The sequence below is a fragment of the Colossoma macropomum genome, unplaced genomic scaffold (assembly GCF_904425465.1).
Source record: "Colossoma macropomum unplaced genomic scaffold, Colossoma_macropomum, whole genome shotgun sequence".
Lineage (NCBI taxonomy): Eukaryota > Metazoa > Chordata > Actinopteri > Characiformes > Serrasalmidae > Colossoma > Colossoma macropomum.
Genome location: NW_023494802.1, coordinates 33,401,451 through 33,473,539, shown reverse-complemented (window position 1 = coordinate 33,473,539; position 72,089 = coordinate 33,401,451). Strand labels below are relative to the sequence as shown.

The 72,089-nt window shown below is 38.8% G+C and overlaps 2 protein-coding genes across 2 annotated transcripts; one reads left to right on the top strand and one right to left on the bottom strand.

The window, feature by feature from the left end:
• The first annotated feature begins 22,274 nt into the window (after positions 1–22,274).
• olfml3a (olfactomedin-like 3a) lies at positions 22,275–32,616 on the top strand. Its single transcript, XM_036592325.1, has 3 exons — positions 22,275–22,572; positions 28,432–28,714; positions 31,673–32,616. Exons 1-3 carry the CDS (start codon positions 22,456–22,458, stop codon positions 32,461–32,463), a joined length of 1,191 nt encoding a protein of 396 aa, XP_036448218.1. The 5' UTR covers positions 22,275–22,455; the 3' UTR covers positions 32,464–32,616.
• A 6,457-nt stretch (positions 32,617–39,073) lies between these two features.
• Positions 39,074–67,553, bottom strand: syt6a (synaptotagmin VIa). The gene is made up of 6 exons (XM_036592145.1): positions 67,362–67,553; positions 61,629–62,187; positions 50,566–50,686; positions 48,155–48,326; positions 41,010–41,160; positions 39,074–40,554 (listed from the first exon to the last, which is right to left on the bottom strand). Exons 1-6 carry the CDS (start codon positions 67,538–67,540, stop codon positions 40,483–40,485), a joined length of 1,254 nt encoding a protein of 417 aa, XP_036448038.1. The 5' UTR covers positions 67,541–67,553; the 3' UTR covers positions 39,074–40,482.
• Positions 67,554–72,089: the final 4,536 nt, after the last annotated feature.

Here is a 72,089-nt window from a genome sequence, read left to right as displayed (position 1 = left end):
TGTTAATATGTCTGTTACAAGCTTCAACCAAAACATGGAATCATCTTTTACAAACTTCACATTTGATCTAGAACAGCCAAAAAGGTTCATGTGAGTTGCTGTTGCTTAGTGCTGACATACTACTAGAATCGGGGGCACTAACAGAAAGCATTAAAGGCCTGAACTGAAGGCCTAGCTCTAATGTTGTGTTTACATATTGGTGCTGCAAAACACCTCGTTCTGCGCCTCATTGCTTTTTGTGACGGATGACAGCATGAAGCCACACAGATGTTTGTATTGTGACAGTGTGACCAGTGAAAACAGACGATTATCAGTATTGATTGTTCATTTAGGTGTAAAAAGGCAGGATGACATTCTGTACTGTTTTATTTTTTGTTGTAAAATACTGGGGTAATGTAATGTTGGTTTGTCTGATCTTCAACATGAGCTGTTTGGCATCCATAGCTCAAAAAAAAGCATCCAATTTATTTAATCAGCAAAAGTTTGGAAAACTGAAATTTTGACAGAACGCTCTGCTCACTGCTGCATTCTGCGGAACGTCACTGCTGGCGGTGGCAGAATTTACTGTCGCGGTTCCATTGAAGAGAATGAAATATCCGGTTTGTCGGATATTGGATGGATAATATAGATGGATAATATAGTGGATAACACCACTGCCTCACACATGGATTATAAATGTATTATAGTGTGAACTTTTTAAATTGCAAAAAGATTCAAATGATATTAGTATATTTTTATTGAAGACAAGAAGATATTAATTGTCAGTTATCAGTATCAGCCCAGAAATACTATATCCCTAATTCCAGATTTTTGAATGGTGATTTCAGACTTTTGAACGGTGGTGAATACTGAAGGCAAAGTGGAGAGAGACTGAGTGCTACAGGAGAAAAAAGTGTGCATGGTTATGAGGGATAGAATAGCAGCAAAAACACTCTGATTAAGCAAATGAAATATGCTCAGCCACATAACTGTCACAATCTGTAATTTGTGCACCTTTTAACTCCCTGACCTTTGCAGTGGAAATGCAAATTGCTCGCATACCGCAAGCAACGGTATGGACCGTCTCCAGCCCTGCTCCAAATCTTTTCGTCACCGAAAGCGCAGAGCAGATATTTCCAGTTGCAAAAGCGAATTCGAGATTAATGCTGTCAGTGCGCCGTATATCCAAGTCATGGCTGGCGTGCAGGCCCGGCTTTATCCGTCATTTGTCCCACCTCGTCATATCACCCTGTAGCCTTCATCTCCACATGCTTATAATCTTTTGAAAGGCTTTCCCCACAAACTCCTGCTCAAGGTGTTATTTGAAATGTCTTTGTGATAATTCTATTAACGATGTTTACACGTTGAGGGAGCACTGTTGGGAGAGAAGGAGACGGAGTGTGTTTGAACAGACACCGAGCTTACGATGCACCACACACACAGCTTTCTCCGCTAATCCTTAGAAAGGAGTCAAATCCTCCAGAGGTGTTTTACTAGAAACTATACACTCTCACCTTCTCCTGTACCAACCCGGATTATACCTTAATGCATTTGTTTAAAAAAAAAAGAAAAGAAAAAGTGCACACTTAAAAATGAAGGTGCTAAAAAGGTTCTTTGGAGCGCTGCCATAGAGGAACCACTTTTGTTTTTCCTTTTAATGGATGGTTCTTTAAAGAGGTCCACTTACTATGTCTATGACTATGACCATTTCCATCCACTCTTTATCCCTTAGAATTAAACAGGCTGTTTTAGATAATGTGCCTTTAAGATTGTTATATGTAAATCTGTCTCTGTTCTGGTTGGTTGCCATGTATTGTGCCTCATTCAAAATATATGGGGCTGAAACACCCCTTATAACTTCAGCATGAATGGGTGGGGCTAAAGTGGTACCAGCTGAATAGATGGAGATATGCAAATGTGTTGCTTTTTTGAAGAACCTCCACAGGTAAAGGTTCTAGGAACCTTGTACAATTTAAAAAATGAAGTTGCCAGAAAGGATTATTTTGAGCAATGCCAGAGAAGAACCACTTTTTGTTTCCTAAGGAACCTTTAAATGTATGATTCTATATAGAATTATTTTTTGTACATGAGACGTGGGAGTGTGAAGAACCTTTGTAAAATTTAAAGAATCTCCACATAATGTCAATGTTTCTTTGGAGTGATGCCATAAAAGAACAACTTTGGGTTGCCTAAAGAACCTCTGAATGCAACTCATTTTAATATTTAGAGAACCTTCTCATAATGTAAAGGTTCTATAATACAGTTCCTATATACTTTACATTTTATACATTGTTAAAAATAAAGGTGCCAGAAAGGGTTCTTAGGTTACTTAAAGAACCTTAGAATGAATGGTTCTTTAGAGAACTATTTTTGGAAATGAGATGTGGGAGTATATACAACATTTTTAACATTTAAAGAACCTCCACATAATGTAAATTCTATGACATGGTTCCTGGAACCTTTACATTATGTAAACTCCTAAAATTAAAGGTGCCAGAAAGGGTTTTTGCCAATGCCATAGAAGAACCACCTTTGATTCCCTAAAGAACCTGTGAATGGATGGTTCTTACACTCTTAAAAATAAGTGTGCCTGATAGAGTTCTTTGATGCAATAGAAGAGCCATTATGGGTTCCTAAAGAACCTTTGAATAGTTTTTTTGTAAATGAGATGTGTGAGTGAAAAACCTTTTTAACATTTAAAGAACCTACACCTAAGGTAATGGTTCTGTACAAAGACTCCTAGAACCTTAATATTGTGTACACTCTTTAAAATAAAGGTGCCAGAAAAAGTTCTTTGGAGAGATGCCACAGTAGAACCACTTTTATTTCACTAAAGAACATTTGAATGGATGTTTTATCGCAGAACTATTTATGTAAATGAGTTTGGGGAGTGTAAAGAATCTTTTTAAAGTCTCAACAACCTCCATAGTAAAGAGGTTCTTTAAAAAAGTACTTGACAGTTGCACTTCTCATCTGTGGCTCTTCAGGGAACCGAAAGTAGTTCTTCTACAGCGCAAACAAGCCTTTTTTGCGCCTTTATTTTTAAAGAGTGAAGGGCAGACACTTTTGGCGGTGAGATAATACTGTTCTGAAAAAAATCCAATATTTGTAGACATAATTCTCTGGGCACCGGACAGGTTTACAGTCTCGTGCTGGCAGAAGAAAATTCCAGAAATAAACTTTCCAGACTGTGGGAGTGAAAACAACTCCCTTTCTTTTTAGCAAGCGCCACTGGCCTTGGCCCGATATTCATCAGTGGGGATAACCTCTGACCCCTGGAATCATATGACACTGTGTGGTGCAGATCCTGCTGTAGCCAGCCAGTCTGACTGTGGCAGCCTCTCTCTCTCTCACTCACTCTCCCTCTCTCTCACCCTCCCTCTCTTACCCCCCTCTCATTACCTTGCTCTCTCTCTAGCTCGCTCTCTCTCTCTCATGTTGGCTTTATTGGAATTACTGTATCAAAGCACAGTAGTTTAAATCAGTTCATATTCAGCAGAGTTAATAGAAGTTAATAACAATAGCAACAATATTAGGGGGATTCTACTGATTTTTTCAAAAGTCCTGCGTACTTAAATGGTTATGGTGTAAAGTCATTCAGAATGGCTTGATGTGAAATCTTTCGTTCTAGAAAACGTTGAGTTGGAACTGTTCATAGTGATGGTGATAGGAACCAGACATCTGAAGCATTTAATGCCTCTAAAAGCTCCTCACAGAAAGTTTTTACATGAAATGGTTATGAATGAGCTGACTGAGTCAGAGACGCTTAGACATTGTTTTACAATAGTTTTCAGATTAAGTTTATTCCTAGGATGCGTTATCTTTTTATGGTAGATAGGTGCGTGCAGGGCCTTGTAAGGCAAAATAGTTATTTTTTCAGATTTACTACTTTTTTACTGTCATCAGCATAACATATATAGACTCAGAACACTCATGTAGGTTCACTGGTGGTTTTGGAGAGTAAATAAAGTGGCTATATATCTGTTGTAGACATAGCGACCCCTGGTTACTATCAACAACTGTAAAGAAACCTGAGTTTCTCCATAATGAACGAGTTCACATCAAACTACTGAATGGCTTTGTTTACATGACAACTAATAAATTATGCAGAAATAAACAGAATTCCCCTGTATAATAATCATTATCAAACAAAGGACAGTACCTCTTTATTTAACTTTAAAGGGCTTACTTACCATACATTTTTCTTCTATTGTAATTTTTTTCTCCCTGAGGTCCATTTATGATGTTCGTGTGGGTTTATGTTCTAAAAGCCATCATATTCATATATCTTTCACTACATATAACTGTTTTCCAATCTTTCTTAACTCTTAAAATTAAACACGCTGCTTTTGTGACTGTGCCTTTAAATCTGATATATATAAATGAGCTCTGTCCTGATTGGCAACCTTGTATTGCACCTCATTTAAAAAGCAGTCCAGGATGAAACTCCCCTTAAAACTTTCTGTGTGAATGGGTGGGGCTAAACTGCTGCAGGCTCAATAGGCGGATTTGTGTAAAGGTGTTGCTTTTTGTGACATCACAAAAGTTTGGGCGCCCCTGGCCCAGAGGTGTTCAAACTTTTGCATATGACTGCATTTGAGTCTTATAGTTCTTAGCTTAGTAGTTTTCTCTTTCTTTTGTGCCTTTTTGTCTCTCTCTTCACCTGTTTTTCCATTTCCCCTTCCCTCATTCTGAAGGTTTGCAGTGTCAAATTACGTTTGTATTGTAAACACCTTCTCGCACCAGTGTCTCTTGGTCTCTACTGGTCTCCATCCAACAGAAAAGGACACTTTAACTGACCAGTTTGGTCTTCCCTTAACCCCCAAATGTTGATTAGCAAGAAGGTGTCAGAAGTTTACTTCTTTCAGTTTCGCACTACAGCTACTAGGCTAGTGTAGCTAAGAAGTAATGCAAGCTTCTACTACCAATTAGCATCAAGCAAAGTGCATGCCTTTTTTCAACTATAAAAAATGACAAACAAAAAATGACTTTAAGATCCTTTCCATTCTTAAGAGCATCTAGCACAAGTAAAAGACTCCACCTCTTGGAGTTTTCTGCCTTTCCAGTCAGGTGGGCTCAGACGCTGCTTTTCCACACCGTGTGACAGACAGAACTTGCTGCTGACAGGCCTCTCTCGTCTCTGGGGCCAGTACACACAGGCGCCCCTCGTAGGACCCTGATCCTAACAGATTTGATAAGGTGGAACCAGAGAGACTCCGGGTGAGCTACGTGTCTCTGAGATATGTGCCGTGTCTGGGCTATGCTATCAGTCTTTAAGGTATGTTGGTACCACATAAAGTCTTAAATGCCGGTTTGCATGGGAACTGCATGTCTATAGAGTTCATTTTTGGCCTCCATCCAACCCTCAAAGCGTGCTTAATTATAGCCAATAATTACAAATTCCTGCAGGAGATTGAGAAATATTGCATTTTTGAGGTCTGCGAAATGCATTTGCAAAGAAAGGAGAAATTCCCAGCATCCCACTGTTGATCAGATTTCTCCAGACGCTGGGTTTCATTCATCAGTCTGATCTTAAAAAAACATCATACTTCATTATACATATATCTTAATCAAAAAGCAATATCAGATGCATGGAACATGAGCAAGCACCTGATCCTTTGCCTGCTTTATGATGAATGCCAACATTAGTAAAAGTCATGAAAATGTAGAGAGAGAGAGAGGAAGAGAGACATTTACATTTATATATGTAAATTATTGGATGGTGCTCCATCCTCCCAGAGAACACAGCTTCACTGCTCCAGAGCCCAGTGCTGGGAGGCTTAATGCTTAATACCGCTCTAGCTGACACTTGGCGATGGGCACGGTGGCTCTAGAGCATCCATTACACAACTTTTCTATAAAGATTATACAAGTCATGTGCACAAGTGAACACCATGTCAGCAATGGGTGCATCTTCAAGCAGCTGGATTCACTAATTATAAGGGGTATTTATATACCTTGTTTGTCACAATTTGACATAGCAATTTGGCAGGGGTCAACATAAATGACCAACTTTCTGTTTTTATAAATTCTAAAAGCTGGTCATTTATAAACATTTACATACAGTGGACTGACTTTAACTCTCCTTAAGGTGGATGTGATGAGGGATGGACCTAAAATACTGAGAAGTGATCAACCCTCCAGTTAAGTATTGTTTTTAATATGCACTTGTTGACTTCCCCTTGTTATTTTGTACTTGGGGAAAACCCCAGTGCCATTCCATTACTTTATTAATTGACATGAAGTATTGTTCGATGAACTGTAAGTTGACCCCTTGGAGCTGTGAAGGATGGAAAGGATCCACATCTGCTCCATGCAGACTCTCCACCGGTGTCCCACAAGGCTCAGTGCTAAGGCCTCTTCTCTTTTCTCTTTACACTTGCTCTCTTGGTGATGTACCATGTTCTCATAGCTTATCCTACTACTGCTGTGCTGTTGACTCTAAAATAATCCCTTTCTACACACCTTCTGCAGGTTTTCTTTCGCATCTCTTCATGGATGGCAGCAGACTACCTGTAGATGAGTCCAAGACCAAGACCGAGCTGCTATTCCTTGTGCCATTACATTTGATGAACTTCTGTCAGAAGATGCATGAAGCCTTGGTGTGATTCTGGATGACCAGTTATTTTTCTCAGCTCATAAACCTGACTCAATCTTGAAGGTTTCTCCTCTACAACAACCTGAGGACTCAACCCTTTCTCTCCAGATGCTTGTTCAGTTTCTTGTCATTTCAAGGCTTGACTACTGCAACTTGCTCCTGGTCTTCATATGCAGAACATCAGGCTCTTGCAACCCTTGAAATCTTGTGTTGCGCTTATGCTGTCTTATTGTCTTATTTCTGTATTGTATATCATGCTTTCTAAGTATCAGCAATAACTCTTGTTTCCAGCAGAGTCTTAACTCAGGGATTTTAGACTCTAACCTAACCTATTTGCACTACCTAGGATACCTTCTCTAAGTATACAACAAAGAACTTTTGTAAGTTCCTTTGGATAAGAGCATCTGCTAAATGTTGTAAATGCAAATGTAATGAAAATGAATCAAGACAGCGTTAATGTAGATTTCAAAGGCAAAATCTGCCCAGAAATCATTACAGTCGGACACAATTTCCTTTTCAAATCCAACAAAAACAGTGAACAAATTTGTAGGTCAGAGCAATAAAATGTTTTAAAAAAATACTTATTTCAAAGATACAACATTCGATTTGGTTTCCAAAGTCAGTCAATTATATATGGCTGTTGATGCTGGACTTACTGGCTACTTTAATCTGCTAGCTCTCTAAGGCCTAACTACATGGCTAGTAACAACAAAATAGAAGGGCAGTGCATCACAGTGTCCATTCCAAACCTGAATCTGAAACCAGACAAAGCAGTTACTCACAAAGTTTTGCACATTATGCCCAGACTTCTCATAAGTTTGCTTGCATTACAAATTTGGCTTAGCTAGCTAATTAGCTCACTTCAGCTAAACTAAGTCCTGTGAAAAATCCTTTCCTTGTTATCCACTCCACATGTTTTTTTCTACATATATGGCATTTGTCTACAAATTGTAGTGCACAGTTTCTATTTATTTGCTGAGTTTGACATATTGGAAAAAAAATAAAACCTAAAATATTAAATGTTCTATAACTTTTGCACAGGCCATATATAATGTATTTTTCAATGTGATAAATTCAGTAAATAAACAGTAATTGTGCACTAAAATGTGCAGAAACTGTTCTCTGTAGAGAATGCATTGACTTATTTTCACTTAGAAAATCAACAAAACATGTCATTTGATCAGAGGGGCCCAAACTTTTACATAGCACTGTAATGCAGGTTCTATGCACTTATCAAGGGCATGCTAAAAACAGTCTTCAAACACAACGTTTGAGTAAAGTGGGAGAAAAATAAAAAACAAACCAAATAAGTGTCAAATATAGTTATAGTTACATATAAGCTGATAAAGTTTTTTTTTACCACAGAATAACAAAAAACTTAATGAACACTGACATGTTTACGTTGTTGTTGCACGCTATGTATCATCAAATCTGTGCGCATAACGCAATTGATGAATGAGGCCCATTTTTCTTGTCATCTGTCTAAAACCAACACCTATCAATGCCTGTGTTCAACAGGCAGTTGCCAATCCTCTGCCACTCTTCATTTTCCCACCATATACAAACCACTGACTGATCAGGAGTTATGAAGCATTCTTCATAAATTAGTCATACTGGAAGTGGAGCGGAGATCGAGAGCCAGAGTGTGTGTGAGAGCAGGCAACGCTGGCGGGATGAAGGCCCAGAGCGTGAGGCGACATGTTTGGCTGTTGTGCCCTGCTGGGGCTGGGAGGTGCTGCTGTAATTAAGGCCTGCTGTTGTAATGCTATGCACGGGCACACCCCCTTTCATGCCCCCCCCTCATAGCAGCAGCTAGGGTACAGGACCTGGAGAGAGTTAGCGTTAGCGCCTGTTCATTTTACTAGGACTTCATGTCTTGGATGCTGCCAACTTTACCTCATGCGGACTTTGCTTTTTCTGGCACCAAAATTTGAGCTAATGAGTGAATTTCACATCTTTGATCACGCTAGAAACCAGTGGCAAATTGTGATTATTAGAGGCTTTCAGTTTGGCCCCTAAATATCAATGTTAAAACCTAGTCAAAAAAAACACCTAATGCTAATTTTTCCTAGCACCCTTATGAGATTTTTAGTAGTATATAAGCGCTAAGCTAACGCTGGTGCACATGAACATTTTTTGGTCATTCCAGATTATACACAGGCATTTGAAGCTTATAAAAAACCTTCCATATGCTTTATTTGAAGCTTGCAACATACATTAACATATATGTGACCTTGTAACTGGCAGTTTTACAGTGATTCTTGTGAAGATCCCTGGCATAAAGCTGCCCCTGCTGTTTTCTGTTTTTCACAACTGACTGGAATACAGTTAAACTGTGGCTTGTATTCACAGTAAGTGACGTATGTAGGGCTAGAGTGACACTTTTCCTCAAAAAGAGGTCCAACCCTTTAGAAGTCAAAATGAAGATTCCAGTCAGGGGACTCGAGTCAGTGAGTGCGTTTACATACACTTAATAATCAGATAACTGACGAAAATCATCAAACTTTTGTCAGTAATCCGATCAACGCGTTTACATGGACTTGAGTAACAGTGCAAAAACTCTGGGTTTACATGAGTCAGGCAGTAACCGGATTAGTGCTCTGTAACTGGCCCATAAGCTCACAGGAGAGGACGTGATGTAAACGTAATGTAAAACTCAAACTTCATTTCGTCAAGCATGTGGTTGATTTCAGTGCTGTTCCAAAAGTGTTCTGCTACAATCTTGCGGCAACGCTGCTTGCTTATTTCTGGTACTGTCATCTGTTTTCGCACATGTGCAGACTGAGAAATCTGAAAGAAATCAGAGTAAGGGTATACATGCACTGAGAAATCTGATTACTGAGCTAAAATCCAGCTCTCTTTATTGGATTTCTTAATCGGATTTCTAGATCGGAGTATGCTGTTTACACGACTATTTGAATAATCCGATAACTGCAGAAATCTGATTATGATCCGATTATTGAGTGCATGTAAACACACTCAGTGACTGAGGACACGATTATACTTGAGTATAATCGTGTCCTCAGTCAGTTCCCTTAGTCCAGACTTTAGCAGAAAATGATACATTGTTGCAATTTAGTTCTGGTTTCACTGTTAGATTTAACAGTGAACCAAAAGATGTAAACAAATGTTTGGGAAGATTTTGTGATGTATAAAAACTGTGATGTCCACAGTTTGTTGGTTTTATGTATGTCTTGTTTTTTTATTTGTCTTGAGATACTAGAGCAATAAGCCACAAGGCTCTGTGCATTATGCAAAACAGGGTAAAATCCCTGTAACACAGCCTCGAGTGGCTTACAGCTTTTACAAAATAGAGAAACTTTTTACATAATATGATTTATGTGCATACTGAGTATTTTATAATGACTTCAAATGTGCCTCGGCCTCATTTGAAAATCATAACTATCCGCTCTATAATTAGTGAATCAGAGCTTCTGAAGAGATGATAAAACATGTAAACATGTTTAAACAGCATCAGGAAATTGTCTTTTACATGAACCAAAGAAGCTATGCAGAGAGGAGACGACAGTTCATTCTCTCTTTGATCTGTTCATAAGTCTTTGGCCTGTATTGCGTTCATACTTCAAACAAACCGCACCAAGCAAACTGAGACCCCGTGACCAAGTCAGTCTCGGTTCACTTCCAAGCGAACTCTGGTGTGGTTTGTTTGGAGTATGAATGCAATACAGGCCAAAGACTTTTGAACTGGTGCGCACCAAAGTTCGGATTCTCACGTTCTCACTTGCTCTAACAAATCACACTAACAGAGCATTTGCATCAGGATTCGCTTTAACTGAACCAAACCAGCCAAGTCTGAGCGCACTCTTAGACTTGTGTCACACTTGTTGACTAACTCACCACTTGACACGGACTCGCCCTTAAATGACTCACGATTTGACTCAGTCTCATGACTCGAGACTTAGGAAATTTCAGTGCGAAAAAACACAGTCAAAACGGATTAAATTAGAGCCACCAGCCTTAATGTGGTAAATAAATAGAAACCTGTGTGTACAAGTGTGACCTTGTGTCAGTTTTGCTAGTCATGCACAGTCATTACTGCAACGCTGTTTGCTTGCTGCTCGCAGCAGCGTCAGTTTGAAGATGGCTTTAAATACTGAGCCTTTCGTCATTGGAAAACTTTTAGCCTGATGGGTAGAAGGAAGCGAAACACACAGTAAAGGCAGCATTTAAAGGAAGATGCAAAATATACTGAGCCTGTTGGTGAGCATGTAGTTTGGATAGCATGTATACTATCTAACTAAATAGCTAAAATCTAGCTGAAGTTCTTGTAGGTTACAGATCAAAGGGTATTAAAAGCTAAGATGGATTAGCTATTTTGCTAGCTAGCATACATGCTGTACAAGCTACAGACTAACCAACTGTTTCAAGTCGTTTTGCCCCTTTCCTGCATTTGCTGAAAGTTTTTTTAATAATGAAATACTTTTTAATTACGTTGAACCTAACAGGTTTTGAGTTGGGTTTTCTTTAGTTCAATGCAATGCCTGCAGGAAAATACACTAAACTAAAATTCTCTACTTAAGACTGAATTGTATAAATTTAATTGTGAACACTGGTGTGCTAACAACGCTTATTTGCTGAAGGCATTGAAAGGACGTCTATAGAAAAGCATGCTATTGGTAGCAGACAGGATTTATACCAATTTGTCCAGGCCCAGCTCCGGGGTAGTAGTTCTCCATCTGGCTGTTTCTTCAATAATTTGAATTATTATCTTTAATGTTCTATTTCCACAAATTTAGCATGGATTATTGAACAGTGGTCAGCTGCTAGCTTGCTTGCTAGCTTGCAGTTTGCTAATGCTGACCTACTTTGCAGCGCACGCACTGTCACAGCCTTTGCTGTGTGTTGAATTAACAATGCATAGATGACTTATTCAAAAACAGCCTCCAACCACAGATCATACTGCTGTTTCTACCAAGGCCAACATGTCGACAAAGCCTGCTTCAGTGTCAGAAAACCTGGTCAGAGAATTTAGTCCATCCACTACAACCACCCACCACTAAAACGACAAATTCTAAGACTGGGACCTTAAAGGAATGGTTTGGTGAAAATTCATTTTTAAATAATCCACATTTGCAACTGGAGCTATGAGGTGAACGTTGCCAAAAAAAACTGCACCCAGGTCTTCATTAATGTCTCACAGACCTTACAGGTCTTATTGTCAATGTGTTTTAGTGCACAACATGACTTTGAGCTAAATAAACAACACTTAAATGGCTGAACACCGCCATTTTAAATAACAAGTGTTATGCCGAATTCTGATTCACCTGCATAATCCAGCATCCCCACATGTGCACACATGTCACACAGGCATATGGACACTCTTTTGTTTTTGAGTTTTGTTATTTGTATTTAAAAATGCATTTCTTCAGTTTGAAAATTCAAGATTAACAGTTGTTTACAGCCAACCCTCTTTGACAAGTCGGCACAACCTTAACGAAGACATGGGAGTGGTTTGAGCAGATTAAGAGAAGTATTGGGGATGTATTTACAGAAAAGATTTGGGTGACTATTGATCATTACCCTCGTAGCTCCAGTGCTAAATTAAAGAACCAAATTTGAACACTAAATCAGGTCCTGGAGTTCCCAGCTAAAGTAGTGACTATATTAACTGATGAGTTGCATCAGGTGTGTTTGAGCAGAATAAAACTTAAACTGTGCTGGACGCCAAACTTACAGGACCAGAACTGATGTGCTAGCCCCTGTGCTAGAAGTGTGAACCAGTCAGTCAGCTTTCTGCGTCAAGTTCGTGTCTATTGTATTTGCCCACCCTACACATCCAAATGCCCACCTCAGAAGGGCCACTTCATACATATATATACATACATGGATATATTTATTATTTATTTTTTTCAAACTAGGGTACCTTACCCACCTCAGTTTGAAAGAATACATTATATAGCCAGGTGTAGTGAGGTTGCATGCTCAGCAATGGCTCTACCAGGAAGAGCATGCAACCTCACTACACCTGGCTATGAGTCCTGGCCACTAAGCAAAGGCCTACATCAGCTCGCAAGTGGTTTGCAGCTGTCACGCTCTCAGAAAGGCCTTCACTTGGGCCTTCACTGCTCCAGTCCACTTGTTGTCCACCATCGGGGGGCATTTAGAGAACGCGTGTGAGGTAGGAGTGAGAGGACAGCTTCGGCTTTGATGAGCAGAGTTTGTTTTTGAGGGAGGGCGCTGACGCAGGCCGCCGGAGAGCCGTCAGGCTGTGCGTGGGGGTGCACGGCGCGGTGGGAGGCTGTGGAGTGGACTGGCTCTCGGCAGTTGTGCCCAGAGAGTGCGTCTGTGTTTCCAGTGGCCAGACTGCTAGGTCATGTACACCCTGCTAGCATGAATGCTGCTTTGTCAGGATTTTTCCAAGCGCTGCAGCTGTCTGTCGGTTTGGTGATGTCTACGCTGCTGAGCTAACACTCTCAGTCAAGCATGTAAATTGGTGGTGTAATGACATTTCTGAAAATGGATGTGGTCGACGCCATTCTTGCTGAGCACATAATCACAGGGTTACCTACGTTCAGTTATATTTGAAACTGTATGGATCATTCCACCAAATTGGTTCAAAGTCAGACTTTTAACTGACTTGGACTTTAGACCTAAATTCCTTTGCTTTGAGTGACGCTGTACCTTAATTATGTTTAGTTTGTGAAAATAAATGATGACATTCCACTTTGTCACTAGCAAAACAATCATAACACTGAAACTTTACCCAATGTTTCGGTAGTGACTGTTTAGATAGTTTTAGCTCAATTTGAGCATAACTCAAAAACGCTAGCCAATACTATTAAAAAAAAGTATTCAGACATTCATTGAGATAGTAATAAGCTAAATATATACAGAAGCATCATTTTTAGAGTACTTTCTATTGGGAGGTGGCTTCCTTAATACTTATTTTTTACTATTTTTTCCAAAGGTCTTTTTTATTTGAGAGAAATGGAAAAATAGATTAATAATGAGATTAATCTTTAAAAAAATTTAAAATGCACACGTTTTCATGTCACTACTGAAACAGTTTTATTCCATAGGTGGAGCCTTATTTTAGCCACACCCCTACAAAGCAGAAAGTGAGACGCCATATTGCAAGCTAGCAAGCAAGCTAACAGCTGACCACAAAGTCTGAAAATCAGCTTTTAACATTAAGAACTGTCATTGCTGAAACTGGTATTTTTTTTTCTGGTTTTATTGAAAGTATTATGATTTTATGTGTGTACAACTTGTTAAAGTTAAAATTGTCACTACCGAAACAATAATAAAGATGAAGTTTTGGTTGTGTTATGATTACTTTGGTAGTGACAAAATGGAATGTTCAGCCATTTATTGTAATGAAATAAACATAATTAAGGTACTGAGTCATTCAAATCAAAGGGATTTTAGTCTGAAATCTAAGTCAGTTAAAAGTTCTAAACGTGATTTGAAATCTGACTTCGAACCAATTCGGTAGAATCATCCATATACTATTAAAATATGTCTCTCTCTGAGTGAGGAAGTGGGTTCGGGGAACTTTCTGGCAGCCCAAAAGAAAAGTCCTCATGAGCCAACTTTGGCCCGCAGACCATAGTTTGGTCAGCTCTGGTCTAATCGAACTTAGAAGCTACGTAAGAGAAACTATATAGCTAAGCTTAGGCTAAACTTCCTAAAGGTCAACTGACAAACATTCTTGAACGTGACACTTACAAGCTTACAATGCTCTTTGTCGTCTGACACGTTTGTTGAACCAGGCTTTGACCTGTTGAAGTGTGGGAAGGAAGCTGTAGGAGCTGTGGACAGAGCCTGGGTTAAAGTAGAAGTGGGCAGCGAGGAGCCGAGGTCACAGAGGTGGCCGATCAGCCTCCCATGCAAGCGCCCCAAGGGCTGGAGCCAGGCGAAAAAAGAGACAGAGCCAGTGTCTCGCTAATAAGACCTCTACTATTAACCTGGACTGACAGCAAGAGAATTTGAGGAGGGAGGCTGGCTCCAGTGCACTCAGTCAAGCAGAAAGCTCCCAAACGTTGAGGCTAACGCAGGTCAAGTGATTTGGCGCCTCGGGTGTATTAAAGCTATTTACAAGAAGCCAAAGGATTTACGGTTGCTTTGGCACGGCCTGCTCGTTTATATGACCTGGCACTAGGTGGTCGTGTTTTCTGACCCTCTCCATCATTATTTTGAACCAATAAAAAATGTTTCCTTTCATATATGTTTGGGTTGTGGGTGAGGGGGTGACAGAGTGAGGTATTTATTTGCTGCTCTGGGGGGCTCCATATTGACACTTTTAAACCGCGAGGGCTTACATAGCAGACACAGGGCTTAGGAGATGGTACACATGTGCATGGACATCTTAAGAGAATAAACAAAGTTGACCACTGTATATTATTCCAGAGTGGGTAATAGAAAATGTAGTCCTTGGTGTGTTGTTGTTTTTTTTTCTTCTTCTTCTTCTTCTTCTTCAACAAGCGTAGACAAACACAAAAATGGTAGCTTACCATCACTAAGGGGATCCTGCACCCACATGTTTGTTAATGCTGCCACCTTGTGGATGCAATTGGTAGTACATTTAGAATAATCACTTATCTTTGGACATGAAGAGATGTGAATGGTAAGGTTGTATCTGATATTTTTGTCGAAATTGAGTTATGTGCATATAGTCAACCATTTAATGGTGATTATTGTTGCTGTGGTGAATTAAAAAACAAAAAAAAAACCATCAGAATATGTGAAAAATGCCTGTTTTCTGTTTGATTACTTGTTTCAGTGTAAGCTACTGCCAAGACAAATTCTTTGTGAATGACATCTTACTTGGCCAATAAAGACAGATTCTGATTCTGATCTCTAAATGAATCAAACTTAGGTCCAAACTTTGCTCAAAGTACATGGAAGGAGCTGCCTATCCTTATCATTGATCAAAGCACTACAGGCTCCTGACATATCCACATATCAGATCAAGACAGAGACCAGACAGATGGATCTCCTCATCAAGTGTTCATGACTTGCAGTCTGACACCGAGTTGCCATGACTACACCGACTGCACTAGTTCGGGCTTAGAAAATAGGAGGGCAAGGACTATAAGCTTTTAGGCATATCATCAATAGTTGCCTTAGTCTGAGATTCAGGAATCAAAGCAACGTGCCTAAAAGTTTAAAAGGTGGTGGTGGATTGAGAAATATTGCAGGTAGACTAGTTTATTAATCAGATGTACCAGGGATGTTAAAATACCACCTTTCTGATAGAGTAGTTTAGAGTAGTTTAGAAACAGTGTCAGGTATTTGGATAATTGTAGCCTAGTTGCTGGGATGTCATAAAGAATTATTTCACTATTAGAAAAGTATCAAATGAGTCAAAATGCCAAAATCCATGTCAACATATACTGATAGCATGTGACACTTGGAGTCGGTAATAGCAGAGGGTATATTAGTATACTCATTAGTGATGTATGTGGGCTGACTGAGCCGTGTGCTATAATGAGTCATTATCATTTCATTATTATTTCCTGGAAGGATGATGGATTGGTTCAGCTCTCTGCATCTCAGCTACCCGGAGGTGCAGTGTCGTGGGCATATGACGGGCTATTAGCCATACCACACCAGCCCCTAGTGGTAGACCCCGCTGGAAGCCTGTTCATGTAGTACATTTAATGTACGCTGTGTGGCCAAAAGTATGTGGACACCTGACCATTACACCTATATGAGCTTGTTGGACATCCCATTCCAAAACCATGGTCATTAATGAGGTGCCCCCCCCTTTCAGCTATAACAACCTCCACTCTTCTGGGAAGACTTTCCGCAAGATTTTGGAGTGTGTCTGTGGGAATTTGTGTCTGTTTGGTCAAAAGAGCATTTGTGAGGTCAGACAATCATGGTGGATGAAATGTCTGGGCTTGCAATCAATGTTTAAGTTCATCCCAAAGGTGTTCACTGGACTTGAGTTCAGAGCTCTGTGCAGGCCACTGGAGTCAAACCATGTCTTTGTGGATGTCGCTTTGTGCACAGGGGCATAGTCATGTTGGAACAGGAAAGGGCCTTCCCTAAGCTGTTGCCATGAAATTGCAGGCATATAATTGTTTAAAATGTTTTTGTATGCCGTAGCATTACATTACACTTCAGTGGAGCTAAGCGGCCTAACTCAAACCCTGAAAAACTGCCCCGGACCATTATCTCTCCTCCACCAAGTTTTGCTGTGCACCATGCATTCATGTAGGTAGTGTTCTCCAAACCCCAAAAAGTACTTAATGTAGTAACAAGCAGTCAAATAAATACTTTAGCTAAAACAAAGTAAAGTAAAATAATACATCAGATGAACAAAAGCAATATTTTTTTTTTGCAATGTTTTGAAAAAACTGTGGAATTTGAATGGAAAGAACAAAATGCATGCATATCCAAGTTCTGCATATGTGGATATACATATGGAATGAACTGTATGCTATGAAAAAGAGGCTGATTCTAACTCAGACTGCTGCCATCCTTGCTGTTCAGAAATGCAACAGTTTCTGAACAAACACAGATATGAAATGAAAAAATCATGACTGACATCTGTGTTCAATAAGAGACCACTGACACATAAAGTACAGTCCTATTCATTTGTTGCTTTCTCATAAAATTTCTCTGATTAATTTGTGATAAAAACAAATGTAGGCATCAGATCATGTTCTTTTTATAACAATATAACTGTCATTTTTGCATTTAAGAAGTTATTTTCTTAAACAGACATATATGGAAAGAGTCATTTTATTTTGGTTGCTGCACAATTTTTAAAATTAGTCTCAGTGTGTTGTAATCAGTTCTCCCATCCTCAAGCTCTTCATCAGCATTCAGTTTCTGACCACAGGACCAATTAGGACAAGACTAATTCTTGGACAAAACCGAAAGTCAGGAGACGCTGACAATAAATAAAAACAGATTACACTAAATAAACTCATCAAATTATTACAGCATGTAGGCTACAGTATGTGCCAAAAAGTCCAATGTCCGTGACAACAGAGAACAATTGGTCCTCTAAGGCAATGAATTCCATTTTTGTGCTTTGGCACTTTTTTTTTGAGATGTCTTTCCTAGTGAAGACGTTCTTGGTCATTGTACTCCCTTCTGATACCTGCCATAAACATAATTATAATATGGTTGTCTAATGTCCCCTACACTTTGTTATAGTCTTACTTAATAATTTGGGTTTTTTGGTGAACAGTTTTGGCCCTTTTTCTCCCATCTTTGGCCAAAAATTCAGTGCATCCCTAAGACGAGTAATATTTGGCTTTCAATCAATTGGTTTCATGTTAATACATTCACAAAGCAGGTTAATTTACTGAAGTGTGTACTTTTTACATCTAAGTATGAAATCTTTGACCTTTAAAATTCAATAATTCAATTTTGGAAAATTTTAGTTCAATATAGTGTTCTCAAATTCCTATCAAACATTTTGATTATTAATCAAAAAATATATATTTAATACTTATTTTGCATTTAATATATTCTTATAATTAGTACAATAATGAAATATTTCACTATGAGTTCAACATGCTTCGGAAATAAATATCCTTTCTGGAGGCCTTTTTGACCGTATACCAGGGGTGCTCCGGTCCTGGAGGTCCAGCAAAGTTTGGAGGTTTACCTACTCAAACACACTCACTAAACCTGGCAATTAACAGATAAATGCAATCAGGTGTGTCTGAGCAGGTAAATCACTGAAATGTGCTGGCCATCAACCCTCCAATTACATGTTCTGTTGATTGTCATTTTTATTTGTTTCGGAAATAGTGACAACAAACAACATTCAGTCCCGTTTAATTATACTGATCACAAAATTGTCCCACTCTTCCATACAGACTTTATTTAAAACAGCACAATAAAAAAAAACAAAAAGCACAATTAAGAGTAATAAAATGTAAATTTGTTTCTCAGCTTTGAGCATAATCATTTTAAATTCATTCCTTCTAATAGAAACTCACAGTCATCACTGACCAGTCGTGACACTAATGCACACATGGCAAATTGGAAGTTAATAACACAAAATAAAATAAATAATTGATAATGATATGCATTGAAATAATAGCCATCTGTTCAAAGCAAACAGATTAAAAGCATCTGTGTGGAATAGCATTAGAGTAATTTGAAACACATGTTTATGCTCCTCTGTGCACAACATGTTTATTAGAAATGAGTGTCTGTCTCTCTGTCTATCTATCTATCTATGCATCTATTTATGTGTCTGTCTGTCTATCTATCTGTCTATCTATCTATGTACCCATCTATATGTCTATCTACACTATATGAATAAAAGTGTTGGGACACCTACATGTTACACCTACAGGAGCTTTTATGACATCCCATTCTAAATCCATAGGCAATAATGTGGAGTTGGTCCCCCCTTTGCAGCTATAACAGCTTCCAATCTTCTGGGAAGCTTTCCACAAGATTTTAGAGTGTGTCTGTGGGAATTTTTGCCCATTCACCGAGAAGATCATTTGTGAGGTCAGACGTGATGTTTGACGAGAGGGCCTGGCTCACAATCTCCGTTCTACTTCATCCCAAAGGTGTTCGATAGGGATGAGGTCAGGGCTCTGTGTGGGCCAGTCAAGTTCCTCTTCACCACACTCACCCAACCATGCCTTTATGGACCTTGCTCTGTGCACTGGGGCTCAGTCATGCTGGAACAGAAAAAGGTCTTCCCCAAACTGTTTCCACCATGTTGGAAGCACACAAATGTCCAAAATGTCTTGGTCTGCTGAAGCATTTCCCTTCACTGGAACTAAGGGGCTTAGGCCAACCCCTGAACAACAACCCCATAGCATTATCCCTCCTCCACCAAACTTTACAGTTGGCACAATGCAGTCAGGCAGGTAATGTTCTCCTGGCATTCGCCAAACCTAGACTCGTCAGACTCGCCTGAGTCAGCAGAGAGATCTGTCTATCTATCTATAGCCTTTATAATGTATGCAGATCCCTGATTTTTGCTTTGAACATATAACGCACAAACACATTTTTTACATTACTCATAAAAGTAGTTGATTAACAGTAAAGATAGATGAATTTCGAACTATTTATGCTGTCTATTTCTGAACATAAGAAAACATGTACTATTAATGATTTAAGCTTAGATGGATAAGGCCTGTACTTTCGAAGACAAAGACGTTGCCCTTTAATCCTAAACAGACTGTTCATTACAGGTCATTGAATGAACAAAGTGCTGATGTCATGAGCAATGAGCTTTGGCCAGTTGCATTACATTTAGAGCTTGGGAACAGCCAATATGCTCTTTAATAAAGCAGATTTAATGTGGGCGGCATGTCTCTGCTGTGCTGCTGTCACAGTTGGTTAATTGAAAATATGAGCTGTAGTTGCTTTGGGATAGATTACCCTGCATTAATTACAACGAGGCTTACTTATGGTTAAAGCAGATAAGAAACAATGAAGAGCATATTACAGAAAATGATACCTTTAGGACTGCTGCTTGATTTATTATGCATTATTCAAGTCCAAATAACTCAGAATCTTGTGCATGGAAATCTAAGGGTTTCCTTGGTGGTGTTCTGTCGTAGGTTTTCATGATACCAGAAATTTGATGCTGATTCCGATGGCAAGTCACAATGCTTAATACCAAAATGATGCTGTGGCAAAATGTTTTCAGCTTGACGCATTTGCAGCTCAACATCTAGGGGCATTTTTTACCATTGCTACATCTGTTGTAAACATGCTTGCACTCTCTAGTGTGAGAAATTCTGGTTTAAAGACTAAGAAAACCCCCTTCTGATGATAGGAGGAACTTGTATTTGTATTTTTCACTGGTTTAAAACATATTTGTTTGTTTGTTTGTTTCATTAGCTTATGAATGCAGATGGAAGGCAGATAGCTAGCATAATGATGCTTGGAAGCTAAATAACTGCAGTCAAATAACTTCGGAAACTGTCTTCAAATCATAATTACAATGAAAAGAAAGGATTACTCCAATGACAGAAAGGACTTCCTCAAATGAGGATGAAAACAAGGTAAAACAAAGTTAGCGAGGTAGCTAGGTGGCTATTAAGAAATCTTACCTCAGTTTAGCTTCTTTTCTTCGGTTAAAAGAGAAAAAGTTGTTATCACTGGTGTCCATTTTGTGCTGAATAAAGACAGAATCAATGATTTCTTTAGATTTTGTTCAATTATTGAGAAAGGAGAATTGCCACTAACCATTCAGCACTCAGCTGCAGTAATGCCAACCAATGAGCACTAAGTAGTAGTAATGCTAACATTCTTCTCCCCAAAACCTGTTTGCTGTAGGAAAAAGGAAATATACAGGTAAGCTTTCTATGCTTTTTCAGTGTAATACATCCTTCTACTTTCTAAAATTTATGGAAGGTCCTGGACAAGTAGGTAACCATTTTAGCTCCACTCACCCCCATTCATTGAGGACTTGCTCGCTTTTGCTGTAGTTTTTTGATATAATTGGAGAAACAGGAAGTGGCCAGACTTCTCTTAAACTGGCTCTGGCAAGTGTTACACTAACGCTAACCTGGTTGTTTTTATTAGCCTGTTGATCAGCAGCTAGGCTAGCTGTCAGGATTTGTCAGCGGCTAGGCCATCAGTCAGGATTGGGATTCCCAATGGTTGTACGGTGTATGTCCATAATGCATGCTGGGTATTGTAGTAGAGAACACTGATGAATGAAACCATGAGAACTATATAAAATCATGAATTCTGTCAAACCAACAAGGCACATGTAGGGCAGCACAATAAATAGTATTTTAATAATTATAATAACATGCATTTCCATTATAAACACGTTGTTATAGGCTAAGTACAGCACCAGAGTGATGCAACTGGATTCAGTAACTTCAACTAAACAGCCAGTTACAAATTACAGTCTTACAAAACACACCCAGCTCAAACTACTCTATCCTCAACCACCGCTCTGTAAAATCCTTCGAGTGTGATGAATATTCTCACTACCAGTGTTGGGTTGAAAAAGGTTTGTCATATAGCACCATAAAGCGTTTTTCTATTATTACGATATTAAGCTTGTTACAGTAGAAGAACCCTTTTTGGTGCTATTTAGAACCCTTTCTAAAAAGGTTCTACCTAGAACCATACACAACACACTCTCCAACAATCTGAAGCTATTTGTGATGCAAAGAGCCCTTTAATCATGTAAAGGGTTCTTTGAGTGTTCATGGTTCTATTTAGAACCGTTTTCTGTACTAAAGAACCCTTGAAGAACCATCTGTTTTAAGTGTGTATGCTTAAAATAGTGTGCCTCTGACTGGATGTCATAGTATTCATGATATCTACCATCTTTTCAAAGAGTATAGTTTATCACTCGCTTTGACATCCGCAGCTTTATCATCACATTTTATGTCCATATCAAGCAGCCGTAGGCTAAAATTGTTGGAAGCTCTGGAATTGTTTAGAGTATAAAAAAGCTCAGGACCTTTGATACATTGTGCAACATTGTTCTCCACATTTATTGTAAAGCATGTTGAACAAAAAAGTCTCAAAATAAAATGCATTAGTATCAAGTTAAAAGGTCTGAGTGGTATAATTGGAAGAAGTGGAATAATTAGTCTAAAACTATTTCAAAATGTACAGACTTACATTTAAATCTGTTTTACTGTGCTGTGCTCCTCAATACTTGCAGCACAGCTTCACTACAGAGGCCACTGAGAGGCCGTAGCTCATGGCTCCTCCTTCAGTGTTTATAAAAACATTCCAGCCAAGAGAGAGAGCCAGCGAAATTGAAACCCAAGACGTGGTCCCGGTTCTTGGCCACTTCCTCTCTTCTGTTCTCTTTCTCACACACACAGAGGCACAGAGGAGGGTTTAAGCCCTGCAGCAGCCGGAGCTGCGCAAGAAAGCTCTCAGCATCCTGGGACTTTTCAGACAGTTTTGCGGAGTTCCTGAAGCATTCCTCATCTGAAGCCACCATGAAAGCAGGCTTCCTCTTCTCCCTCTTTCTCTGCATTCTAGCTCAACTCTCAGAAGCCCAGTACCACTACCAGAGCCTGATGAACTACCTGGAAAGCCGGATGCTTGCCATGGAGGTAAGAACAAGCATTGTCCCAAATGCCCAGTATAACTTTTCTTATCTGCTCTCTGCAGTGCTACCAATTTTCAGCCTTGTTCACTTTCAGGACATATTACCTAATAAGCATTATCCCAAATGCCAGATACTTTCCCAGATGCGAGAGAAGCAGCTATTAGGGCTGTCACGATTCTCACTAAATCTGCAATGATTAGTTGTCAGTGTGCATGATGCTGAAGCATGTTTTAAACTGTCCCACTGCTTTCTCTTATAGTAAAAGCTAGATCCTGATGGACACACCCATTTATGTGGTTTATATTTTCACACAATACATTATATTATTATATAATTTTTGATATAATGCATCACATTATAATATTTGTTTATATACAAGCAGACACTGATGAATTAATCACAAAATAATCAGTAGATTACTTGGTATAAAATCAAAAGTGACAGTTCTCACAGCTATAGATTCAAGTGTTCCATTTGCAGCCACTTGAATGTTTCTTAGAGAGTCGGTGAGGAACATTTCGAAAACAAATCATCCAGAAAAATAAGCAGGGCATTAAGAGAATCGTCACAGACGGTTGAGTGCACACAGAAGCTTAAAATGTCAGTTATGCCTGAGTTGGTTAAAATGAGATTTGTTATAAACTTCTGCCTTCAGTGTTCTTCAGAACCCAATCACTCCAGCTCCACATGTTCAGACTAAAGCACTCCAATTATTGTGATTTCTCTCAGACTCATCACCCTAACTGCACCTTATAAGTATGGAATAATTAAATTGGAGCTCAGTGCTTCATTTCCATTCCTCTTGCTTTGTTTAGCATGCAGTGTCAGGCTCAACAGTGACTCAGTTAAGACTGAAGGGTTTAAACAACACACAAAAAAAAACTTGTGCTCTGAATTTGTATTTTTTTCAAAGAATTTTTAAATTTATTTTCAATTAAATAATAATAAGAATATTTTCAATTAACTAATAATAATAATAGTTATTATTATTATTATTATTATTAGTAGTAGTAGTAGTAGTAGTAGTAGTAGTATTTTCATGCACTTTTCATACAAGAAAACAGCTCAAAGTGCTTAAAAGCAGGTTAAAAGACAAAAGAGATAAAAAGGTATACATTTATATAAGATTACATGAACATGAAAGCAGGGAAAAAATAAATTAAACAAGCAATTAAACAAGAAACAATATAAAAAAGCAGGTATTGTAGTAAAATAAAGTAAGTAATAACATTAACGGTAATAATAATAGCAATATTGATGGAAATTTGAAATAAAAAATGAAAATAGCAATAAAAATAACAATCACTAATTAAAAACACATGCAGGAATACTAGCACTAAAAGTGAGTAAAAACAAAGAATCATGAAATGAATCATGAAAAACTAAGTTGTTAAAAAATCTGCTTTGTGAAATTATGTACTGATGTTGCCTGTCTAATCATGAGTTTCATTTAAAAAAAAAAAAAAACTTTAGTCCATAGGCAGAGCCTTATTTTAGCCACACCCCTGCACTTTACAGCAGGAAGTAGACTGCATCCCTGTCCCTCATGGCCACATGGTGAATTAGATCACATTGTTCTCAAGTAAATGTGTCCCAAAATCTGAAAATCAGCGTTTAACATTAAGAATTGTCACTCCCGAAACACATTTTCTGCAATTAAGTAAACTGTTTTGTGTTTTAATGAAAAATATGATCAGTTTATGTGTGTACAACTGTTGAAAAAGTTGTTGAGTTCTGCTCAAAATTAGTTAAAATTGTCACTATCAAAACATTTCATAAAGCTTCAGCAGTGTTATGATTGTATTGTTGGTGACAAAATGGAATGTTAAATCATTTATTTCACTAAAATAAACCTGACTAAGGTACACGGTCACTCAGGCAAAATTATTTTAGTCTAAAGTCCAAGTAAGTTAAAGGTCTTAAATGTGTTTTGCACTCTGACTTTAGTCTCATTCCTTAAGGACGCTTTACAAATAGGGAGAGGGGAAAAAGGGACTAACACTTTGAAGAAGAAGAGTAGTGAGCAGTGAAGAGGAAGGTTTTAAGTTGAACTTTAAAAGAAGAGAGGGTAGAGGAGTCATGAAGAGATTAAGGTAGAGAGGTCCAAAGTTTGGGAGCAGCAGCACTGAAAGACCTGCTGCCCATGGTCAAGAGTCTTGTGTGTGGGACAGCAAGAATTCCAGTGCCAGAAGATCTGAGGGAGCTAGGGGGACATTACAGATGAAGGAGTTCACTAAGGTGTATAGGGGTGAGACTGTGAAGAGCTTTGAAGGTTAGAATGAGAAGTTTATACTTGATACATGAGGATATTGGCAACCAGTGAAGCTGATGGAGTGATGTGTGCAACACGCTTGGTAAAAGTGAGGACTCTGGCGGCGGAGAGATCGCTACAGATGGTATTGCTATGCTAGCAGGGACTTGTTGCTTCTGTCGTTTTTGCTGTATTCTGCATGTGGAGCAGAATGTCATGGTATCAGACCTGTAGTGAAGAAGTACCCCCTCCTGATACTTAGCATTAACATAGATTATGAATCACTTGTCTAATGTCCCTTGTAGAAAAGTTCCACATGGCCAACATTTCCACTATTAATCTGCTGCTGCTCAAACTGTTTGAACGTGTCTGCGCTGAACTGAAGAGGGAAAGGGGAAAAAAACATTTTCATTAGCATTCAAATGATTTGTACTATTTTAGATTTTGACACTTTGTTCAAGGTCTGTCAGTTTTTTTTCTGTGAAAGATTCTCTTAGGGACAAAATAATCTTTTGTTTTTGGTGGTCGCAATTTCGGTGCGTCCTTACAACTGCTTTGGACACAGAAAATTTTCCTCCAAATATGGCACTTTTGGTCTTCATTTTAAAAAACAAGAGGCCAAAACTTAAATAAAACCCACAACAAAGTGTTGAAAATGGCTAAAAAAGTTGATTTTATGAAAAATTCAAAAGCACAATGCATATTGTGTATCGAGAAAATGTCTTGAAGTATCATGATATTAAATATTTAACATATTGCCCACCCCCAGTTCAGTTCTGTTGAAAAACTGTTTCAGTTTTTTGGGCTGCTAGTTTGAGCACAGCCTTGGAGACACTAACAGTTGGAGATTTCCATTTTTAAATCTGCACCATTTTTAAAAATAGAGTTAATAACTGTCCAGAAAACTAAATCATAGACTACTTTAAAAGAACTGCAGGTCAACAATGCATCAAAGACTGGGATGCACTGTGCAGTGCTATATCTACTCTGAAGACTTCTTTCCACACCCTTTGAGTTTGCATATCGCCTCAGTATAATCCTATTTGTAGCGGAGAGCTGCTGCCTTGGGCCACAGTAGTTGTCTAGCTCTCCACATCTGTTATCAGTGAAATGGAATAGTCGGAGTCAATGTTTCTGTTACAGGGAGGTGAAATGCTAGAGGAATGTCTTATGTGTTTGTATTTAAAGGATCTGCTTACTGCAGAAACTTCCCCAAGTTGGCATATTACAAATTTTCTTATCTCAATGGACTCAGTGGACAGTATACCAGAGATGTGGAACTGAGGGCCAGAGTCCAGCACAGTTTGGTGATTTCTCTGCTTTAACATACCAACTAAACCTAGTAACTATGCAACTATTTAAGCTGACATTAATTGTTATCGAAGTCTAACAAAAATATCATGTATCTTACAAAGCACACAAAGTGAAGTGAAGAGTGCCAAGCTGATCTGGGCAGTTGCACATCCTGGTCACGTCAGTGGGGAGAGAGCCGCAAACGTCTTCCAGGTAGTGTCTCGGCAGGAGGGCGCTCCCAGGTGGCCAATTCACAAAACAGGCTGCATTGTATTGTGCCTGGTCCAAAAAGCAGACCGAAACACTACTTATAACTTCTAATAATTGAATGGGCGGGGCTACGCTGCTGTAGGCTGAATAGATGAATATAAAGCTAGAAGGAAAAAAAAAGAAATTCAGTTTCGCATTATATGAGTAGCTTATTCAGGCTGTGGCAAATCACCCAACAGTATTCATGTACACCAACAGGAACTTGCAGTAACCTTAATCTAAGGATTCAACTTCAAATATGCCAATAGTTAACAGATTAAATCTGCCCTCTGTGTTATTTGCGCTGCCAAGATGATATAATCTCTCCTTTCTGCATGAAAGGATATGCCATTACATGATGATTATAGAGTGTTGTATTAGGACCATGGCTTAATTAACCTTAGAGCTATTGATACTGGCTTTCTTCACAGTAATGTTTTCCATACTGCATGGCAAATAGTGCACTTCAAATCCACCACCATCAAACGCTACTATACCGCAAACCTACCTCTATGTTTGCATTCAGGAATTCTCTCTAGCCTCTTACAGATGGGCAACTGGCGCAGCTGCCGAGGGTTAATACAACTGAGATTGATAAGATTTTCAAAACATATGTTGGAAACAGTTTCTGAACTGTACTGCCCACTGACTTAATGACTACTCTGTATCTCCAAGAAGTCATTTCAGCTGACCTCTAAGTGGTAGAATAAAACTAGAGGAATGACCTTTACAAAGTATTGTTAATGTCATGCACATCAAACGGTTACATAGGCCTTTAGACTCCATCTCTGTCACTCTAAACACAATGTGGTATTTGGCAACACCTCTATAAACAGTTTTAGGAACATTGTGATTGGTCTGTGGTTCATAGCTCCTAGGAGTGTAGTTGGAGTTGCATTGATCAGCCAAGACATGTCTGGTGTTTGTTTTTTTGGTTTTGCACTGGATCTACACCCTTTCGTTTATTCAATTTCCAGTCAGAACAGTTATCCAGTACAATTTATTCATTTTTCAGTGTCAGGAAAAACAAGCCTCAGCAGCCAAATATCAAGTTGTTCAGTGCTTAGTATGTCCAGTCTTTATAATAGCTTCCATTCTTTTCAGGAAGCTTGCTTTCAGTTTTTCAAAGAAACCTGCTGGGAATTTTTTCCATACCTCTAAAGTTCAGTCTTAGAAGTTGGTTGCATTTTCTGTGTATCATGATCCAAATAATCTCAAACATATTCAGTGATGTTGAGATCTGGACTCTGGGGTGGTCAGTCCATTGTTGAGATCGCCAGCAACTTCTTTGTTTAATTTGCAGAATTTCTTCTTTTTTCTTGACAGCTGCACATGCTTTAGACTGATAGTGCTGAGCTGTCTTCTCAAAGTGAAATGATGGACAAAAACAACATCAGATCTGATGCAAGAGTGGAGGTTGATTTCTTTCATATCTGTCAAAGATGAAAGGTTTAAATGCAGTTTATATGATGTGGACAGTTTTTGTGGTCTACCAGGTCTTGCATGGTTGCTAGGAGTCCCATTTTCTGTACATCTTTTACTGTACTTTTTTTTTTGGCTTTAGCTTTGGAAACTTCCTTTGACTTTTGCTTTCATTCTGCAAGTGGATGAGTGCCTTGTATAATAAATAAATGTGTGACTTTTTCTGGCTATTTCACAGAATTGTATGTGCCTAATGTAACTAACAAGCAATGAAAGTTTACACATGACCATTTAGTACTGAGCAAACTGCAGGCCTAAATCATCACACAGTTGCCTTAAACCACACTGAGTTGTTCAGTAGTCTCAAGCACACTTGCTTGTGTGGTTTCTGACACTGTGTGAAGTACTGCTGTCTAAGAAATGCACAAAATTATGTTGCATAATTGCTTAAAACATCCAATATCTTTTAAAAAAGTCAGAGTGTGATTAATTTTGTAATTATCTTTTAATAATTATCTAACAAAAATGTAATATTGAATTTAACAGCAATAATAATTTTGGACTCCTGAGGATTGAACCCATAGGCACACCACCTCACAGTGATAATGCAGCATTTATTTTCATGCAACTCATCATCTACTTTTTCAGGAACGTATCGCCCTATGGCACGAGCAGAACGACCGCTACAACTCAGACCTGAAGAAATTCAAGCAGCAGGCTTCAGAGCTACTGGAGAAACTGGGCAAGGACCACGCCAAACTGCGGCTTGACCTGGAGGGCGCAGGAGTGCGGGTGGACCGTGTCGAGCGAGAGATGGACTACATTGAGACCAAGAACCCACCCAAACCATGCGTTAAAGCAGCAGATAAAATGGTGGAGCAGGAAGCAGTGGTCAAAGAGAAGAAGAAAGAGGAGTTCTTTGAGCTCTCTGGTGAGCCACGGGGGGCTTGGGGTGATTTAGGGGCAAATACTGAATGGGGCGGGAGCAGCCATGGCCCGGCTCAAAGAGTTGGCTGTTTGCTTTTGATCATGTACCTTCGATTTCAGCCCTGACAGGTTCTTGGCGCGTGAACCTTAGGCTATATTTAACTGCTCATTAAGTTCTACACTAGTGTTGGCAGCATTTTCTCTGGAAAATGACTACACTGGAAAAGGAGAACAAACACTGGGTTGATTCTTAGCTGTATTTACTGGCTACATTAATAGAAAGGCAGGGGAAAGTCTTTATAAGATTCCAGACTAGGGGAGGGTGGTATGATATGTGTGATTTATTTGAACATCAGTTAAATAATTTGAACATGTGTGTAACTAATGGCATTATGCATACCAAATGTGTTTTCGCAAACATTTATAGCAACATAAAGTCACTTGACCAGTCATTGTTGTCTGGCATTGGCATGAGATAACCAAGAGGATGGATCAGCCCTTAGAACTTTGGGTAGCAACCCAAACAGCTCAGTTATGGGCATCCATGCTACAGTGGTATGCTAAACGGTGGGCGCCCCTGGTCATATCACATGTGTTGATTTTCTAATTGAATCAAATGGTAATCAACACTGCAAAAAATGTAATCTTGGCAAGTGAAATTGTCTAAAATCTAGTCAATATATGTAATATTTCTCATTTTAGATTGTTGTAAGCATATTATATGAGTACTTCAGTTATCTGACTGGACATTTTTACTTGTGTTAAGTAATTTTAGTCAAATGTTGGCAGATGATTTTGCTTGTTGTAAAAAATATGCCATATTGCTAATATAGTGAGATAAGTATTTTATGTATAAGTATGTAATATATAAAATATTGGATAAATTAACTAGATCATTTCACTTGACAAGATATAATTTTTTGTGAACCTTGACTTTTTAATTCAGTCAAACAAGACATTTTTCTCTGTAGCTATATTGTCAGATGAACTGTCAGATGAAGATACTGTTGTGACACTGCATTGAGCTGCTAGTGAGCAATGATGGGTGAAATGGGAAGGGTGGGAACCTTCTGCTGTAAAAGCATAGCACACCTCTCCACAAAGATGGCTGTGCTGAAATAAAATATTCAGCCCAACTGCAGCTTTCCTCATGTTTAACTTCGTAAAAGGCCAGGGCCCACTGGTGAGCATGAAGCTTTATTACACATTTCTATAAGATAAGAATAGCTCAACCAGTTTGCATTGGAATGCCTGTAGTTACTGATTAATAAGCCTTAGTATGTAATAAGCCTGAGATTTTAAGGGGTTGATCAATGCTGTACAACTGTTGCCATAAAAAACCGGATATACACACAATAAAGCATTTTTATTAATGTTGACTTGTTTGTCAACATGTCTGAAGAGGAAGCCAGTTTCCATCAAAATATATTCTATTAACAATTTGAAAAACTAAATTTGCATAGGTTATCTGTGGGACCTTCACACCAACCAGAAATTGCATTTTTTTGGCTACTGTGAAAAGGAGTTAATACAACTTTTGTGCAGCTGTAGTTCACCCCTATGTTGCACAGCACTAATGAGGGAATAGGGATCCATTTTGGTCACAGCAAATGTCTTGAGTTATTGTGATGTTATATTTCTCATTGTCATATCGCCCACCCTTATTCCAGGCCATGTGCTTTGTTAAGGCTTGTTTGTGTTTTTTTGAGGAACAAGCCCAATTATAGCTTACTGTGCCAAGAGACTGTGCTGCTGTGTTGCTTGGAGCACTGCTCTCTTGACTGCAGAGGTCAGTTGAGGTTCTGTTCAAGCTCAGCTAGCATTAAAAATGTCCTCCATCATTTGTTGGATCCCTCTTGTAGGAAGCAGATGCCGTGTGCCTCCAGGCTGCAATATCCTATTGATTAGAAGACAAAACAAAGAGCAGTGGCTGCAGTGAGTCAGACCATTCCCTCAAGAAGTAGACTCACTTTTCCCCCCTTAACTGTCATAAATCACTTGAAATGTCACACCTTTGCAACAGCTGCCTTTGGCAACGCTGTACACCTTGCGGAAGTGTCAAATGCGCTCCGTCCCAACTTGAAAAAATATGGCCTCAGGTTTTACTGATAGCGCACAGCTTTTAAACATGCAAACATAGCACTGAAGCAGAGAGGTCTCGCTGTTTTAACGTCCTCCTACTAACAGTGATTTCCGGGCTGCCTCAATGCTTTCATCTTGGCCTCATTTCCTTTACTTTAATATTTTTTCTCCCTTCAAAACTCTGGGTAAAAAGCTTCAGGAAGGAAGGTTTACTTTGTTGCTTTCAACTGAAAGATTCACCGCCTCAGGCAAGATATGTGCCACGGACACTAAGAAGAAAAATTGTCAAATATCCAAAGCTTTCTTACAGGTCCACAGTGACCTGAATTATTAAATATTGGTGAGTTCTTTTTTCTCAAGGTAGAGCATAAATTAAACCAAATGTGGTATCAGTTGATAGTTTGGAATTCACCCTTTCAACACAGTTCCGCTGCTTGTCATTCATTGAGAGTTAAAAGTATGTTTTTATTATTGCTGGTGATAACTTCTACACTGTTAGAAATAAAAGTGCTCTGCGGGGCATTTTTCGTTCATCAAGGTACAAACAATGTAAATGTACCCTCAAAGGTACAACAGTGGTTTTAAGGTCCAGTTGTGTACCTGATGTTTTAAAACAGAACAATAAAATAAAAAGCCTGGAGACGAGACGGGGTGTGTGGAGTCAGTACAACTTAGAACTTAAAATTTCAATGGATTATGCTACAATTATGTTCCCCTGACTAAAGGTACTGAGATGTACCCTTGAGGGTACCACCCCGGTGACAAGAGAGGTACTGCCCCAGCAACAGTTTCATACCTTTTTTTCTGAGAGTCTAAAGGCTAACAAGCTGGTATCTTGGGTTTGCTCCTGAACCTTGATGAATGATTTATTTCTTTACAGTTTGCCTTGACATTGTGTCAAACATCCGAGCGATGAAGATCCTGAAAAGGGTGGGCAGCACCAAAGGAGTCTGGACCAAAGATTCTAGGACCGCCAAGGTCTATGTCTTCAATGGAACTTCAGAGGATATGGTGTATGAGTTCAACTCAGTGAAGGAACTTTCGGCATCACTAGGAGTGTCCAAGGGCAAGCAGATTATCCTCCCTTCCTTCTGGAATGGAACTGGACATGCTGTCTACGATGGCTTCCTGTACTATGTAAGCGAGAGATCAGAGTTGCAGGTGGTCAAGTTTGATCTAAAGAATGGTTCAATGGCAGACAGCGCTGTTCTTCCAGTGGAGGCCCAAACCCCAGTCTACAGCCTCAACCCTGAGACCCTGGTGGACCTGATAGCGGATGAGGATGGTCTATGGGCTTTGTACCCTGCGGGCGACACCATCAACCTGGCCAAGATGGACTCTGACACTTTGGACATTGAACAGATGTGGGACACATCGTGCCCTAGGAACAATGCTGAAGCTGCCTTCATTGTGTGTGGCACGGTGTATGTGGTCTACAACACCAGGCCCCCAAGTCGTTCCAGGGTACAGTGCGTATTTGACGTGAATGACATGGTGATGGGTGAAGAAGCCCCATTGCTGTACTTCCCCAGGCGCTTTGGTGCTCACTCCAGCCTCAAGTACAACCCTGTGGAGAGGCAGGTTTACGCATGGGATGATGGTTACCAGATCCTTTACAGGCTGGCCCTGAAGAAAAAGCTGTGGGCGATAGCGCCCCCACCAGAGGAGTGACTGCTACTGCAAAGAGCACTTATTTAGACTGCAAAAAATGCCTGACCAAAACGATTGTACTGTACGAAATCATCTTTATAAATGTAGTTATTGATTTTCTCACATTTTATAAAACAAAATATGTAAAATGCAGTAAAGTACATTAACATTTCATTATGATTATCTGGTCATTATGGAATAGTGCATTGGTAAGTCTTTCACCTTCAGCACATTAAAATCTAAGGTATTGATTGGAAAAAATCTAAAATACTAATTTTCCCCTTTACCCAGCTTAAAAATCTATTTGGTTTTTGAGGTTTGCTTCTTTACATTTGCACTGGAGCTACAGTGCTAATTAAGCTAGTTAGTAATTAGCTTAAGTCAGCACCAGACCAGCATAAACCAGCTTAGATCAGCATGGAAATCATGTTGGTCCATGCTTTTTTTCAGTAGGGTTACAGGGTCAGAACCACAGTATATTTGACATTACTTCACAACTCTATGTGGTTTGAGGCAAATATGTGATGACTGAGACATGCAGTTCATTACTTGTTAGCTACATTAGCTATATAAAGAAATTATTTCATAAAACTATTCCTTTTAGCTGTTGTAAACATGGGGACAGGTGTGGTTTACTACAACCCCATTTCCAAAAAAGTTGGGATGCTGTGCAAAATATAAATAAAAACAAAATCCAATGATGTGCAAATAATTTAAACCCTAATTGATGCCAACAACAAAAAAGCTGGGACAGGAATAACAAAAGGCTGGTAAAGCTGTGTAATCCTAAAAAAAAAAAAACTGGTGGTTGATTGGCAACAGGTCAGTAACATGATTTGGTATAAAAAGAGCATCCCAGATAGGCTGAGTCTTTCAGAAGTAAAGATGGGGAGGGGGTCACCAAATAGTGCAACAATTCAAAAATAACATTTCCCAACATAAAATAGCAAAGAACTTCTACTTTTCATCATCTATGGTACATAATAACATTAAAATTTAGAGAATCTGGAGAAATCCCTGTATGCAAGGGACAAGGCTGAAAACCCATATTTGCTGGCCATAATCTTTGGGCCCTCAGACGGCACTGCATTAAAAACAGACATGATTATGCAGTAGAAATCACTGCATGGGCTCTGAAAACCACTATCTGTAAAAACAGTGTGTTGCTGCACCCACAAATGCAAGTTAAAACTCTAAAATGCAAAGATGAAATCACATATAAACAGGATCCAGAAATGCTGCCACCTTCTCTGGGCCCAAGCTCATTTAAAATGGACTGAGGGGAAGTGAAAAAGTGTCCTGTGATCCAATACATTAAAATTTGAAATTGTTTTTGGAAATCATGGACACTGTCCTCCAGTCTAAAGACCACTCAGCTTGTTATCAGTGCACAGTTCAAAAGTCAGTATCCGTGATGGTATAGGGGAACATTAGTGCGCATGGCATTAGTGACGTGCACATCTGTGAAGGCACCATTAATGCTGAATGATATGCAGGTTTTGGCAACATATGCTGCCATCCAAACGAAGTCTTTTTCAGGAAAGGCCTTGCTTATTTCAGCACCACATTCTGCATTACAACAGCATTGCTCCGTATTAAAAAAGTCCAGGTGCTAAACTGACCTGCCTGCAGTCCAGATCTAACACCCACTGAAAACAATTGGCGCATAATGAAATAAAATTTACAACAAAGGAGACCCTGAACTGTCGAACAGCTGAAATCCTATATCAAATAAGAATGGAATAACATTTCACTTTCAAAACTACAGCAGTCAGTCTCCTCAGTTCCCAAATGCTTACAGAGTGTTGTTAAAAGAAGAGGTGATGAAACACAGTGGTAAACAGGCCCCCGTCCCAACTTTTTTGGAACGTGTTGTTGGCATCAAATTCAAAATGGGCATATACTTTTCAAACAACAATAAAATTTCTCAATTTCAACATTTGATATGTTGTCTTTGTAGTATTTTCCTTCAAAAGTATGGTTTACATGACTTGCATATCATTGCATTCTGTTTTTATTTACATTCTGTACGGCGTCCCAACGTTTTGGAAATGGGGTTGTAAATGTCACTACTGGTGTAATGAAAAATGGACATTCTAAAATGCTTGACATACAAAAAGCTTAACATAATTTTTCCTCCTTACAAAAGCTAAATGTGAGTTGATGTACTAAAACGACCTAAGACACCAAATTGCTCTCAAATTGTGTTAGTAAATTAAACCACGTTTAGCTTTTTTCACATTAAGCTTTTAGAATATTCCACAAAAATAGTTAATGATGTCAAAAATTGACACAGGATTCTCGCAGGGTAAACTTCTCCCATGTGGAAATAGTTATGCCTCAGCATTAGCATGGACATGATTGAGAAGTCTGAAGCAGTGTGGCTAGGCTAACTATGATAGCTGACATTCAGAAAAGATATTTCTCTGTTCTCCATGTTACCATGGCATACCGAGGTGTTGGTATATCATTCACTGTGGAGAAAGTAAGTTTCCTTATGTAGAGGTGACCGCCCATCATTTAACATCAGTTACACTGTTAGCACTAGCATTAGCTCACTTACTGATTTAATCTGCAGTGGCTAAAGGATTTCCCTTCACTCTTGAATAACTGAGGCAGTTTTTGAATTTAGAAATGAACTGAGTGGTCTTTTTTGGCAAACTACTTAAATACAACCTTTTTGGCCGTACTGCTCCATGTTCATTGCTAATGTCAACTTTTTATGAGAAATTTCTGTGCATGCAAGTTTAAGCTCAACGTTTTACACCCCAATTCTCTTTTGAACGACTCTCATTTCTCAAATGAATGTTTGAGGGGGAACTGAAGTGCAAGAAATGAAGAAACTGAACCGCAGGGATGTAACTAGAGCTTTTAAAATGGGGTGGCTAGGTAGAACCCAGAAATTTATTTATTATTATTTATTTGGTGGCACCCAGCTGGGAAAATACTAAATAAAATAGTGTTAATGTATTCAAATTACATAAAAAAATTATGCATTGTTTTTCTTTTGGTCATAATCTAAATCTCTCCATCATTTCCACATGAAAAAATATTACAGCAATACAACTGTTGCCAAAAGTAAACTGAAAAACAAGACTGTGTTTAACATATTTCACTCAATCATGAGGAAAGTATGTATTTGAATCAAGTAAATTAAACACCACTTTTTTCAGTGCACAGCACTAGTTATTAATTTAGACTGCCTTCGCTACTATCTAATCTAATAATCAAAAAGCTTCAGAAATTCTCACTTTCCATAACTGGGGTGGCCAGAAAGGTGGCCATGCTTCATTCCAGGGGAAAAACTGGCCACCCCCGGCCACCCCTTGGCTATGCCCCTGCTAAACCGACAGCTTTATTTTTTCATGTTTGAATTCCAACAGCTTTATTACAAATGCAAATCTCAATACAAAATTGGAAAGTAGTTGAATTTACAGGAGAAAGAGGCTGAGAAACCACACAGACCATGAAGTAATTTATACCCATTTCACAGATTTCACTGTATCAAAAACAGTATCTACAGAAATTAACTGAGCTTTTGTTTCTGTTCTGTGTCCAAAATTCTTTTCCAGTCTACCTAAATACAACATTTTTGGCTGTACTGCTCCATGTGTTACCTCTTTATGAGAAACATCTGCTTATGCAAGTTTAAGCTCAACTTTTCACAGCATCAACTATTTTGTTGCACCAGTCTGAATACTGCTCTCTACATTCGAGTTGCAACACTTTATCTACTGGGAAAATTTAAATCTTACAGCTTTCTTCATTTCACTCCTTTTCTTTTGACTAAGTTTCATGTCTCAAATGAGTGTATGATGGGCAACTGGAGTGCAAGAAATGAAACGACTGAACTGACAGCTTTATTTTCTCATGTTTGAAATACAAGAACAGTTGTTCAACAGTTGTATTACAAGTACAAATCTTCAATATAAAATTGGAAAGTCGTTAAATTCACAGGAGAAAGAGGCTGAGAAACCACACAGACCATGAAGTAATTTGTACCCATTTCACAGATTCCACTGTACAACAGGAACACATTGTGTCTATATTGTCTGAGCCTGAGGACATCATAAACATTGTTAGAACAGGTAGGAACCAAAAAACGGTACATCAAGTCAAGTCAAGTCATCAAGTTACCTGGAGTTATTCATGTGTCTGCCAAAATATTCAATTCATTTAATCACATAGAAATGTGTAAACCTCAACAACTGTAATGTAATGGAGGATGAGTTCTAACGTGAAGCCCAAGTGTTGTATTTATTTCCAGACTGTAGCATCTGGAATTTGTGGACTTCAGGGAACATTCTAGACCCTAGAGCACTATCCACCATATTTAGGCAGAAGCATCTGAGACCATGTTGGATGACACGCTCTGCAGCCTCAGGTATGTCCATCAGGATTGATGTCTCATAGGTCTTCGGCAGATGTTAAGTTCATCGGAGTCCAGTGTGCTCCCCAATGTTCCTCTTTGATTTAAAACTCACAGGGCAGTACCAGGATGACCGGGACTAATGCAGTTCCCATGCATTCTCCACTCCACTCCAGGTTCTCTGCCAGTAAGTAAAATAGCTTTTTAAGCATGTAAGAATGTCTGGAGTAACTCTTCTCACACTCATAGATACCACACTATGGTGTAGAACAGAGAAAAAACAAAAATAGCATCTTACTATATTAGATTATTGTATGAATAACATGGAAACAAAGGGAAAAGATCAGCTATTATCATGGAAAAGGTCAACTTCGAAGCACAAAGACCAGTATAATGGCAATTTCCATTTTTTTTTCCTTTAAATAAAAATAAGATCATAGCTTTAAATATTCTGAAGAACAGATTCAGTTCTGAGCACTGCCTCAAAACACTTATGACACCAACCATCTCAAAAACCAGTTGACGGGACACGTACAAAATACATTTGCCTGACTGGACAGCTATTACTAAATAAAATCCTTAGACCTTTTTTTTTTTGCTTTAGATTCCTCTGTATTGCATGTTTTCATGTAGCTACAACTGTTATCCTTCACTGCTGGGTGTTCTTATTACATTTTGTAATGTTTAACTGTAATGGTTGATAATGCACTCATTACACATTCATAAGCACACTATGAACAGGACATAATAGCATTATAATGAATTATGCACTTGCTTTTTCTTGAAGCATTCCTGCAGAATTAAATTATTAAGATGTAAACAAAGTCATTTAGAGGGGTGTGATGTAAAATGATGCACTGTAGAGAACCTTCACATTGGTGGTGATGGGAACCAGGGGTTTCAATATCTACAATGCAAATATAGTCATTTTATTAAATACATAAAGGATCAGTGAACCTACATGTGTCGTATGAGTTTTTATAGGTAATGTTAATGATGGTAAAGAATGGTAAATCTAAAAAAAAACAGTTTTCTTTGGGGACTATTTTGCCGTACAACACCCTGCAGGTTTCTCTCCACCATGAATGCATTGAAAAAGATAAGTTTTAGGCCAAAGGCTTATTTCAAAACTATTGTGAAACAGTGTCTCAGTTATCAGGCAGTGTGTTTGTTACCATTTCATGCAATAACTTTCCTGATGTAGCTTTCAGAGGCATTTAACTCTTCAGAGACCTGGTTCCTATCACCATCACTGTGAAAAAATCTGAGTCATAAGCCCCTCTGAATCACTTTGTTTACATCTCAGTGATTTACTTTTAAACCGTCTGTCGAATTTCCCCTTTAAACCTTTAAACTTATTAAACTTCCTCCAATTTTTCAAAATTTCTGCATAGCTCAATCTTGGAGATGTAAACAAAGTGATTCAGAGTGATGTGAAACTGACCATCTCAGCTCTGTCCCAATGTCTTATAAGGCCATAATACAAATACAGCACTTTTCTTTACTATCCCAAATGAGCAGTGAACCCACACGTCCTGAGTTTTTAAGTTCTGCAAGTACATCATTGCCATGAATAGTTTAAATTAAATATGTTTTAAGCCGAAAGCTTATCTCAAAACTGTCAGAAAACAATGTGTCAGACATCAGGCAACGTATTTATAATCATTTCATGTAATAGCTTCCTGTCGAGTAGCTTTTAGAGACATTTGACACTTCTGGTTTTTAAGAGAACTGTCGTGAGCATTTCTCTACAAGGGAGCATTTCAGATCAGACCACTCTGAATGACTTTGTTCACATCTTAATGATTTAATTATGTAGAAATTTGAAAAAAATTGAAAAAACAATTCACCTTTAACTGAGAATTATATTACTATTTCTCATTTAGTGTCCAAAGAACAGAAATACTGTGTCTAGCTAAGTGGGCAGCAGCCATGCTGTTGTTACAGCAACAATGAACAAATCTCTCATTATCCATAGTGCTTGTTTGTTATGTTCCTGGCAGACTGCATAGTGTTTTCTGTCTCAGTCTACTTTTACGAAGTCTTATAATGCTTTAATATCCTTCTAGTGTGCTCATATATGTTGTCGCTGTAGGAACAAAACCAAAATAGTAACTTTACAGGAGAAGGCGAAACATTCTCACTTTTCAATGTAAGTTAATGTAAAGAGATTTTATTCAAAGCAGTTTTGGGCCATTTCTGTCAGTTCACTCACCATGAAATGTTCACACAATGTAAAGGACGGGTGGTATTTTTGAATAATGTCAAAAAACGACAAAAATGGAAATAAAAGGTTTTGTTCCGGCAGCGATGATGCACAGTATGTTACAGGCGATGAGTTAATGCAGGTAACTCATTGTTTAAGTGTTTAAATTCATACTTAATAATAGTTGCCCAGAAATGTTGCACACTGAATATTTCTTTGATACATTTCTTGTGTATGTTTTAAATCCAGCCGTATTGTTCGTTTTTCCCACTGTACAACAGCAATTCATTTTGTGCTCTCACAGTTTCAGCTAACTAACTGATGACAGTGGTGTGTTACAGTACAGTTGAAGTGGACAGTAGAATAAGTGACAGTAAATGACTGAACAACCTTTTGACAACTTTCCAGCTACAACCAGCAACACAATGAAGTCCAGAAACCGATAACAGCAAATGGAAAAGTGAGTAAAACCTGTTCAGTAGCACATTTTTTAAACAAAAAGTGTTAGTTAAAGAAAGATCAATGCTAACACAAAAAGATGTTACATCTAATCACTTTGAACCTCAAATGCCCAAGATATAACTACATAAATTAAAATTATACAGGTAAATGTATAGTATTCCATTCATGTACAAATATATTCACCAAAGACTTCAAGCCTACAAGTCTTGCTTGGACAGGTCCTTCAAGGGTAAGGAAAGCACTTGAGATCATTGTGCTGTGCTGAAATTGGCAAATGCCTCTTTTTATGACATACTAACACCATTTCTTATAACAACATCAACAAACTCGAGACAGGTAAGTTTTAAAAGTAAAAGTCTCCACTATGTGTACTCGAGAGGAGAGGAAGTGGTTCGTTCATGACATAACAAGTGGAGGTCCCATCTCTTCCTCTGCCATCAGCCCTCAGTGCTATGAAGCTTTGATTGAGTCCTTTTTCTTTAGTCAGCTGTGCTTTAGCTGGGCCCATTCTTCCCTACACCACCCAGACCCTCGGCTCTATGCGATAAGCTGTTCCACCTTTCAAACAACGTGCTCCGAGTGATCATCAAAGAGCTGCTCCCATCTGCGCGCGCAGCTCCTCTGAGAATGCCGCGGTCAGATTTCATTCACCTCGCTTCTGGAGATACTCTTCAAAATGTGGAAAAAAGGGAAAGTCCTTCTGCTAACAAAACCATGCTGTACCAAAAGGCCTGGCCTCTTCAGAGCACATGAGGTGTAATAACTCCGGGTGCGCAAGGCCCCCAAGAACTGATGGGAAAATCAGCTTTTGAGTGAGTCCAACTCCAGAGACGCTAGACAAACACTGCAGGAAACTGATCACAGATCAGCGCTTGGGAGCCACTGTCAAGGAAAACCTGGAGACGGCTGTTGTTTTCTGTTTTTTTGTTCTTTTTTTTTTCTTTTCCTTGAGCACACAGACAGTCGGGGAAAGGGGGGCCTCCTGGTGAACATGTGGTTCTGCTCAAGGGCTGGCGGGGGCTTTAGGGGAGGGGCAAGACCCCTGACTGTCAAAACTAGCTGTCCTGGTTTTCCACTAGAAAAGAAAACACGTACAACAGCAAATCAGTGAGGAACAAAACATAAGAACTGAAGTGATTTCAGTGATTCCCCATAAGAAAAGAGGCTGTAAATAGGACAGGATTACCCCCACCAAGCATTCCTGTGATTACCATGTTGGAACAGATCGGAAAGAAGATAACATCCCCTATGTCTATATTTAAATCAGCATTATCATACTTCCCTGATGAATTATTCATACTGCAAAGCAGAAGTTTGGCGAAGAGTCAAGAGGGATGTGAAGATTTTCAAAGAGCTGGCAATCAGCATCGGGGTGGATTTGAAAGATTAGATTTTCGTTGGAATACATTTCTTATTACTCAGTGTAAACACTGAATTACAAAGTTAATCATGTTTCCACCCCTCTGAGGCTCGGCTGTGTTTGTTTAAGCCTACAGTATTTTCTTATGTGGAGATTAAAAAGCGACTAACCTCTTTTTCTGATTTCTTGGGCTCCAGAAGGGGGTGCCAGTGTGCAATGGGTTTGCGGGGGTATGCCAGCATTTCGTTCCAGTGGTCTCGGCCCAGTCCCTCGGCTCCACACCCGACACGGTTCACGCCAATGATTTCGTTATGACCCACCCTGAAGATAAAGGGTGTTTAGCTTTACCTTTGCCGTACGGTACCGTGCAAAACTCAGAGATCCTTCATTTATTTGATTTCCAGTCAAAACGAACATTAAGTACAAGTTATTGAGGAGTTTTCTGAGGAGATTAAATATACACCCGGAAGGAGAAAGTCAGAGAATAATAAGTGGAAAATCAGGAGTTTCCTAAATTGGAGTTAAAATTGGGACTACTTGAAAATTCAACCAACTTTTAAGACTGAACTTTGGAGGTGTGGAAAAATATCCCCGCAGGTTTCTTTAAAAACCTGAAAGCAAGTCTCCTGAAAAGAATAAAAATTGAAATAAAGGCAAAGGGTGGACATACAAAATGCTGAAAAAATATGTTATATTTACTTGTTGAGTCTCCTGTGTAATTTTCAATTAAATATTTGTTTTCCACTTTTCTTCCTGATTCTGAAAAATGAAAAACGTGTATTTTGACTACAAATTAAATCAATGAAGTCACTGACTTTTGCACAGTACTGAATATCCATTCAAGCTAGGTCACATCCTGGATCTTGTCATCACTAAAGGTTTAAAAACAAAGGTGTCTAAAATCTCGGATGTTTTCTTATCAGATCACTTCTGTATTTTCTTTCAAATCAATTTAGAAGTAAAGAAGAAAGTGCCTGAAAGTTATTTTAAACCACGTTACATTGACTCAGAAACAGTTGAAAAGTTTAAAACTGTTTATAATAGTTCAGCGAATACAGATACGACTCCATCCTGTAATGATCTAGTCTCCGATCTAAGTGCTAGATTACGGGAAAGCCTTGACCTTCTCGCCCCTATAAAAAGGAAGAAAAGTTCGCGCACTCTTAAAAATCCATGGATGAATGCGGAAATACGCCAACTTAAGAGAAATTGTCGTAAATCAGAGCGCTTATGGAGGAAAAATCCTTTTTGCCACTATAGACTGACTAATTAACCCTAACTTCTCTGCTACTGCGTTTATTGATGATTTATCTTCTAATATCTGTGAAGAGTTCGCAATTCATTTCCAAAATAAAATAGACCTGATAAGACAGGGTGTAGCTCAGCAGACGCGAACAAGCTCCTATAATGTTCCTGATAGGTCACCTACATAAGTAATCACATCTTTCTCTGTTATCAACTATGAGGAGCTCACAACTATTTTAAACAAAGTTCATCCACGTGTGATCTTGACCCTGTTCCTACTTCATTCCTTAAGATGGTTTTTGATTGTGTGCACAATGATGTTTTAACTATTGTAAATTATTCTCTGTCAACAGGTGTTTTTCCAGATGCTTTCAAAACTGCCCTGGTGAAGCCTCTGCTAGAAAAGAGTAGCATGGATCCTTCCATACTAAATCATTTTAGACCAATTTCAAACCTACCTTTTCTAAGTAAAGCCTTAGAATACGTATCTAATATCAAACAATTTATATGAGAAGTTTCAGTCAGGTTTTCGTTCTAACCATAGTACAGAGACAGCATTGATTCACGTTATGAATGACCTCAGCCTCAGCGATGATGCACAAAATCCTTCTATTTTGGTTATATTAGATCTTAGTGCAGCCTTTGATACTGTTGACCACAAGATTTTACTCCAGCATCTTGAATACTGGGTCGGCCCCTCAGGCATAGTTTTAGAATGGTTTAAATCATATTTAAGTAATAGGCATTTCATGGTTTCACTTGGAAATCATTCATCAAAATGATTTGCCGTTTCTTGTGGAGTCCCCCCAAGGTTCAGTCTTAGGGCCTTTGCTTTTCTCTTTGTACATGCTACCTCTAGCTGATGTTATTAGGAAACATAGTATAAATTTTCATGTTAGCTATGCTGACGACACCCAGCTATACATTTCTATTCCTTCTGAAGATCAAGACTCTGTAGACAGACTAATCAGCTGTGTGTCAGATATTTCTCAGTGGATGTCGCAAAATTTTCTACAATTAAATCATGAAAAAGCTGATTACTGATTGTTGGTACAGAAACTCAGAGAAAAATGATTTTTGAGAAACTTGGTTCTTTAGCTTCATCTACCAAGCCTGAAGTATGAAACCTGTGTGTGATCTTAGACTCTGAGCTCTGTTTTACCCCACATGTAAACTCGGTCACTAAAGTAGCTTTTTATCATTTAAGAAATATCGCTAAAGTTCGGCCTTTTCTCTCTCAGAGCGACGCAGAGAAACTTGTTCATGCATTTGTTACAAGCAGACTCGGCTACTGTAATGCTCTTCTTGAAGAAAACTACACATCCCTTACAACTTGTAAAAAATGCAGCAGCACGCATCGTAACAAAAACAAAAAAGAGAGATCACATCACTCCCATTTTGAAAGAACTGCACTGGCTGTCTGTATCATTCAGGATAGATTTCAAGGTTCTGCTACTAGTCTTTAAAGCTCAAAACAACCTAGCACCTACTTACATCACAGAGTGTCTGTCTGTTTATGTTCCAGCACGTAATCTAAGATCTGCAGATAGTGGCCTTCTACAGATACCCTCTGTAAAATACAGAAAACATGGAGAGGCCTCTTTCAGTTATTATGCTTCTAAACTGTGGAACTCAATTCCACCTTTTATTAGACAGTCAAGCTCAGTGCTCACTTTTAAGAAGCAACTAAAAACGTATCTCTTTAAATTAGCATTTAACTAAAACTGAATGTCTCGTGGTGTTTATCTTGTAATTTAATCTTCTTTCATTTTCTTCTGATTCTAATTAAGTACTAATGATCTTTTCTATAACTATGTTTTATCACCTGTCTGTAAAGCACTTTGAGCTGCCATCGACATGAAAAGTGCTATATAAATAAAATTATTATTATTATTATTATTATTATTATATATTTTATTGACACAATGCATTATATATCAGAGCCAAAAACAACAGGAATGCGATTTAGGGAGATTTGAAAATTTCATGATGACTGGACCAATAGAAATTCTCCAAAATTATGTTTTACATAAACTTACATTTAAAGCTAAGAACATTTTTGCCATCTAGTGTAAAGTTATTATTTTGGAGATATATGTTTTTATGTGGACAGCAGCGATATGCTTTAAATACAAAAAAAGACAGTCGGTAATCAGCCATATTTAGCAAGACATATTTAGCGTCTTAAGTTTGTTTCTTTAGTTTTGCACTGGAAGAGCATCGCATGGCTTTTCCCCTTCTACTTAGTTTACTTTACGTGAAGTTTAACCTGAGCGTATGGAATTTAAAGTAAATGCTGACGTGCTTTGGAATTTCATCTTGCTTCTCTATGACTCACTACAGTAAAACAACTAAGCGAAAGTGACTGAATATTACCCTAGAGCAGCTAACTCTAGACCTGGAACATTTAGATACAGCTTAAGTGTCCCAACTGTTTAGATGAGTTCAATTACGAAAATTGTGAAAATCTAAAACTACATGGTTTTCCAGAGGCATCTGTAGCTGAATTCCAGAGTGTCTCCACTATGGCATAAAACGCCTCGTTTCTATTATAATGATAGAAAACACCTCATTACGCACATGTTTGCAGCAACATCTGTTAAAATGGTGGGTGAAGTAGCTTCTGAAGATCTTGGTTTATTCAGTATTATATATTTTGAAAAGCATATAAACCAAAAATTGTATAGAAAGTAGGTCTAAGCTGAGTAGACCACGTATATTAGCTGGGGGGGTGGGGTGTGATAAAATTAATAATCATGTTTTTTATCTAGAAAATATTGCACTTATTATTTTTAGATACTGCCCACTCCTATTGCAGTGTTAGCTGTTTACTACTGTCAGCAATAGGCTATAGCCTGATGTTATAACATTGCGAGACATTAGCATGTTTGTAAAATGTAATTTTCATAAGTAGATTATCTACTTTTCCACAGGCCTCACTGTTATAGACCCCATGTTTGTGCACAAGATGATGATGATGTTATAACACAGGTGATCTGGAAAATACTTAATTCACGCTAGTCATAGCTTAATAAGATGCGTAATTGGCAGCCAGTTAATTGCCAACTACTAGCCTGAGGTTTAATAAGAACTTTACGAGAGCATTATAATACCGTCTATACTGATTTGTTATTATCTCTTTTACTGCATTTGTAACCCTACAGAAATAAAGGTTATATTTATGTTATGTACAGTTGTATGCACAAGTCTGGACACCCTGGTCAAATTACATGTTTTGTTGATTTTTGAAGTGATCTGCACTGAATATGTATATTAAAAAATACTGGACATCAGCAGCAGCCAAAAACTCCCATATTGGTACTGATTATACACCAATTATATCTGATTATACAGGAAAGCATTGTTTAGCAGGGCATAAATGCAATCATATCTTGGAACCATTTTCAAGACCAAGCAGTTGACCCATTCATGTTCAAATTGGGGACCAGTCAAAACCAGTGTTTGTGGGAAAACTCCAAAGACACTGAAAACTGAAGTCCATTTAGAAAGACCTATAGCCTATAGTGACTTGCTGCAACATGCTACTGCTTCTCCTTAAGTCAGAATCCATCTCATCATCTGAAATGCAAAGCACATGAAACTCTCCAGATGCCGCTTGCTCTTTTGCCGTGCTGTGTGGTGCCCACATTTGAGACCAAACAGCACTCAAGCCTGGGGACTGTAATAGCGTTTTAACTGCAATAGAAGCAGGGACTCCCCGCTGCTCCTGCTCACTCTGTGTTCCTCAGCCTTCCGACTCCTGACCTTTTCCTCTCTCTGACTGCATGGCGTGCCTCATGTGCAAGCACAAGGTTTCAGTGTGTGTGCCATACTAAGATCTGTCTCGCTCGCTCCCTCTCTCGCTCTTTCTCTGAGAGTCTCAGGGATGCTCAGCCTCTGACTAGAGGCATTATCTCTTTTGAACACAACAAAATAAAAGGTCACAGCGCATGTTAAGTCTGAGCACGACAATACGCTAAGCGCACTAAACCAATACACTACAGCTAATAAATTATAAGGTTATCGAGCTTTGAGTGCAAAATACAGACAATAATAAAGAATACTGAAGTAATATACCCTCTGTAGATTATAAGCCATTTTGGAGACATGATGCCAGATAAAATGTAAAGCCTTAACTGTCAGTTATTGCCAGTAGTAACAAAAGCATGCTGTAATCTGATATTAATGCTGGCTTTACATGGTGAAACTTACATGCAATATTGTGAGTTGCCTAAAACATAATTTCTGAACAACCTGACAGTTAGGCTGCATTCAACGACATTTTGATATCCGTCAAAACGCACAGATACACATTACTCGTTTGTTCATGCGCATGTAAAAGCTTGTTTTTGAAGCCAAAAAAGGCACGCTAGTTTCAATCAAATGGGTTGCCATCGTACTGAACCTTTAGAGCTGGATTTTACAGCTCTGCATGTAAGTTGACAGCTGTCATTCATGTGTCCTCCTACACCTTTTCTTTCTCCACAATAACAGCAAGCTAACAAAAAATAATAAGCAGTGGCAAAGCAGTCGTTTAACAGTTGTTTGTGTTAGCTGGCTAGTTAATGCAGCTGGTTACAGAAACTTTAGCTTTGACAAACTCACATTTATTAGGATGGCTCAGGAAGCTGGCAAAATCCTTGAGCCAGTCAGGGGTGGGGGGTGGGGGGTCTCTGTTTTTACCACACAGTGTTATCGTTGTTTTGATTGGCTGTTTCATAAAACTTGTTTCACAAAGTTGAGCAACCTGCAACTGTTGCAGCTGAGTTTCAAGTGAGTTGCAGGACACTTTACATTATGCAGCTCAAGCAACTTGAGACTTACACTCGTAAGCCAGAGATTCGACACTTGACTCAGACGAGAGACTCGACTTGGACACACAGCCAGAGACTCAAGATTTGACTCTGGCTTGAACATGGGAGACTCAAGACTAGACTCACAAACAACAGACTCCAGACCTGACTTGGACTCTCACAGCAAAGACTCAAGACTCTACTTGAGACTCAGGACTCACATCGCAGTAACTCAACACTACACTCGGATGCACATGCAAGAAACGTGAGATTTGACTCAGAGTCACACTTCAGAGACTCGAAACCTGACTCGGACTTGCACACTAGAGATTCAACATTTGACTCAGAATTGCACATCAGAGACGCAAGATTGGACTCGCAAAAAACTTCAGACACAACTCACACGCTAGATATTTGGCACCTGACTCATACTTATGCCCGAGACTCGAAACTACACTTGAACACGCATGCCAGAGACTTGAGACCTGACTCAGACTCACACTGCAGAGACTCAAAACTTGGCTCGGACTTGCATGCTAGAGATTCAACATTTGACTCAGAATTGCACAATAGAGACTCAAGACTAGACTAAGACTCGCAAAGAAATCGAGATGCAACTCATACGCTAGATATTTGACTCTTGACTTATACTCAAGTCTGACACTCGAGACAACACTCAAACTTGCTTGCCAAAGACTCAAGACTCAACATGGACTTACATGCCAGAGACTCAAGACTGCACTCAGACTCACATGCCAGAGATTTGAGACTTGACTCAGACTCACACTCCAGAGACTCGAAACTCGGCTCGGACTTGCATGCTAGAGATTTGACTCAAAATTGCACATCAGAGACGCAAGACTAGACTGGGTCTCTCAAAGAAATCGAGACACAACTCACACGCTAGATATTTGGCACCTGACTCATACTCATACCCGAGACTCAAGGCTACACTTAAACTTGCATGCCAGAGACTCAAGCCTCGACATGGACTTACATGCCTGAGACTTAAGACTAGACTTGGATTTGGATGCCTGAGACTTAAGGCTAGACTTAGACTTGCATGCCTGAGACTCAAGACTACATTAGGACTCGCATGCCAGAGACTCAAAACATGACTCGGACTTGCACGCTTGATATTTAACATGTGACTCGGACTAACAAGCCAGTGATGTGAAACTAGACTCTGATCTGCAGCCCAGAGACTCGAGACCCAACTCAGACTTGCATGAAGCGACTTGTGAACATATCTGCTTATCTGAGCCTGACATGCGTACAGGTCATAGTCCATGACAGAGATGTGCAGGCTGACTTGGTCCATGCTCTCTGGAGGAATGTCGAAAATTATGGCTTCGTTGTAGGTGGGGTTCAGTGTGTTCTTTTTGATGGTGGTCTTCTTCTTCTTCAAACGTTTCCCATCACAAATGAGAGACACTTTTACGTAGGGATCTGTGGAAAAAAAGAAAACAAGTTTACCATGACTTAGCGTTTAAAAAGACAATCAGCAGTTCAGCCATCTGGTTATTTATAGGCCTATGGAACCCACAGCCCATTAATTAGTCTAGCAAAGTATATACAGTCTGTCTGGTCAGGAAATGAGTAATGGGACATTCTTTATGTGACGTGATAGCTGTGGGTGGGACTTTTCATGTTTTAGTAAAAGAAGAGAAAAGCACCCTCTAGGAAATAAGCCAGTCCACAAATTCTGGGCAAATATGGAAACTTCATTTTGAATGTGTGCATTGGCAGGCTGGCTGGTGGGAGTGCAGAGCACTATGACTAAACAGGATGGCACCCAGACTAATACCTCTGAATCAGGTTGACTTGTGTAGAGTCTAACACAGCAGGTTTACGTATCATATGACGCACATTTCCTATGTCAGTAACTTTAAGTGGCCTGAAAATAAGCACTGGGGGCATTCGCTGCCAATGCGTCATCCTAGCATTCAAGGGGAGCCGTCGAGATTGAACGCTTTAATGGACCAAACAGAACAACGGCCCACTGTAACTACCACATACTGATTTCCAACTTTACCAATCACTTGGAGATTTGAATGATATATTATTTGTATGTCAGTACATTATTCAAGCACAGACTACTCCTAGACTGAGCGGAACAAATGAGAAGGGGTTTACTCTAGCACCAGAAATGCTTTGGGCACACTTTAATAGCTAAGGTTTACTGCATGTGAATTCAATTTGCCAGCCATGCGAAACATTTACTTTTCGGCTGTGTCTACTGTGTAAAAGCCCAGCGCCAGTTTAAGCTGTGATGTTATGAAACATTCACTTTTCGTTTTCATCATTTTGAGCTCATTTTGAATGTCACGTTGTGTTTGCTCATAGCGCATTATTTTAATGATGTTTGAAAACACCAGAATAGAATTTGCCCTATTTGAATATTGTCACTGGAGTGCTGCCAATAAATGAATATGCTGTCAAAAGTGGATTTAGAAAACTACATTTTTCACATTACACACTGCTAATGATAGGGTACTGCAGTCAGAGTGGTTGTTAATAGATTCAAGGAGCATAAATAACACATTTAATATAGAGGAATTATAGTTCTCCTATATTTCAATGTATTAAAGACATTTTAAGACAGCTATAGTAGGCCTAGGTGACTGCAGAGGAACATTTAATAACACTGGTGGTGCTTTATACCCCTTTGAATCTGATGATTTCGACCATGTTGCAAGAGTATTCAAAGAGAACTCAGAAAGAGAACTTGATGAAGGACAAGTCTTCTGAGAATGTAAATGAATGATCTACTATTGTCACCGTATCTGCCTCAGTATAATGCTATTGTCACCATATCTTCCTCAGTATAATGCTATTATCACCATATCTGCCTCAGTATAATGCTATTATCACCATATCTTCCTCAGTATAATGTTATTGTCACCATATCTTCCTCAGTAAAATGCTATTATCACCATATCTGCCTCAGTACAATGCTGATTTTGAATTTGAGAGCTAAACATCAAGCCGGACCTTCTTTGTTAGCGTGTGCATTTTATGTTAATATGTAAAGACGTATAACGTAGATCGAAAAACCCATAAAATCTGACCCGACACCTCTGACTTTTGAACTATACACCACATTGTAGCATGTTTTTTTCTACAGACTCATTAATGATACATATTTTGTAATGTTTTATACTATCTTACTGTTAAAACAATGGATTTTGATGAGGCATTACTAAGCTGCTAGGTTATGGTAGAGTAAAGTGTGAGGAAGATTCTCAGCATTTTCTGTTTAGCATAAGTCTACCGATGGTTCAGATGAGCTGCAAAATTATGAAAACATAATAGTTATTGTTTTCTGACAGGAATCTATAGCTGAATTCCAGAGCACTCCAATATAAAAAAAAATCTAGCTTTTTAATATGTAGAGCATGTGGACATGGCTTTGGAACTTACTCATTTAGAGCACATGTAGTAGTCTAAAGTTTCTCCAGCAGAGGACGCTATTAGCACACAAGTCGCTTTTAAATGCACCATTTAAAGAAAGGAAACACAAATGTATATAACTTTCAAAACAAGATTTTTCAAAAAACACCTTGAGTATTACATCATTTAATGTGATTTTTCAACATGTTCATTAAATCAGTTGATGTCATTTTTAGATATCGCTCAGGCCTGAGCTCTAAAACACACAACTTATACAGGGTGTGATCAACACTACCTGAGTATCCAGTGATGTCCATGGCCTTGAGGTTCCTGCACTTGATAACAGTCAGAGTGAGTCTTCCTGCAGTAGGCAGGTAGCACAGCGAAAACATGATTTCTCCAAGGTCCACGCTCTCCTGTCAGACACACACATATACACACGTACGTGAGCACATCAAGATTATTTAAGGGTGGAAAAACTGAACAGACATGAAAAGCAAGAACCAACTTATTCAGTGACTACTGGAAAAACACGCTGCATTTGACACTGCACAACCGATTCATTCATACTTCACCTGCAAATACAGTACTGGACAATAATTAGAGACCATTATTGATTTTTTTAAATTTAGTACATATTTCTGAGAAGATCAGATATAAGATAATCCATTTGCATGAGGAAGAGGAAAGTCTAAGGAAGATAAGTGATAAAACAGGACTGGGAGAAAACTGGAGTTCAAAAAAATTATTAAAAGATACACAGAAAATGATTTTAACAACCAAGGAAGACCTGGTAGACCACCAAAGGCATTAGGCCATCTCTTCAGCTCTTGAAGTCCTAACGATAGGAGAGCTTGCTTATCTATGTCTGCCTAGATACTGCAGAGAAAAACAATTCCTGATTGGCAAACGTTCTGTTGTTATAAGAATTGAACCCTTTTGTTTCCAAAAGTGTAAAGCAAGTTTAGCACTGTATTACTTGTAGAGTTTAAATACAAGCATGATTCTATTGAATAAATATGAACTAAAAATTACAGACATGCATTTTTAGTCCCCAGACTAGGGGTCTAGAAGGCCCTGAGGGTTCCCCTCTGATTTTCTCCAATTCCTCAAAAATGAAAGCTTTAAGTGCTGTTTATCTGATGGTGACAGTTTTGGTGGGGGTACCATGGTTATGATGTCAAGTTTTTAACAATAGAGGAACCCTTTTGTTGCTATATAGAACCCTTTTCAAAAAGGTGCTATGTAGAACCATCTGCAGCACATTTTCCATCAATCTGAAGAACCATTTCACCGTGCAAATAACCCTTTAATCACGCAAATCATGTTAATGGTTCTATATAAAACACATTTTCTTTACTAAAGAACTCTTGAAGAACCATCTTTTTTAAGTGTGTAGGCTATGTATCTAGGAGGCATCTTGTATTTATGTACGATATAGACAATTCTGCACTTTTAATGCATTATGACCACATTTTTTCTCTACATATTACGCTGACATTTATAAGTTTGGTATGAGTTTCATAGTGACTGCAGGTGCTGAGGATTAGAGCAAAGCTGGAGCAGGCAGTTCCGTCTAATGTGACAATGGAAATCCTTTGAAAATCTTGGAGGAATTTGTTCACATCAATTCTTTCTTTATCTTGCACACTTTTGTGGGGGAAGTGAGGAGGAACTAGAAGTTCTCAACGTCGTTCTCATCATTAAAGCAGAAATGTCAATATTGCACATAGACTATTTACATTCAATACTGCCTATTTACTTGTTTACTTCTGTGCTAATGCAAGTTTCAATTCGAGACGGGTCAAATTCAGACACCAAGTATAACAACTCTGCGGTTCCTATGGATATGATTAGGCTCAGGGTCAAATGATTAGTCCTGGGAAACGTCTTGAAAGGGTATTTGTGGCTGTAGCTTGGCACTTCTGGCTGTGATGGCCGAGTTGAGTTTAATAAGCCGGTGACTCAGCGCTGAGGTCTAAGGGCTGGGCTGTTTGGACAGACATAGCCACTGCGGCCAATTAGCTGTTATGCTTCTCTAAGAAAAGATCCTCTCCTGGACACCACTCCAGCCGGCCGCTAATTAAACGTCAGCGCTCCCAAACGTTTCAGATCCGTCGTCGGGGTGCAGCCTCGGTGAATCCGCCGTCACTTTCCTCAAACCTAATCCAAGCCTGTCGGTTGGAGTCGGGTCAAACAAATGACGAAGACGTGAACCTGTGCGACAGCGACGGTTTTAGAGGCTGAGTCGGCCCACTCTGCCTGGATGCTAAAGAGCGTGGGATGAGGATATCTGGCCATAGCTCCTCAGTTCGTCTCATCCTCGCTACAGTATTAAGAGTGCCGGAAGTTCTAATCACTTTAAATGAGCCAGCTAAGCCGCTCGCTGATGGACAGGTCCCCTGATTCCACTCTTGTTGCGGCTTAACGTCTATCCGCACTCTAAGGTGATTTACTGCTACGCGCGGAGCAGTAATATCCAGGGACGCCGTTTAAAGCTGCTTGATGGAAGCCCCAAATGCCAGACTTGAGAATGAGTGCTTGTTTAAGACAATTGCCTAGAAAGTGCATTTCTCTTTTATAAAATATACTTATGTAGGAGTTATTGAATATTACTGCCGATTGCTGACTATCTAAGGCAAAGCATGCAGGAATGTTACCTCTGTACAACAACATACATATAGGAATTTCTTTAAAAAGGATAGTAAAAGCAAAAGAGGTTACTAGGCAATTACAAAGACTACAGTACTGGGCAAAAGACCATCCTTTTGTTATGCAATTTCCAGTTAAAAAGCCAATTAAGTACAAAAAAACGGGAAATTTATATGCAACAGAAGATTACACGAAAGTCCACTAAGTACTATTGTGTGCAAAAGTGTGCACCTCCAGTCAAATGACATTTTATTGATTTTCTAAGTGAAATTAAGTTAACACATCCTCTACAGAGAACACACAGCACATCATCAGAATATCAGCTCAAACATAGTTTCTGTGAACCAAGTTCATTACTGACCTTATCCTCCAGGGTTTTAGTATAGTGACCTATTAAATCATATGATGAGGGTGAACTCGTGGCAGACCCAGGAACAGAGTCCTCAAGTCTTCGAATACATTTCAAGCAAAATTGAAGCTATTTAGTGACTAAACCACGTGCCTGCTCTTGCAATAGCAAGAGAAAATGTGAAGCAACATTGTATTCTGGGCAAGATTGGGTGTTAAAACAATTTCTTTAGGCAAGATACCCAAGGTGACGCAGCTGGCAGCCAGATCTTTGAGAGGCTCGGTTTGCCTCTGGTTACAAAGATAATGGATATTGATTTGACAAGGTGTTTTTCTGCTGCTCTTGTTTTTGTTTTGTTTTTTTTGGTCAAGCGTGACAAAAAATGTCCCAAATAGTGTGTGAGGAAGCAACATGTGCTTTGAGCTTTTTAAGGCTGGAAATGCCAGACATATTAAGCTTCCCAGCTTGCCAATGAGATGATTCATGATGAAGCAGTCACTATAATGAACGTGAGGCCATCTAAAAGCTATCTCACACCAGCCGTCCCCGGGTCTCTTTCATTTCCTACCATTACTTCTTCTCCATAATTGAACGGACCAAAAGAGCAGATTTTTTTGTCCTGCGGTTGGTCTGATTTCTTGGCAACGAAATGGCCAGGACAAGTAGAGCCACTGCAATGGAGTCACATTATTTTGCCCTTTTCATTCCCATTTAGGAAAGGATTGCATTAAAATGTGTCAGGGTGGGATTTACTGCCTTGTTTTTTGTACTTGGGTTGGATGGTAATAAGTTAAATTTAAAAATGAAGCTAGTATTTATAAAATGTGTCAAATTTCCATGTCTGAACAGCCAAATAAACACATTAATGTTTGAACAGCCAAATAAACACATTCAACTCATTTATATTTTAAAGGGGATCAACCCCTTTCATGGTGAGGGAGCTCACCAATAGATGTTGCTGATAGAAAGAGGAGAAAAATCAGAGGAAGACATGGCTTTGGAAATCACTTGCAGTCTGAAGTTTCCTCAGCATGGAGCTCTATTAGCATGCAAGTTGCCATTAACCTACACCAGAAGGAATTTGATGAAAGCACGTTAGCATGAACATCTGTTAAACAACAGGTAAAGTAGTTTTTAAAACTACTAATAACATTTGAAAAAGCATATGAACTAAAAATAAAGTAGAAAGTAGATCAAAGCTGTAGCGGACATTAACTTAGCCAAAACGCTACAGGCCCAAACACCTCAGAACATGTTGGATTTTGGCTTTCTGTCACCACAACACCAGTCACTTGACTTTTGCTTTCTAAGACATTTGTTTTTATCATCAACACAAGTTTCAGCAGAGCACCAGTTAATCAGAATCTAACCTGCACTGTGGTGGGTGGGACTGCTTGGGTCTGTAGCCTGCTTGGGTCTGTAGCCTGCTCAATCAGACTACAGGTCCAAACTCCACAGAACAGGTTTAAATTCGCTTGACTTCACTCCCTCAGATTTGAATCATTATCATCTAAATGTGTGTCTATCCTTTAATTGGTCAGAAGGGTTAACGGTGCTTAGGGATGCCAGGTATACAGCTTTAGACCAGACAGTATGGTTTTCAACACCGTTATGTGGTTGGTACTGTTGACCGCACGTTACAATGTCTGATCGAGTCCAACTCTAAATGCATTCCCACTTGTTGGAGTAGATAAGGTGCCATTCTAGCACTCTCTCTCTCTTTCTCTCTCTCTCTCTCTCTCTCATTCACTCTAAACTTGGGCAGGGCAGAGAATTAAAACCTGCTGAATAGGTCTCTATGTGCCAAATACTTGAATGTGATTGGTTGAAATGGCCTGTGCTTTTGTAATAGTTTCCTTTTTAAATGTTAACTATTACAAAAGCACAGGTCATTTCATTTCAAAATGAAATATATATTTATATCTAACTACATATTCTTTATGGATCATTCTACCCAATTAGTTCGAAGACTGAGCTCAAAACCCATTTTTGACTTTTAACTGACTTAGACTTCAGACTAAAATCCTTTTGCTTTGAATGACCCTACAACTTATGTTAATTTTATTTAAACAAATTATTTAACATTCTATTTTGTTTCGTAAGCAGCGACAATTTTAGTTAATTTTGAGAATAACTCAAAACCACTAGTCAGTACATGACAACTTGAGCAGCTGTACACACAAAAAATTCTTATTCTCCTTTTCATTATAACACAAAAAAAGTTTACTTAACTGCAGAAAAGATGTGTTTCGGTAGTGACAATGATTAATGTTACACACTGATTTTCAGACTTCGGGACACATTTACTTGGGACAATGGGATCTAACTGCTCACTATGTGACCATGAGGGACAGGGATGCAGTCTCACCTTCTGCTCTAAAATGTAGGTGTGTGGCTAAAATAAGACCCCACCCATGGACTAAAACTCTTGAGACAGCATTTTAATTTTTTTTCTTTATTTTTCACCTCATTACTCATGATGAATCTAAACCTAAAGAATCTAAATATTGAAAAATAGCACTGAAAATAGAAAAAATGAAGTATTATTTTTCCACAAGTTGAAATAGAAAGTACCCTATGAATGATAACTTATATATGTATATATTTGGCATATTAATGTCTTTACTAATGCATTGGGTTTAAATAGATCTTATCATAATCCTTGTAAATATTCAAGATCTGAATACTTCATTGTTTTTTAATATTTTTTTTTCTGTTTGACTGAACTAATTCAGCAGTATGGTCCTTATATTCCAAAGCAGATTTTAAACTATAGCTTCAAACTTTGTACTTTATCCTGTAATCCTGTCTTGCTTTCATCATTGTAATGTAGTAATATGCTTTGTGGGCTGCCAGCCTTACCCTGATACATGACTTGTAATTCATGGTTTAAATGGTGCAACATGAATGCCTCATGTTTGTGACATATTGGATGCTTGGTGAACATAATCTAGCCCCCCTCCCCCATCCCCTGCCCCTCGCCATTTGTCCGGGTTTGTTGCAGCTGAAATCTGGCAACCCTAGTTGTACTAAATCCAGGCATCACTCTTGATGGCTGTGACTTGTCGGGACAATCCCTCAACCTGATCCCCGAGCTCTTCCCATTAAGCGACTAATTGAGTGTAAACAGCTCATTTCAACAGAGCCTTCTGGGCCATTGTACAACATCTTTTATTTCACTCTTGGTCAAAGAAAGAAAATGCCTTTGCATCCTTTTGCCAAACGCTTAGTGTCAGCAGTGCGCTCTCAGAGTTTTGGCACCAAATGGCCTGCCTGCCTCAACAGAATGTGTACATTGTTCAAGGGGCAAACAGCCCTGTGCCACCGAAGCAATAAGTGGAGGCTTATCGACCCACTCCACAGAGCAGAGGCTGACATCTGGCGATAGGAGATTGAGATCTATTGACAATGCGCTGAAGCTGTCTTTAACTGTACACATAGTTCAAGACTGCTCAACAGCAGTCACAAAGGTAAATGTTAACACATTTGAAATATGTGTTTTGCTACTTCCACAAGAAAACTTAATATAAATGGATACCTGCTTTTTATCTGGGCTTTTAATGTCTCTTCATGTCTCTCCAGCAGGGCTCCACCATATATCCTTCGCCAGTCATTATTGCCATATGAGCCTTCACAGAAGTCAAACTCCGTCACACAGCACTGCTATAGAGCTCCTCTGTCACTGATGAAATTTTTAGCAGAATGGGCTGTTACCCAGTGTCTGTGGCTTTGTTTCGCCCTGGCTAAAGGAAGCACAGTAACTTCATCGCTGTTACTGCTTCATGAATCCACTTCTTCTTCAGTTTGGAGCAAAAACACCTGTTTTTTTCATCAGCTTAGTGGCAAAAAGACAACTAAACATTCCACTATAAATGAGAATGAAATGTTTCTGGAGGCCTTTTCTCTGTGTAGCAGCGCACCAATGTGACAGTCACTCCCAGGGTAGTCTTAGCCTCTTATGCTTCATTCACAGGTAGATGACGTGTCTGATATCTATTGCATGCTAAGCTGGCCACAGCTGTCAGGTTTTTGTCACTCTGATTAGCTATCCGCCCAGCCTTGTGTATGCATTTCCATGGAGAGGGTTCTATCTGTCCAATAGGAAATGCATGACTGCAAGCAGTTGTGTGCTACAAGTATATTGGAGTGAGACTGAAAAAGTTTGTTAAGTTCACGGCATAACATTTTTACAGGTTATTCAACAGTTTTATTTGAAGCATTTAGTAGCTTTTAAGTGCAATATCCTTGTGAGTTTGCTGACACTTCTGTTTCCCACAGGTTTGTTTTGGATGCAGGCAGCCCAGTTTTGAAAAATTGCTGTGCTCCAAGATGTCATCCTAAAACAGTTTGTCTATGGTTGGTTATTTTGCACGTCAGTCAAATGGCCTTTTCTATCAAAGAAGGCAGTTCTTGGCAATGTAAAGTGACACAAATGCACCAGACGACAGGGCTGGGCAATTCTAGCACAGCACTGTCAGTCCATTACTTGAAAATTTGATCCACTTTATTACTTAATAAGGGTAGATGATGAGAACAGAGTCTGACCTGACATTAATTAGGCTTGTGTTGCACTCTCCTCCCAGGGGAGATCACACAGCTGAATGCTGGGGAAGAGTTCATATCAGTAGTCCCCCCATGCCCCTCAGTATCCACTAACTACTGCTGATGAATCTGATAGATCTGTTTCAGATGTGCTGCTGGGAGTCAATGAGTTTTCTTATCTAAACAAAACACATGCGCACTGTCCAATATAGTCAATAAAATGTTTTCTGGTCTTCGATTAAGGGACTGAGTGTGTCATGAGCCATGCAGTTTTCTAAATAACTGCAGTTTAAAACTGTCAAAGTGTAAAAAAAAATCTATTGCTGCAAATAGAACTGTTTATTCAAAGTGCTGCACGTATACAATATTTATCACCAATAGTGGTCATGTTAAGTAGCCATTGTAGTAGCCAAGTGGGATCGAAATGGATTTGTGCAGCACTAATTAACTTCACCAATGAGCTTCACTCATGCACATTCCACTCCGTGAGGAGTGTTTAAAACTCAGTTTACAGTCATCCAGCGGGACAAGAGAAGACAGTTTTAGAAGGTTTTAAACGCAGCCTGATCCGTGTTGGATAGTTAGAGTTTTAGCTTTAGAATGTGACATCATTCCATAGCTTGAGCAATCAACATAAATCAAGCTTATAATGCAATGGGAAAATGCCAGGGAAATTCTTATATGTGGTGTCAGCAGCTTGCCCAATTGATTGTAGTCAGGGGTAGTCTTCGAGCTAGGCAACATTAGGCAGCTGCTTAGGGCCCCCATGAATCAAAGGCTCATGAAAATACAAATCAGAAATATGTGCTGATGTAATTTTATGTAGAGATTGTTGTATATATTTTGTGTAAAAATCTTTTATCTCCATTTTGACATTTTTGCTCAATTTGAAAATTCTAGTTAGCCTTTGCATTGTGTTAAAATTAAACAGAAATAGTCCACAATTTTTTGGAAAAAACTGTTACACTAACTTACATTACAAGTTAAGAATGAGCGTGTTTACATGCACTCAGTAATCCAATCATAATCGGATTTCGGCAGTTTTCTGATAATTCAAATGGTCATGTAAACAGTTTACTATGATCTAGAAATCCCATTAAGAAATCGGATAAAGAGAGCTGGATTTTAGCTCAATAAGCGGATTTCTCAGTGATGGATACTCTTACTCTGATTTCTTTCAGATTTCTTAGCCTGCGCATGTGCTAAACAGACCAGAAATAAGCAAGCAGTGTTGCCGCAAAATGGCAGCAAAACACTTTTGAAGCAACACTGAAACCAACTACATGCTTGACGAAATGAAGGATTAAAATATGCTTCATCATCTAGATGATGTATGTTCATATTTCCAGGTAAAGTGGCACCATTTTTTTAAAAAAGCAATGGCATCAAGTTTGAGTTTTACATTACGATTACGTCACGTCTTCTTCTGTGAGTTTATTGGCCGGTTGCAAAGCAGAAATTCGATTACAGCCTGACTCATGTAGACCCGGAGTTTTCCCACTGTCTGATTGCCTGAGTGCATGTAAATGCATTGATCGGATTACTGACACAATCTGATTTTTTTTTCAGTTATTGGATTATTAAGTGTACACTCAATGTTTCTTCTTCTCCTGTAAAGTTCCCATTTTGGAGATACAAGAGTTAGTTTCAGCAGCAGTGATATACACATGCAGTAATGTGCAAACATTTTCAGCATTTAAGAAAATTCTATTTAAAAAGCTATTTATCTTAGCAGTTTTACTATTTCCTCAGAAAAACACTAATATCAGAAAAAATACAACTGCCATTAATATAAAAAGAAGTGATTTAACATATGTTATTATTTTTGTTTAAGCATTTATAAACCTCTCCACAAGGAAGGCCAGTATTATTTGTAGTCATCGTCCAATACCTGGTTTTGCTAATTAATAATTCTTCAGGTTAATGAATTGTATGGTAATGTAATTTTATAAATCCATCTGATGTCTGGAGATGTCCAGGAGAAATCAGGAACCAAATTTGGTTGTTCTAATTAGTTCACTAGATATCAAATACTTTTTTAGAAAAAATAAATCCTAGTTACTTTTTACTGTATTAACATTCATTCTAAAATAATATGGTGGTTTTACAAGTGGAAACTCACTTACTGCCAAAATAATTGGTCAAACTTAAATGGAGTTTAACATACTAGAAAAAAGTATAAAATAGGCCACATTTAAATTATTTTTTTTTCCAATATGTTACATTCTGCAAATAACAGTCAACATGCATAAAAAATGTAATTGTAAAATTTGTTCTATGTAGAAAATATGTTAACATATTACTCAACCAGAGATGCCTTTTGTATACAATCGTGCTTCATGTCAGGAGTATTAGTGTCTTCTGCCTTTAGCCCCTCATTTCCACTCTTTCATTCGGAATTGAATGAAAGAGTGGAAATCGAACTGACATAATGGAAAGAAGTTTGAGAATCTGTCACATGAAGGCAGTAGTGTAGATACTTGGACTGAGTGGTATTACTATGTAAGGTTCTAAACCTCCACTAAAGGAGTGTGAACCGCGAATCAGAACACATAATAGAAATCAACAGCCTTATGGAAATAATTATCCAATATTGTATTTTGAATAATTTAAATAATTGCTAATGTTATGCAATTTTTTTGTTCTCTCTTTGCACATGATTTTTTTTATGGCTTCACCTTTATTTAACCATTCCTGTTTGTGTGTGCAATCATTGTAATCTATGCTTAGTTTAAAAATGTATACATATAAAAGATTGCACTTGATTATAGGCTGTACATGAAGAACATCAACTAATTCACTACACACATACATGCTTTGAAGAACACTTGGAAAGATAATCATGTACATTTTCAGTCTGGCAGAGAGAGCTGCTGTTCATGCAAATACAGGAGGTGTACTCTGTGGTGGAGAGCAAAGTGGACAATTTTGTCCAGAAGAAGGGTGCCCACATGCCAGTTAGGTAATGCTTTACTTTCCCACCAAACTACCTTGAACCACTAGATGTTATCAATCTTACTTGCTATCTGTGCAGAATATAGGCACTATTACAAATGATTTAATAATGCTTGAAACTAGCCCAGTTGGTAATGATATGGTAATTATATTAATATCATGGAAATTGAAAGACTCTCTAATGCTACAAGTGGTACTTCATATATTCATTCATTTAAATTTGGATCATCATGATATTGTTTACTGCAATCATTTTGCAGATGATAATCATTTGTCTAAATTTAAGTTATCGTCCAAGCTTTCAATGCCAGTGGACAGTTGCTTCCATTAATAATAAGCAGGGAAGCACTTTAAAAATGAGAGTCCATAACTAACCATATCACTGCTGTCACACAATAACCTTGTACCTGTTTTGTTTTTTTGCATAATTTGAAAAGTCTAGTCACCCTTTGCCTTGTGTTAAAATTTCATGATGGATGGTCCAATAGAAATGGTCCAAAATTACTTGGAACAAAATCTTATTACACTAACTTCTGCTGCAAGTTGTGAACATTTTTTTCTTGTAAAGATTCCCTTTTGGAGATATGCAGCTAAGAAAGAATTAAGAGTGTATAGCTGTGTCAGGTTTGCTTTTTCACTGTGACTATGCATTAATCACTGAAAGCTACAAGTGTGTTTCTTATTTTTGCTTTAAGATATGCTGAGTTGTTCTTATCTGGGAAAGACTGAGGGCTTCGGCCTTGAGGCCAGTACAGGGAGAAGAGGATGAGGCCTTCAGCTTCTCCTAGCACCAAATAGAGATGAGGTTGAAAATGCAAGCAAGGTGATAGCATTATAATAGAAAGAAGAGGCTCCCTTACAGTTGTAGCGTACTGAATGTCCTTCCATATGGAAGTCTCCCGGGAAAGATCGGACACCTCCAGCAAGTTGTCCACCTCAACCTCACCGATCATGTCGTGTCGGGAAAAGCGGTCAAAGTCGAAGACGCTGAGGTGGAGCTTCCTGACAGGCAGCTCTTCGTAGGGCACCGGAAACTGGAAGGACTCGTTGAAGGTGGGGTTGAGCGTCTTACGGTGGACCCGCGTCTGGAACTTCTTGCGGTCGGGCAGCAGGTAGATCTTGACATAAGGGTCCGAGCTTCCACACAGGTCCTTGGCTGGCAAGTCGAAGGCCTTGAGGATGTTGACCAGCAGCATCTCATTCTCGTAGTCGTAGCGGAGTGAGAAGTTGATCTTGCCACACGTCTTGCCACCTCCGTTCTTGGCGGACTCCTCGCTTTCCAGGGTGGCCTGCTTGTACAGCTCGGGCTTGATGCGGCCGATGCTGGTGGGCTGCTCGTCCACATCCACGTAGTCATTCCCCAGATCCAGGCTGCCAACCTGCATCTGACGGGGCAGGTGGCGTTTGAAGGAACTGTGCCTGTGGTAAGGCCGAGAGTGAGAGACAAACAGAGAGAGAGAGAGAGAGGTGAGACGTGGACAGGTGAGACTGAAACTCTGCTTTGTGATGATGTTAATGTTGTTGTGCTATCCTAGCTTTTTTCACTTTATGGGATAATAATTGTTTCTCTGAAAAGGGCCCCTTTACACTCTCAGAAAAAAAGGTATGAAACTGTCACTGAGGCAGTACTCCTTCTGCCACTGGGGTGGAACCCTGAAGGGTTCATCTCAGTACCTTGAGTCAGGGAACATAATTGTACCATAATCCATTGATATTATATTTTCTAAGGTGTCTTGACTCCACACACCCCGTCTCGTCTCCAGGCTTTTATTTTATTGTTCTATTTTAAAAGATTAGATTATGTAAAGGTACAAATATGTACTTTTCACCTGGGAAAAACTTCTATAAGGTACACAGTTGGACCTTAAAACCACCGTTGTACCTTTGAGGGTACATTTACATTGTTTGTACCTTGATGCACAGAACCCTTATTCCTAACAGTGTAGAGTGCAGACTCTGAGTTGTGTTGAATATAAAGTACAGTCCAAAAGTCAGAGATTTCAATTATATAACTTCCACTTAAAATGCCAATTAAGTACAAGTTATTTATTTTTCAGGAGGTACTTCAAATCAGGAGATACCCCCCGCGGGGTCTCAGGGGGTACTGGAGCCCAGCACTCATTGGGTGGAAAGACAGGAAACACCCTGGACAGGTACATTGGTATAAAAAAACCTAATTATTGGAGTACTCTACAAGTATTAAACATTTGGCTTCATGACCAAAATCACCTGTTTCAGGGGATCGCATTGTTTTGTGTATTTGTGCCAGTCTAATCACAGGCTACCCTCAACCAAATGTTTACCTTAATGCCAACACCACAGGCTGACCTGGTAAACAAAATCATTGTTAATATAATATATACCTGTAAAACGCATCCAAACCTTACCCTTAGCATAAAGACAACATGTTATAAATTTATCTTCAAATAACTGATGAATAAGAAAAATAAGAGCTAACATAAACCAAATCTGCTAAGAATGCATGGAAGTGCCACCTACTAAATACTAAATCCAGACTCTACTAAATTAAAAGCTGCCAGTATGAACTTCAAAAGGAGGGAACTGTTGAACTGGGATTATTTGGAGTAGCAGAATTATTGTGAGAAGCAGAAAATGCAACCAACTTCTAAGACTGAACTTTGGAGATGTGGAAAAATATCCCTCCAGATTTCTTTGTAAAACTGAATGCAAGTGTTCCAAAAAGGACAGAAGCTGTAATAAAGGCAAACAGTGCATTGTGAAAAATGATATATTTAGTTCTTGAGACTTCTGTGTAATCTTCAGTAAATTCTCATCTTTTTTTCTGATACTGTAAAAGGAATAGCTTTTACTTAATGGCCGTTTTGAGCAGAAATTAAACAAAAATGAGTGGTCTCAGACTTCTGCGTAGTATAGTAGCCAGCAGTACTGATCAACTGGGAAAGGTTCAGGCAGTAAGGGGATAGTGGGAAGAAATATTCAACAGCCACATCTTTAACACACATTAAGAAATAGTGAACAGGGAAATATAGAGAATGTGGAATGAAAGTGACATCTAATGAAACTTTAAATAATATTTCGGAGCTAAGGACCTGATATTAATGCTGGTGTGCATTCTTCTATTCAAAATTTAACAGTTACTATTAACAGCACTGTTGGCACCGCTGGTGGTGTAATTAATTTTGCTTCAATTGCTTTCCGTTGCCATTTATAATGAGCAACAGCAAAAAGATTTCACAGGCAAACTAACATGGGGGTCTTTGAGGGCAGCAGCAGGAAACTAAATCAGATGTTCTACTTTGACGTGCAAATTAAACACAGTGAACATTTTTTTTTTGGACAGAACAAGATCCAGGCTCTAATTCAGTTGCAGTAAGGATTAAGCACCTCCCAATTAACTGAACATGCACAAACAGCACTTGTTCTGGGATTATAGCCCAGTTTGGCATCAAAAGGAGTTTGTAGATACAGTAAGACTCAAAAAGAAACAGCGATTTTGTGAATTTGTTGACAATACAAGATCCTCTCATGTTTAGCTCACGTACATGTGTGGCATGTGTAACAAAATACATCATTTCAGTTGTTACGTTGCAACAAATTGACAGCAGATGAGCTAAAGACATGTTGGCTAATGACATTTTGCATCTCATTTTTAAATATTTTATAAGAAGCATTAAATTAAACTCAAATTGCAGCAATCTTACACATAGATCCTTTAAACAGGAGCCTCGAGGTGATCCAAAGTACCATTATGGGAAATTATACCGTGTAATAAAGCATACTTGCATAGATGTTTTTCTCATCCCTCTTAAGGTTTATGGTATCATCAACATCAAACTGTTCCAAATTGATGTCTTTTACGAGCAGATTATTAAATCTCGGCAGTGTAATATATGCGTCAGCAGGTCTGCTCCCAATAGCCCTTTGAACTCATCAGAATTTCAGGCACATATTAGCTTTAGAGGCCTTTTCACTGGCGGTGGCACTGCTGCGACTGCCTGCCCTGGTGAATGGTGTGGAGTAAACAGTCAATTGATGTAGGCCTCTAAATGAACTGCATCTGTGTGTGATTTTGAGGTATTCAGTTTATGGATTCCCATAAAGAGTTTGAAGAGACACTCTGGCCAAAATGAAAAATGTAACCATCTATAATCATGCCTACTCGCCATCAGTAGTCTTGAGAGTGAGATTTTCCTGTTTAAAAAACAGGAAGCCCCTCTTCTGATGATGTAACTTGAGGGTGGGAGGACTACAAGTAACTAAATCATTGATATGAATCATTTTTCACTCATTGCTCATTGAAACAACCAGTGAAAGTCTGTAAAAACAGCAGATTCTAAACTTTAAATCAGTACCTCATTTGTGTTTGGTAGAAGATAATACGTGCTTTAGAGAGGATTTTTGAGGGTGGTCTGTTTGATCTCTTTTTTAGCTAACCTTACTGCTAGAAAGCCTAATATGTCATTGCCCAGAGGAAAGAAATATTCTAAATGAGATCTCCTCTTAATCGCTTGTACTTCTCCTTATGGTAATCACCTCTTTTCTCCTAAGGGGGTTTTAGGAGAAACAATTCAGAAATCAATGATCCTTCATTAATACAATAATGAGATCTACTTTATTTCGTTGAGACAACTGGAACTGCCTAATTGTGGTACCTTTCTTTAAATCATCACAGTGGAGAGACAGGATTACTCAAAGGACAACAATGACTAGGCAGATGAATAGGAAAAGAAGCTAAAAGCTAAAGTTAGCAAGGTAGCTAGCTAATTATTTTACCTCAGGTTAGCTCATTTTCTCTGGCTGAAAGAGTAAAAAACTTGTCTCTGGGGTCCATTTGAGTTGCAAAAATGTAGAATCAGCAACCAAAGTCAGAGTTACAGTTGGTTGTATATGTTAGCTATAGATCAGTGGCTAGGCTAACAGCAGGATTAGTTGACACCACAAGGATTCCCAAGGTATTTTTGAGGATGGGCTGTTTTTTTTTAGTACTTTTTTTATTATTTATTTATTTATTTATTTATTTATTTATTTGTTAGCTAGCTGGTAATTACAGAAGAAAGTCAAATAGCTAACCTTAGCGTTAGGTAGGCAAATATCTTCGCCTAGGGAACTGATTACACAAATGACTCATCAGATGAGGAGGACAACAAGCTAAAAGATAAACTAGATAAATAGATTAACTCTAGATTTAGTCTGGAACTCCCCTTTAAACATTAGTTGTAGTTATTGCTGCCAATAACAAGCACATGCTGTTATTAGGTATGACTTATTTCTAACTCAATGCTCCTTGAAATTAGCGCTGGTATTTAAAATTTCAGAAACTTTTAATCAATACCACATTTGTGTTTGCACACAGACGATGTAGCAGGCTTTGCATACAAAATATGTATATGAATATGTTAATTTATGAATATGAATGTGTCTAGGCAGTGTGATGTGCTTTGGTACTGCATATGTATAAAGCATGTATGTGTTACCTGAGATGAAAGGCTTGGGTTGTATTCCCCATGTTCTGTCTCCATAGTCAGACACTAAATATTATAACAAGCGCATGTATGTGTGTGTTAACCTTACCACTAGGTAGGCAAATATTTTATTGCAACTGTATAAATGTGGAAATTGTTGCAAGGAGAGAACTGATTACACAAATGACAGCAATAACTCAGATGAGGAGGACAACAAGCTAAAAGATAGCAGTTAGCAGTGTAGCTGCCAGGATATCTAGATATTTCACCTCAGTTTGGCTCCTTTTTTTTGCAGGTTAAAGCTATCTAGCATTTTGTGGTGAACAGACTCAGGAACCAGGGTAAGCTTTACACCAATGTTAGCTTGGTTGTATGTATTAGCTTATAGCTTGGTGGCTAGGCTAGCAGTCAGGATTCATTGAGCACCACAGGGATTCCCAGTGGAGACTGAAACTGTAGACCTATGCCACCTGCTGGCTACATTTGAATCACCATTCATTCCTCCATAGGAAATTTTTTGATAACGGATTGAAATCCACTTAAAGCTAGAACTTTATAGAAATGGCCATTTTGCATTCATATAACCACAGTAATTATGAACACAATACAACTGCAATACAAAATGCATGCTGGGTATTGTAGTGAGAGAACTCTGATGAACAAACATAAAACAATCTAAAATAGTGAATTCTTTCAATGCAAAGAGGCTGAGGGATACAATGCCAAACTAGGGAACACTGAAATAACATGACAAAAAAATGTAACTCTAGATTTAGTCTGGAACGCCCCTTTAAACATTAGCTGTAGTTATTGCTGCCAATAACAAAAACATGCTGTTATTTGGTATGAGTTATTTCTCACTCATTGCTCCTTGAAATTAGAGCTGGAATTTACTCAAAAGTTCAGAAACTTTTAATCAATACCACATTTGTGTTCGATGTAGCAGGCTTCGCATACAAAATATGTATATGAATATGTTAATTTATGAATATGAATGTGTCTAGGCTGTGTGATGTGCTTTGGTACTGCATATGTATAAAGCATTTATGTGTTAGTTACCTGAGATGAAAGGCTTGTGTTGTATTCCCCATGTTCTGTCTCCATAGTCAGACGCTAAATATGTATAACAAGCGCACGTATGTGTGTTACCTGGTGGATGAGGCCGGCTCGGTGGTCTGTCTCTGCATGCGCTGCGTGCGCCGCAGGAAGTGCTCCCTCATGGAGAGTTGCACTTCAGCCGGAATGTCAGGCGACGTGTGGCTGATCTTCACCGCTGCCTCCAGGAAGCCCACGGGCGACAGGGACTCCTTAACCTTCTCCGCGGCCATGCCGATCAGGGGCTGCTGTGGGCTGGGCAGGAGGGAGGGTGGCTGCAGGCAGAGGCAGGTAGTAGCAGGGTTGGGATGTGATGGGACGCAAGTATTGGGAACACGTATTTAGAATACCGAATTAAAGTATCCATTTTTCAGTCCATGCTACATTTGGAAGAGGCAGTATTCAGAATACAGTTCCTTTTCACATTTTTAGGAGAATATTTTTAGAATACAACTAAACATACAATCTTTAAAAGAAACACCATCAATCTTTGTTTATTACCTTTTTTTAGATCTGCACACAGCATGTGGCAAACGGACAGCCTCCAAAGAGGAACTCAACAAATAACATTCTTGCTAAAGCCCGAGTAGATTGATAAATCAATACGATGATGAGTTATTTATCTGTGTTACTGAGCTCTGCTAAAGCCTGAGTAGACTGATAAATCAATATGATCAGTTATGAATCTCAGTGTTACTGAGCTCTGCTAAAGCCTGAGTAGACTGATAAATCAATATGATCAGTTATGAATCTCAGTGTTACTGAGCTCTGCTAAAGCCTGAGTAGACTGATGAATTATTGCGATGATCCAGTTAATTGTCTCAGATTTTCTGAGGTCTTTCAAGGGATGATTGAGCTGAAGAGTCTCCTAGGTAGTGGATATGTTCATGAGTGATTAAGTGAGAATCAGTGTTGTGCTGCACTAGTTTTTTTTGTGTGCAATTCTCGTTTTCTGTTTGATTTCCTTCTGTTCTTTTGATTACAAAACCTAGACTGCTTTGCTCTAACTCACATCTCCAACCTTCAGGCTTTAGCATTAACTTTTGCACCAAAAGGAACCCAAAAAAGAAGATTAAAGCCTAATTAGTTATGTGCATGGGTACTCAAAAGTAGTAAATAATCATAACCACTTTTCGGGTATTTCTTGTGTTTCACCAAGGGAGGGCGAGCAAAACATACAGATCAACAGTGAAATGCTGATTTTATGTTTTCACAAACCTTTTCACAGAAAGTTTTGCTTGACTTTGCAAGTAAGTACCTTATGCTTTGCTACTCCAAATCACGAGTGTTTTATGCTGCCTTCAAGTCATGTTGAAAATATAGAATTTACAAGATAAACACACACGAACACCACCACAATGACGTAATTGCTAGTGGGAAATTTTGTAATGAGCCCTGACTTTCCAAGCAAGTAGTGGAGTGTCAAGAAAAAAGCATTGTTTTCTAACGATAGTTTTATTGTAAACTGGGTTACCAAGTTGGTGTGACGTGACTAAGATGGCAGAGATAGTGTGGCCTTAAATGTAAAGAAGATGGGATGGTGTAGGGATAGTTAAAACATATTTCTCTGACAAACTAACATGTTGGCTCACTGCCCACTAGAGAGGAAAAAAACCACCTGTAGAAGATGATAAGTCCAGTGTTATACTGTAGCTGCAGTTTTAGCTCATTAGCTCATCTGAGGCAGTCTCTGTTATTTTACTTATCTGACAGGAAAACCAACCGATCTCCCCTGGCTGTTTCTTGAATAATAAAACATGTTTTGAAATGTATTCTTCTGCATGATGCTAATGTTTTTTTGCAACACCAGTGCTGTCACCTAAAAAGGTAAGCCACAGCTTAGCATTACTTCCAGCAGATTTTTCTTTTTTTTCCTTCACTGTGGTTAACTGGATATCTATGGAAGTCTGTTAGTATCTGAGATTTACTACTTAGCATTTCATTATGACTTTCTATCGTATGATAGAAATACTGTTATAATGATGAGTCTCATAGTTATGACCTGCTATTTCATAATACTGAGATTCCAGGTATTAATTATGACTTAGTTTATCATTATTATGACTTGTCTCATACTAATGATACCCTGTCTCATAATTATGAGATACTAAATCAAAATTATGATTTACTATATCCTAATTATGACTTGCTATCTTACACATCTGACTTAATATGTCATAATTATGATTTACGTTCTTACAATTATGACTTAGTATCTTATAATTACGACTTATTGTCTCATAATATGACACAGCGTCTCATAATTATGAGAAACATTTCTTATTATTGTGAGATTCTAAGTCAGGGGCATCCAATCTTATCCACAAGGGCCAGTGTGGCTGCAGGTTTTCATTGCAACAAAGTAGGAACACACCTGATCAGTTGTTTAAAGACTGAGACTGACTGATTAAATGAGTGAAATCAGGTATGCTCTTCTTGTTTTGAACGAAAACCTGTACCTATACCAGCCCTTTGTGGATAAGATTGGACACCCTTGTTCTAAGTCACTTAGAAACTTTCTCATTATTATGACATACTATGTGGACTTCTTTCAAGATGATGAACTTATATGGATATGTGAATATCAAAATAAGTCAGACTGTACATCCCAAAGCCTAATAAACCTACTCTGTGTTGATAGATGCTGGATGTACTAAGAAATTCAATTGCAGTGCTGTTGGAAAATCAACACTTGAGAAGTTGTTTTCTCATGACACTCCAGTTTTTTTTTGCTAGGCTACCTTTACTTCTTCTTGAGTCAATATTTCATCAAAGTAAACATGGGCACCACCAGTGGTGGGCTTACAGGGCCATAATGTTTTTAGCAAAGCCTCAAATCTTTTTCACTCTTGGTTCATCTCCATGTTATGATGCATGTCATTTTTACTTACTAAAGAAATGCTTCACAGCTGCTTCCCACTCAGTACACTTCACACTTCAATGTGAAGTAGCAACACTTATGCTACTTTACCCACCTCTGGCTGCAGGGAGTGGGGGCACTCGTCCGGGGAAAGAGCGGAGCCGGAGGAAATGGCCTTGTTGCGCCAAGGCACCCAGCACAGCTTCCAAGAGGCTAACGCAAGCAGCAGCAGCAGGGCTAGGCTGCACGCCACCAGCACGCCAATGGGGAGGCCAACGGTGACGTCTGAGGCTAGGCAGGAGAGACGAAACGGAAGGGAGGGCCACGCAATATGGACAAACAGATGGTAGAAACAGTGAGACAGAAGAGAGACAGGCACATTAGGTCCAGTTGAGGTCCAATGAGTCATTCAGTCATTTATCTTATTTTGTCACAGAGCTAGTCATTGACATAGACTTCATTAACACAAACTTGTAAAGCAGTGGTCCGCATCTTATTTTCTCAAGGGGCACATTCTCAACCTCGTCCCATTGGCAAGCAAAGGACCTTTGTAATTTATTGATATGTCTTTAATCACCTATAATCTATTAGCTACCATGCTAAAACTTCTCCATTGAGGCTGACCTAATAGCTAATACACTATATGGCCAAAAGTATGTGGACATTCCCTGCAAACGGGTGTATAAAATCAAGCATATAGCTATGCAATCTCCATAGACAAAACTGGCAGTAGAACAGATTGTACTGAAGAGCTCGGGGACTTTAAATGTGGGACTGTCATAGGATGGCACCTTTGAAATAAGTCAATTCCTGAAATTTTCTGCCTCGCTAGATCTACCCTGGTCAGCTGTAAGTGATAGTATTGTGAAATGGAAGCATGTAGGAGCAACAACAGCTCAGCTACAAAGTGGTAAACCACACTAACTCACAGACTGTCTCTGGACACAACACCAGCACAAGAACTGTGCATTTTGTAACATCAATAATGCATCCAAACTGCAAAGGCTTTTTTCAAATGCAAGTATATGAATGTCCAGATAAGTTTGGATATCCACATATTCAAATAGCTATGCCCATCCCTATGAAATAATGAATCTTATATCTTAGATTATATAATCCAAACATGGCTACCTTCCCATGAAATGTCTCGCCACAACCCATAAATCGGGTACAGTTGCAGGAAAATGCCTGAACATTACTGTTATATGTGCATTTACTAATATTTGCATCCATAGACAAGCATTCATTTTACAGAGCAAAGGTGGAGTTCCAGTAAGATAGGCAAGTGGCTTCATTAATCTGTATAAACTATATGGCCTAAAATATGTGGACACTAGACCATCACTCCTATATTAGCTTGTTGGACTTCCCATTCATTATTCACAAGAACGTGTTTTCACTGCGTCCAGTGGCAGCGTGCTTTACATCACTCCAGTCGATGCTTGGCATTGCACATAATGATCTTAGGCTTGTGCGCAGTTGCTTGGCCATGGAAGCCTATTTTATGAAGCTCATTTCTTGTGTTAATGTTGCTTCCAAAGGCAGTTTGGAATTCTGTAGTGAGTCAGGAAACACAGGACAGGCAATTTTTACGTGCTACGTACTCCACTCTGGGCATCTACAGTTGACCGGGGCAGAACTACCAGGGCCTAAATTTCATGAACTGACTTGCGGCAAAGGTTGCATCTAATGACAGTACCACATATAAAGTAAGTGAGACTGCATGGCCATATGCTTGATTTTACAAGCCTGTTAGCAATGGGTGGGCTGAAATACCACATATTTTGGTCATATAGCATATTTACTGTCATCAGTGATCTAACTCTCCAGTGTATCTATGGCACATACTTGCAGACCACCGCAGTAGAGAAAATGTCAGTTGCCAAAACAGAGCCTAGCTTAAAGACACCGTGATAATGCGA

Coding starts and splice junctions, on each gene's coding strand:
- syt6a (XM_036592145.1), bottom strand. CDS start 67,540: ATGGCCGCGGAGAAGGTTAAGGAGTCCCTGTCGCCCGTGGGCTTCCTG. Junction 62,188..67,361: donor GAGCCGGCCTCATCCACCAG/GTAACACACATA, acceptor GCCTTACCACAG/GCACAGTTCCTTCAAACGCC. Junction 50,687..61,628: donor ACATTCAGTACGCTACAACT/GTAAGGGAGCCT, acceptor TGTGTCTGACAG/GAGAGCGTGGACCTTGGAGA.
- olfml3a (XM_036592325.1), top strand. CDS start 22,456: ATGAAAGCAGGCTTCCTCTTCTCCCTCTTTCTCTGCATTCTAGCTCAA. Junction 22,573..28,431: donor GCCGGATGCTTGCCATGGAG/GTAAGAACAAGC, acceptor CTACTTTTTCAG/GAACGTATCGCCCTATGGCA. Junction 28,715..31,672: donor GGAGTTCTTTGAGCTCTCTG/GTGAGCCACGGG, acceptor ATTTCTTTACAG/TTTGCCTTGACATTGTGTCA.